Below are 53,939 nucleotides of genomic sequence, written 5' to 3' on the forward strand. Positions count from 1 at the left end.
TAGCTTCTTTCAGCCCACGCGTGGAGACAGAGTGCGGCAGGCGAGCATTCGTGAGCGTAGACCGGGGATCAACGGCAGTGCGTAAAGTTTAAAGAAGAATCCATTGCGGCTCCCAGTGCGGAGGCAATGCAATATCGGGCTTCTCATTCGGCAGACTGTGCAGCCGGCAGAGCACGATACACTTTGATATCGGACAACTGAGGAAGTCCCTGTGGTGTGGCACTTCCTGCAGACAAGATTACAGAGACTGCTAGGGACTGCTCGTGAAGTGGTTTGTAGCGTTAGCGCAGGTTCCGTTCGCCAGCCGAAACTGCGATGTTGCCTCTAACTTGGAAAACAAGGGCGCTGTGTTGTTGGAGCAAACATCATCAGCAGACCATGTGTGCCTCCACTTTTTGTATAGTCCTACATAAATATGTGTATATACACACACGAACATAAGAGCTCTTCGTTCCACCTCATCCTTGTGAAGACGCCGCCCCCTGTGTCTACCGCGATTGGCTTCGACTTCTGCAAATACTGGGCGCCCCCACGCTGACAACGACTACGATATCGCTACGTCCATACGATCGGTGTCATGCTGTAATCTCCCGCAGTCGCATAACTGACAGTGTTGTGGTACACTGCCTTTCGGCTGCCTACATCGCCGCGGAGTTCGAGGAAAGGTGCCCTCGAGTCTGTTCTTGTTTTCACGGGAAACTGCAGTACCGAGTTCGTTGTTGGTTTTGTCACAGTGGCTTTTATCGTCACCTGGATCTGCAGGTTACAGCGTCTTATACGCGGGCCGAATATAATATGCATCTACGGCAATACTTTTGCTGGCGCGCTCAAGAAAGAGAAACCACGACGCAATCTGCAGGAGCATCTTCAAAGGGAGCCCGGAGCAGCCCACCGAGATGCGTGCAAAACTGCCTAATCCTGAACCCGTAATTCATGTTTTGATGCAGCGTTGCATTTCCCAGGAGCAGACGTACGTAGTCCGCTGGGAATCTGGAGTACAGAGCTCTCGCGACATATCCACCAAACATTCGCAGACCGTTATTCGCCGTGCCGGATCAGACTTCTGAGGGAACATTTGTTTTTTTCGCTCAGTAAACGTGTGGAGTCGAGGCCTCAGCTTCGTGGACTGCATCAGCAGCCGACATCCTTTTGACGCGCGTGAATTGAGCAAACTTATTAACTCATTTGTCTCAAGAGAACCGCGGACCGTTCACATACTGGCCGCGTGAATAGTTCGCTGCGGAGACACAACAGGTCAGGCCAGACTGTCCCGTAAGCGCAGCTTCGTGGCGGCAGCAAACAGTCGCTATTTCCCGCCGGCGAAAGATATTACACAGATCCCAGCCCACAATTGCAGCGCACGCAGATACGCCTGGCGCCGCGTGTGCAGCCTGTGGTTGACCCGAAGAGCAGGAAGTGGAGCAGCAGAGCCGACTCGGCTCGCATTTACAGAACTGTCTGGTAAGGGTTTAGGGGTTTGGGGTTACACGCCTCCTGACGTTTCACTCTTTCCTTTTCGAGGGGTGATCACGCTCACGCTGACGCCTCCGTTCTTCCGCCACCTCGCGCTCGCGCTCCTGTCGCTGCTTCAGAAGCGTCTGGTGCACCGCCTTCTCGCTGTCGTGTCGCATTTTGTCGACGCGTCTCATCATGCGCGCCAGCGCTCCCTGCAATCGCACGGAGAAAGGGCACACGCAACAGGCGCGCGGCGCCAGTTCCCAAGAGCCACTCGGTATTCTGCGTGAGCTGAAGAGCCACGTATGTGAACAGCGTGCAAGGCTGAATTACTTGTATCGGCGCACCAAAAACTTTCGAGGGCCTGCCATCTCGCGGGCGCTGCAAAAACGCTTCTCCCATCTACCAGTACAAAAACCTCGAGTGCTTCGGCAGGCTTCTGTGCGATCCCTCTCAACCTCTGACTGGTTTGCCTGACCCTCCTTCCCCAGTGCCGCCACTAATGATTGCTTTTTTAACTTACTGTGCGTCGGTTGAGCACCTCTAAATCTTCTGCCTGCAGCGCCGGTGGTTCGTGCGGCCTGTGTGTTTTGCAGACCGAAACATACTTCGGCACTCATGCCGGAAGAAAAATATAGCGCTCCGCACGTAGCTCGAGGAACGGAGAGACACTTCCTGCGCCCACGGCAGTGGTGAAACGACTGAGCCTGTGTCCGACATACTAGCCAGAGTGCTTATCCATTGCTCCGCGATGCATGCGGAAGCAGTGCGCGTTGGCACTGGAAGTGTCCGCGTGGTTCTCATCGCACACGCACAGATGTGTCCAAACTGACAGCCTCGTAGAACTGAACTGGCGGCGTGACTACGGAGACACAGGAGACCGAGTGGAGACCGGTGGAGTACGCCGCGCGGCAAAAAGGCAGTGCCTGGTGTGTTCACTGAAAACGCGTTCATACGCCGGCTGCAGGATGGCATGGTTACCTGCACGGTTGGTCAGCCGCCCACGCGAGGAGATTAGTCTTTGTGGTCGCTCCACAAATCCACTGGAGGGTTCGCATGTTGAAGTAGAAGGGGAGGCCACCGCACTTTCCGCCGCGATCGAGCTCTTGCAGCAGCTGAGAGACAGACGAGGGACGAGGGAACCGCACGGCATGACGCTGTGTCTACGCCTGCGCGAGTGTCTATAAAGCGCCGACAGCCGTAGTAGGTGCCTTGAATCACCGGCATTGCATATCGTCATAAATGAGGTACGCACAAGCACCTCGACGTACTCTGCGCACGCCGCCAAAAACTGCGGAGGTATGCCTACTCACAAGGTTCCCGGAACTCGAGTGCGTTCGAGCGACGTCGCGTTTCTGCTCAGGTGCGCAGCCCTCACCTCGAAGTTGAGCGCGTTATGCCACACCTCCAGGCGGTGAATTTTGACGCCAGACAGAAGAGCCTCCACAGCCTTCTCGACAGCTTGCATTCTCTGCAGAAAGCGGCAGCGGATCCCCGACGCTCTATACAAATATCCACGAACAGTTCCCAACACAAATGCTGCGACTCGGAGGCCTTCCAGCAGTGGCTGAAGGCACGAAATCTGCATGTGACTACGACGATTTCCGGCGCAAAGGACACTCGAAATTTGAGCAAAACTTTGGCACACAGGAACAGCTCTCTGGCCCTGAAACGTCTCCACGAATGCGTGGACGGCGTTGCCTATCCTCGCGCGCGGCCGCAGATCTCTCTGGGCAGACTGCAGAAGCCAGTCTTGGTGAAGCGTCCTTCAACGACGCATCTGACCGCGTGACGCCACGGATGCAGCTGAGACGAGTCGCCTGATGCCCGATAGCCATCGAAATGTGAAATGCATTCATGGAATGCTCGTTGCATGCACGGCCATCCTCCCCTGGCGGATCCACTGTCAAGCGATCAGCGTGCTACGACAAGACGCACAGCGGGGCTATCGAAAGCGAACTACCCAAGAATCGCGACTGCCTCCGCCTGTCAGGATTTCTGCCGATTGCGGGCGCCACGGTTCCCCTCGAATAGGCGGACTTACTCTGCAGTATTCGCACTCTTCCCCAACAAATGCGAGAAGATGCGGGAGCTTGTCTTGCGCCCTCTTCCACCCCCACGCGAAGGCGAGCGGCGCACGGCGTCCAAAGTCTGTCGGAGGTCGCGCGTCTCTTGACGGCGCCCGCCGCCGCGCACCTGGGCACGCTGGCTGAGCTTCTTGGCTCTCTTCGTCGTGAAGCACCACGGAGCCACACAAGTTGACCTCTCCCTCCTCTACACTGGCTTGGCCGCTGTTGCCTTCACACAGAAATCCCCCCGAACGCCGCCGAGACGCCTTTGCCTTGCCCTCGCGTGAGCCGCGGGTACGGGCGAGAGCGGCGGGACAGTTTTCATTAGCGGGAGGCTGGCTGCTTGCGGAAGTTTGTGCCGGTGACGCAGGCACTGTGGACTGGCCTCCAGTGGGGCCGGGTGGTGGTGTCGAGGCAGAAGGGCCGTTCGGCGAAAGGGCTACGGCGCTGGCAAAAATATGCGTGCTTCCGTACATTGTCGGCACCGCGGACCCAGCGATCATGGACACGACCGTGGTGGCAACCAACCCGAGGGTTGCCGCGAAGAAAGAAGCAAGCTTGCGTCGGACAACAAGAGGCTCCATTCTGGAGTAGCATTGCACACGCGCGTCCGGACAAGCAGCAAATTCTGTCTTGTGGGCGCTGAGCGGCCTACGGTCACAACGTGTGAGCCATGAAAGCCACTTCTCTGCCGCTCTGGCGAGCCAGAAAAGGCGCGCGTAGCCAGTTGCCCCCTAAGAGAGACCTACTGGGGAAACAACCAGCTAGCTCGCGTCAAAGCCTGCGTGACTGTGTCTGCTGGACAGGGGTGAAGTCCTCTTCGGGGTCGGCCGGCTGTCTAGTTGAGGACGCGTCCCCTGGAAGGTGGCTAAAACGGGCACAGACACGGGCAAATACGCTGGATTCTGGATAGAAAACCACTGTCATGACAGCGGAATGAAGACCAGTGGTCGTTTCCCCCGGCGAATGCATATTAAACTTGAGTATCTCCGGAGTTCGGGTCCGAAGCTCCGCACGCGTGTCTTCGGAGACATTGCGTGCGCATGCGCGCATGCAATCAGGATGTCTCTCGAGCGAATCGAGTGAAAAATGACCGCCGCTGCAACGCGGCAGAGAGTTGTGACGCGTGGCACTCTCGCAAGTGTACCTAAGCTGCGTGGTTCAAACTCCGTGGTGTCTCTTAAGTCAAGCAGCGACTTGCTAGCGAGAAGCTGACAAGGGCTCCGAGCACATGTAGCAAGCCAAACATGACCGGAATGGTGTTCGGAAACTATTTTCCGCGATCCAGTGTCTTGGGGTGATGCGTGCCATTGTGATCGGCGCTAGTTTGCGATAGCCAAGACTGCACAGTTGCTATTCGAAGGCTGGGTTGAAGAATGCTCACGCACGAGACATCATCATTCGCTGTTGCCTGTGTCGCCGGATATCGGACTCGGCAAAGTGAACCAGTGCGGTACGGCAACGAGCATTTCCGGTTTGACGACTACGCCAGTGCCCGAGTGGGAAGACGCTGTAACAGCATCTACCGAGATAACAGTAGGTGCCGGAAAATACATACCAATATACCCGTAGGGTTGCAAGGGTATGAGTGCTTGCCGCAATGTGCCGTGTCAGTTCGACCTCATGACTGCCGTCAGTTCGACCACATGGCCGTGCCCACGTCCACTGCAAAATATTCGCTGTATCGCGCCATTTGTTTCACGCAACGACCTGTTTAGTTCCCCGCGTCAAAGACTGAGCGCATGCCAGTTCGCCCCCGGGGCAGGAAGTGCGGACTACGGTCCGCATCCAGGCACGGCCCTGCAGAATTCCTTCAGAGCAGTTACACAGTGCCTCTTACACTCCGCAAGCCGTTCTTCGAATCCTCAGCCATGCAGCATTCACATCTCGACAGCCGAACGCGTGTTATTGTATGTATTCGTGCGGGCCGTGTTCACAGGATAAGCATATATGAACAGGGCGTTCCACGGTGTAAAAACAAGAGTTGGCCGCATCCATGAAACACAGAATACGATCCATACAGTATGACTCTGGCTAGCAAACACATACTGACAGATGTAGCGGGCGCTGTACATGTTTGGCACTAGTCCGGCCTCGTCGACCCCCAAATTAACGGGGGGTGTCTCTGTAATCGGCGTTGAGATAGCCGCTCACAAACTCAAGCAGTCGCGGTTTGGGAGGCGTGAATCGTTTGAAGCAAACTAGATGGCCACGAAAGAACGGTGAATCACCATTCGTACTCCCGGACAACACGCAGAACATGAATGCTGCGGAAGTCTGTCTCGAGTGCCGCAAATGACGCTAGATATTCAGAAACGCAACCTTCGGCGAGGTGTTTGATGGTCGGCATCACCCCACTAGAACTGTTTTTTTCTGCGGGCGTGCGGGGTAGGGCGCATATGCGTGTGTCGGCGCGGCGCCAGTAACACAAATCCAAACTGAGCCAACTGTCCGTCAGCCTTCTCAGACATTCAGGCAAAATCCCGCGCCTACTGCGCGGGGATCACGCTCCAAGGCTTCTCGCCATGTGCTGCACCATATGCCGAAACCGGCAGCACCCGATTATGCTACAAAATCGACGCCTTGGGCACGAAAAAAGTCGACGCAAAAAAACTGCATGCGAAGGCGCTTCGTCACACGCAGTTCCGCGCGGGGCGCCAACGCTGCTGGACAATTAGTTCCGCATTCCTCTAAGCTCTTCCATCAGCTCCGCGTACGAAGGCGGTTTGTCAGCATAAGGCGGCGGTCGCGCCATCTCAGTCGATTTCTCATGATCGGTGCTCCCTTCTTCGGTGCTGGAGCGTTTCGCGAATGCCTTCCTTGCAGCCGCTCCTGCTGCCACCGTAGCAGCTACTCCCAACAGAGCCAAAACACGTTTCTTAGCCCGACTCCCCTCGGACGCCTGTTTGGCCTCCCCTGCCTCAGAGAGGTACGGATCCCCCCGCGTCGCGCCCCCAGGGGTGCCAGTCGGCAGCTCCTCCTCTGTCTCCTGCACTTGCGGGTATTTAAACGAATAGATGTCAAAGCCGCCTGCCTGTTGATAGTTCGAACCTGCCGCACGACCTTCCAGGTAATACGGCACATAAGATGAATGGGGTGGCGGCACAACACTGGAGTGTTCACGACCGTGACCTGGATTGCGCGCATTCGCCGCCTCGTCATGCGCAGAGCGCCCCTGCGTTGCGTTGATGTGGTCGCGGGGGTGCTCGCTCGCCGGCGCTGTTTCCAGGTACCCGTAGAAACGGTCATACCCCCCGGGAGCACGCTCTCCGCCACCAAGGTAGAGCGTCTGGGTATTTGGGTAGGGGGCCTGCTGCGGGAGACCATACACAGCCTGATTGGGAGCAGGGTACAGCGGATAGCCCGGCGCCGCAGGGGCGTATCCACCATAACCCGCACCAGGAGCGGGATATCCAGGGTAACCCGCATGAGGAGTGGGATATCCAGGGTGACCCGCATGAGGAGCGGGATATCCAGGGTAACCCGCATGAGGAGTGGGATATCCAGGGTGACCCGCATGAGGAGCGGGATATCCAGGGTAACTCGCATGAGGAGCGGGATATCCAGGGTCACTACCATCAGGAGCGGGATATCCAGGGTCACTACCATCAGGAGCGGGATATCCAGGGTGACTACCATCAGGAGCGGGATATCCAGGGTGACCCGCATGAGGAGCGGGATATCCAGGGTGACCAGCATCAAAAGGAGGACCTGCATATACGAACAAAGGCGCGGGAGTCGTGTACGAGGAAGCACCGTTGTAACCCGAGGGCATGCTTCCTGGAATGGTGTTATTCGCACCAGCGTGCCCAGGCATCTCAACCAATACAGGTGTCCCGCCACTGGTCACGACGACGACCGGCTGCCCAGGCTGTCCAGCCGGCACGCCTTGAGTCGGCTGCTGATGCGGCATCCGATGCTGACCCTGATGAAGCGGCGGGCCTCTCTGTGGAGCCCACGGCCGGTTCTGTTGGCGCCTTGCGCCAGTGACGTCCGCAATATGAGCGCCGAAGCTGCTTTCCCCCCCGGGGACGGAGAGGGCTGCGACCGCGCATGTGGTAAGAAAGACTCGGAGGGCTGCCATGGTGCCGCCGAAAACGCTGGGAAACCCCACAAAGGAGCAAACAGAACACCAGAAGAGAATTTTCCGTCGTTGCCGACAAAGGACAACGCGCAGCAGCCGTATCTGTGAGCTATTTTTGTTGTATGCGGCGGCGCCACGCCTTGTCGCGTTTGCCCCATATGCATGCGCGGCTGTCTCGTTGCGACGCGACGGCAGACTGCGTCGCATACAGACAACGGACGCTCACGCACACCGGGCACTGGCACATGGTTCCGCTAAATTCTAGTCCCGTCGGCACGGGGTGGCCGTAGATCTACTATGATATTGCCAGACTAACGAGATAGGCGCGGCGCAGTTCGAAAAGTGCTCCGTTGCCCGCAGAATGTCCCGCAGTGCACGTTTTCCAAGTGAGAGTTCCTGCAACGGTGCCTGGTTGCGGAGGCCACGCATTACTGCTGCCACGAAGAAGCACGTAGCACGTATGTTCCAAACAATAGAAACAAGCATTGCAAGCTGTGCGCAATATGTACAGTGAAAGACGAAGAACGGAGGCCAGGCGAGGGCACGGGGGGGGGGGGGGGGGCTGGGGGGGTTAACAATGGTGGCGTGATAATATTGTAAAGGTATCTGCTGTGTAGCATGGAGAATATGCAAGAAGACGAACATAGAAGTCTCTAATGCGCCCATTTTCAAGAGCGTGGAAGTTTTCAAGGGACAAAGAGGGCGGTTGCATGCAGGACGGTGAAGGGGTGGTGAGCTGCCAAAGCACGCCGCAGCTCGCAAGCGTACTGTGTGCGTACAGTCTCCGGAAAGTGTTCGCCTATGAGCAAAAAAACTACATATGGAGCTTCACATGAGACACTGAAGAGACGAGATGCTGCCGTCGCATGCAGAGACGAGATGACAGTTTGGTAGCAGTCACCAATTACGGAACATTTCAGGCTCGCGGAGCACGAGAGCCACATGAACTATGAAGCAGCGGAATTTTTTTAACTGGGAGGCCTCGCTCTACCTGAGGTTCATGCGTGTACTGAGCCACTGTCGACCGCCTTTTCGTAGCACATGCGCGAACGGCTGCAGTTGGCTCCCGTCGCTATCCCATTCAGTGCTCAGATCACGGATTCTCTGCAGCCATTCAGGAAAGAAGCACCTAGAGTGGGTGCCGTTGAGGTCATTGCCTCCTCTTGGGTGCCAGCGAAATGGAACTTATTGGTTCAGGCCTGAAGACATGCACCGCAGCTGAGGACATCTCAAAGAAGACGATGAAGTCTTCTGTGTGGATGTGTACGACAGACCTGTTTCGTCAGACAGATCAAGGGTCAGGAGCTTCGTGGTGCGATGGTCATGCAGGACTAGCAGAGACGTGGATCTCCGTTGGCCTTATGCCACGCGCGAGGCCTCAAGAGAAGAATCACGGCCGCGCGACCTCGCTTTCTTTTGTCCGGTGGGAGTGCGTTGCTTCTGCAAGGTGCGTAAACGGCCACTTCGATGCATTTAAATCATGCACCAGCGGAATATATGAAGGAACTCTCACTATACAGCCCTACCGTTGTCGCGGATGCCGAACCCGGGACCCGCTGCTCCACTCACACGTAGCGGCACTGTACGTTAACCCCACCACAGAGGGAATCAGAGACACGTTTAACTGGCCGTGCGGGATGTGCTACGAATACGGAGGACATCACCGCAAGTCCTGTATCGAAGGCGACGCGATAGCCGAGCCACAGCAGCACCTGGCGAATTCGCTCTGGGGTCTCCCTGCTTGCCTTGCAGCGTGACTTGGCGGCATATTACGGGAGCGCCCCCCTACTACGGTGCGGTTTCCTCCTTCGTCAACAGGTTCTGTCGTGTATTGTGGCGGCGTGAGTCGGTCGCAGAGAAGTTGTGTCCGTTTGTTCAGCGAGCGACTAGCACCTGGTCAGTGCCGGTTGCTCTCGGTGTCTCAGTGGACCCCCCGTGTGATGCGAGGCCCAACACCTGACTGCGCCCCTATGCGTAAGGATTGTTCCAAGCTTGCCGGCACTTACATTGGCCGCAGCTAACCAAAAGTGACTATGCCCGTTGGTTCAGTGGGACAAAATGTTCCTCGCCAGCCACCCGACGGCGCTGACGGCGAGTGCGGTTGGCAAGACCCCTTTCCCAGTCTTGACCGCATATAAGGCGAAGTCTTTCGGGCTGATTTCGGCACCCAACATGCACTGGAGCGCGTCGATCGCGTTCCAGTTCGCTGGTAAGGATCAACCACAACGCTGTTTTCAACTTTGTCTCGGAAGCGTGTCTTCTCAGTTGATGCCACGCCGGTCTTGTCGATTCTGTGCGGGCAAACTTCGTTTTCTCCGTGGGGTACTGTAGCATCTCAGAGGTGTCCCCTGTGGAAGGACGGGGCTGCAACTGTACGTACCCGTGCGCCACCGGATTTTCTCCATCCTTCTTTTCCTTTTCTCCAAGATGAGACGTGGAATTACGTCTTTGCTGCTTCTACTCGGTCTGATTGGCCTCGGCTCTACCTTCTCGCTGGCTGTTGAAGCGGGTAAGTGCGCGTTCTGCTCCGTAGACGCGTCCGCCGGTGTCACGTACACGCCGGGTTCTTGGTTTGAGCCACGCGGCTGTCTGTGCACGCAGCATGTCGCCATCAGTGCCTTGGTGCGTTGCTGGCTGGAGCACTTTCTTCCTGCATAGGTAGAGGTTAGTTTCTTCCGTGCATGACTCTGTTACCTCGTTTGTTTCAGGAGAGGCGCCGGAGGCGGCAAACGAGGCGGCCAGTCCCGAAGGCGCAGAGGAGGTCAACCCCGATGTGATTGAGCACAGCGGAGAGGAGCTGAAGGACCCCCTTGGGTTTGAAGCCCTCATCAGTATGCTTGGAAAGGACATGGACCTCGACATGGATCACGGCGGCCTGTCAAAAATCACACAAGTCCTCCAGGAGCTGACAACGCACCTCGATGAGTCCCACAGTAGGTGTTCAGTACAGCCGGGCGACTTCGGCCTTTTGCTGTCGCGGACGCGGTTCATGCTACGCACGCGAGGGGCTCGCCAGACCCTCGAGCGTTGTTTGGGGAAGCAGCTTTGCTGGACGGTTCTTCTGGGCTGTGATGAGGCGACGCTTCGCCGCCGCAAGCAAGGCGAGGCGCGGCCTCCTGGGTGACGACTTCCGCGTTATGGGGTAGATGGGGGGTTCCAGCAGCAGGGGAGGGTGGGGGGGAAGCTAGGCTGCCTGAGTGAGTCGGCTGTTGGTGCGGGGGCGGCCGCGGCTTTGCGGACACGGCCGCCTCTCTGGGCTCTGCAGCAGGACAGCTGATTGAGTGTCGGATGCGGGAGCTGACTCGGTCGCGGCGGCTGGTGTGTGCACGTCTCTGCATGCAGAACAGCAGTCGGAGGGTGGGAAGGCGCACCCCGTCCTGAAGAAGGTTCTCTCGCAGCGCACGCATGACAGAATGGTGACTGCGCTCCAGAAGATGTACTCCGACGTGCCTCGACAGGAAATCAACGACCAGCTCCACGCCGTCATGGTGAGTGGGCGACTCCGCCGCGTTTCGAGGCCGCGGCGCGCACTGTCGGAGGGACAGAAACCTTAGATCTCTGTCGGGAGCGGGGAGGTCTGCGCCGCCCTTCGGTGTGCACCACAGGGGGCAACGCGCCTACCTCGCGCCTTGTGAACACCCGCCCTCTGCAGCCTGCCGCCTTTCGTGGGACGGTTTTGTCGTCGCGTGCGAGCTGCCAAGCTCTGCAAAGGTGCCTGCAGTCGACGACGACCTGTCACGGGCCGGAGCTCTGTCAGGACGTCCGTCTCGGCGCGCCGAGGGACTGTGGGGTTTGCGCGAGCGGAGAGGGGTGGAGGGGGGGGGCGGGTTCGCCTGAGGCGTTTGCGCGTGCTGTGCGTCCACGCGACTGGTGAGACGTTCATGTGCTGACTGCAGGCGCTTCTGAACAACCTGAAGGTAGATCCCGGCATGTCTGCGGAGAGCCTGTTGGAGAAGACTGCGATGCACCTCGGCATCGAGCTGACTCCGGACGTGTTCGAGGACATGAAGAAGCACATGGGCTGGGCGGCGCGGCTCCTGGGCGGCATGTCGCCTCACGTCTTGGGCGACGACAAGGCTGAGGAGCTCTAAGCCCCCTGCGGCGTGGTGGTTACCCCTCCGTTCCGTAAGCCTGCTGCGGAAAAGTTTTTCATTGTTGTTTTCTTGACTCTGTGCTTCTTCAAACGGCGGCGTCAGCCTTGCGTCTGGATTTCCCTTTTTCGTCAACGTGAGAACCTGCCTGGACCTACAGATCAACAGAGAGCGTAACTCGCATGCTTTCCTCCCAGCGCGGCGCCAACTACGCTTGAATAACATGCGATCCTGTTTTCGCGTCGCCTCGCCTAGTACGTAGTAAGACACGTGAGATAACTCCAGCCCCATGCGGTCGCTGCTTTCACTTGCAGCTTCCGTTTTCGTGACGCATTGAAAGACCTCAGCGGCGACACTGCTTGGGTGCCACGTGGAATATCCAGTCGAGGGAGTGGACGAATGGCCTTCAACTGGGAAATGCGGCAGCGACGCAGTTGTCAGATGGGCGCCGCGTTTGCCTGCAGCCCGCGTAGGAAAAACGTTTGATGAATGGGCTTTCGCACCTAGGGCATGTGAGATTCGTGGCTACGTCCTGCAGAGGCTCCGAGAATCCCGAAAACGCGCACTCGAGGAAGGAAAGAAGAGCTTGCGTGCTTCGGCGTGAGCGTCCGGTCCTAGGCTACAGAAACGCGTACACGTAAACGGGCTTGGGGGCTGCGCGGGTAGGCGTGCCAGCTCGAGCTCTGGCTGGGGGAATCGAACCCACTTTCTCTGCGTCAGTGCACAAGCGAACTCTTCCTTTCACTGCACAGTTTCGTCTCACACGTGTGAAGGGGACACGGAGGCCAGGTCTTCTGATACTTAGTACCACGAGCTTGGAACGTCCCCCTCGAGTTTGTGAACCAGCGTGCTAGGGAGGCCCGTTGCCGGTGGCTTTCTACACGTGAGAACACGTCTGCATGGATCCCTGATCGGGTAGGTGTTTGACCCGCGAGCCGGGGTCGCACTTTGTCAGCCGGCTTTCTTTTCAAGTTCCAGCGTTAACACGTCACGGCGAAAACTGCTATCACAAAGCAGACAGAAGATCTGGAAAGGAAACTGCCGCCGCAAGAGAGAAGGGCCGACACAGCTTGGTGGCGTGCTCATGCAGGCTGGTGTAACTGACGAGGAGGAGGATCTGTTGAGGATCTATTCATAGTCGATTTTTTTTAGTTACCAACGTAATCCGATGCAGACAGACCAACACAGCAGCTGGGAGGTGACAGTAGTGACCCTGCACTGCCTGGCTACGCCTACAGAGGCACCAACTCGGTTGTTTCTTCGGTTGCCTATGCACTGCGGCATCGAAAGCGACCTTCTTCCAGGTGCGAAAGTTGCTTCCTTCCGAGTTTCTTCACGGGTGTGTCAGATCGTCATGCCGACCCGCTGGTGGGCGGAGAGGCGGTGGCTGGCGCCGTTCCCAGCCCCTTTCGCAGAGGAAGCCTAGCCGTTGGTTGCTTCAAGAGATTTGAAGCCCCACGACGTACCTCAGCTACGTTATAAGCTCCGAAACTCACCGTCAAGGCTCTCCTCATCGACCCTTTCGGAAAACGCGGTCGGGCGCTCTGCTCCAGCCGCGTACAGCGTCGGGGTCGCGGGGGCTTGGACCGGGGGGAGCGTACGCGGCGCTCATCGCTCCGCGGCAGCCTTCTGGGGCTGTCCGCGCCAAAAACATTTCGCGCGGTTTTTGGTGGACGCCGGGCAACAACTACTCGGTTTCCTGCTAACCTTCTCCTCTGTCTGCTCAGGCTGAATTTTTTCAGGCTACACCTAGGAGACGAACCAGAGAAAGGTGACCCCCTCCGTTGTTCGCTCTTTTTCCCCCTTCTTCGTCCCTGTGTGCGCTTTCTCTCGCGAGCGACTACGGCGTCGAACAGCTGTACATACACTTCGTCGAATACGAAGGGAGGCTGTGTTAGCGGCGCACCTGCTCTTTAGACGTATTCACCCTCTCACTCCATCTGTGCGTGCATCTGTGTGAAATGCTTTGATTCATTTGACGGTCGCTGCGTCTTTCTTTCAAGACAGCGCACGCGTTCCTCGGTTCCCTTCGTCCGGTTTGCGCGATCCCTGTAACAAACGACAGGAAACCGCCCGCCGTAATCCTTGATCTCTGGTTCGTTCTAAACCCTCGAACTCCTGTTCCGGTGTGTTGCCTCGCACCTGGAGGGCGGCTCTCCAGCGTCTTCTCTCTCTGTTCGTCGCAGACCACCGTGCTGTCCTCTGGTCGAGCGTCGCCGTCGCGTCTAGCCCTATGAACCAAGCCGCTGTGCTGGCTCTCCTTGTCTTCCACTTCTTTACTGTCGTGCTGCCGATCTGCCTCGTGCTTCTCCACGTTCTCCTTGGGGCGCTGTTCATTCTCTTCCTGGTCAGAGTGATGCCGCAGGGCGGGAACGTGGCGGCGCTTGTGCGCGGTCTGATGGAGACCGACGTGGCGGAGGCGACAGAGGGCGAGGGCGTCCCCTGCTCCCAACCAGCAGCTGGCCCTGGCGACCGCGACGCGACCGCGGGCGAGAACGCGTTCCACGCTCTCTGGAGAGTGCTCAGCGTCTACCGCCGGACGTTCCGCGCGGAGCGGAGCCCGGGGGACGCCGGCGAGAGGCGGCCTCAAGGAGGCGACGAGGGGCGAGGGGTCGAGAATGCGCGCTCGTCGCAAATACCTGGAACCGCGTGGGAGCGAGGGCTGGCTGGAGGGCCGGGCTCGCTGCCTTCCCCGGAACACCTGCTTCCCTACATTCCGGCAGACGCGGAGTTGGTGGTGAACGCAGGGGAGAACGAGGCGGCGACTTCGCTGCGCCGCCGGAAGGAAGACGTGTATACGAAGCTTCACAACGTCCTCCTGGGGCTGCCGCCGCCGATCGTCACGTCGGTCCAGCCTCCGCCGTACGCACTGCCCTTGGATGCGCTGCTCTTCAACCCGACTGCCTCCCACACGCACCTGCGGTTCCCGCGCGCACAGGGTCACCCGCTGCTGCTGCGACAAATCTTCCTCCACGTGCCTCTCTCGCGCCGCGAGCAGCGCTGGCTTGACGCCCTCCACGTTCTGCTGAAGCAAGACTTCGGCGAGCCGTTCCCCCCCCGGTCGTCCGCCGCCAAAGGCACGGCTCGCGCTCCACGGGCTGAGAGGCCTTTGCCGGAAGGGCGCGAGGAGGCGACCCCGCCTGAGAAGCCGAAGGAGGGCGCGGAGACATCTGAGTTGCAGACTAAACCCGTGGACGAGGGCAGACCCCTTGGGGGGGAGAGACGCGCGAGCGACCGCAGCACCGAGGCGCCCACCGCCGCGGCCTCGCCCGGGCGCAGTGCATCCGCGAGCCGGAGAGACAGCGGCGACGTGGCTGGGCGTCAGAAGAGAGAGGCGGGTGGCGCAGAGGCCGCGCGCCCTCCCGAGGGACAGGCAGAAGAGGAGAGCGAAGACATATTCTCGGATAAGGCGGAGAGCGCGGAGGCGGGCGCTCGCCGCAGAGGCTCCTCTGAGGATTTTTCGTGTTTCCTGCGCTCACTCGACAGGCAATGGACTACAACGCCGCTGGCTGAGGGCGAGACCGCGTCGCTCCAGGGCGACCAAGACGACGACGACTTCGAGAGCTTCATCGAAGCGGTCGAACTGTCGCGGGCGACGTGCAGTAGCGCGGCGCATGCGGCCGCTCACCGCGGAATGGGCAGCAAAGAGAAAAAAGGTGCAGGGAAGGGAGACGCGCCGGCGCCCTATCCGAGTCTGCTGGAGCCCGCGCTCCTGCGGGTGCTGTGGCTGATCTTCCGCAAGCAGAGCCGCAAGTTCGCGCCGCCCGGGCCTCCAGAGTCCAGCGCTGATCACCACCCGGCGTCTCCGCTCGGCGCCACACCCGCAGCGCAGGCACATAAGAAAGACGAGCCGCTCCCCTCTGGCGCATCTCGCGCCTCCAAGGTCATACTCACGCGCGACGAGGAGGCTCGCCGAGCAGAGGGCGCTGCAGAGGACGAAAGGCCGCACCGTGCCGGCGAGGGCAGGGCCTCGTCCGCGGCGCGAGAAGGGCGAGGGACGGGGCTGAAGGCGGGCGAAGCCAAGGGCACTGACGGGCGCTACGCGGACTCGGGGATGACGGAGGAAGAAGAAGTCGCGGAGGCGCGGGAGCTTGCGCGGGAGGCGGCGGCGCACGTGGGCAAGATGGTGGCGTTTCGCCGAGAGGTCTTTCCGCTTTCGGATCGCGAGACGGCGCTTGCGAAAGACCTGCAAAAGGGACTTCTCTACTGGTGCGGGCGCGACGTGGCGATGCGGCCAGTGTTGGTCCTGAACCTGTTGAAGCTGGACGCGGAGGTGATGGAGCTGAGTCGCTTTCTCCGCCTGCTGCTCTTCGTCTTCGAATGGGGGCTGCGGTATCTGATGGTGCCAGGCAAAGTCGAGACGTGCGTCGTCCTGCTGGACTTGCGCGAAGTCTCGCTGTGGTCGCTGCCCTACTCGTGTCTGCAGACGCTGGTGCAGACGCTGACGCTGCAGTATCCCTTCCGCCTGCGGAAGATGTTTGTGCTTCACGACTCGCGCCTCATCAACGGCATGTGGAACCTCGCCAAGGCGTTCCTTACCGACGTCCAGCAAGCAAAAGTCGCCACCTTCAAAGTCGAGAAGGGCAAACAGAATCCGCAGCTCACTGAAGAACTCCTTCACCTCGTCCATCCCTCGCAACTCGAGGCCAAGTTCGGCGGTACGCGACCCAACATCGCCGACGACTTCTACCCCTTCCCCCTCGCGCCGCCCGAGCCCCTCCTCAGAAGATCCAAAACTGGCGCCGTCTGCAAGCAGGTGAGAACGCGAAAAAAGTCACACCACACGCCCGTACACGCATGCATATATACGTACATAGATACACGCATGCATCTAAATACATGCAGACATACAGACACCTACATATATGTTGACATGCACTCGTGCGTACATACATACCTACGTAACATATATACGTACATACAGACTTGCACACATACATACAAATCCATATATGCATGCGCGTGGGGGTGTATTTCGGTATTGAGTTACAGGTGCGAGACGTTTGTGACCGCCCCTCGGCTGTGTTGTGTTTTTTTCCAACACTTTCCGCAGCTCGTCTTCTGTCTGTCTTCCGCACGAGGAGAAGCTCTGCTGAGGACGGCTAGGTGGCTTTATATATACTTCGAGGCACGTTAATTAAGATACACCACACAGCGGAAGAAGCAGTTTTGCACGCAGCATTTTAAGTGGACGGCGATGACTCTTTCTCCTTGCTTTGCCTACAGAAACCGACGGGGGCGTCAGTTGCGGACTGCTGGAAGGTAAGACACGGACCGCTGCGGGACTTCCCTCGTTTTCGTCGCCTCGCATCTTTTCTTCATCTCGCCTTTTCTTCGCTTCTCCTCTGCGGCCCTGGCTCCCTGGGTCTTCCATGTGTGGGCGTGTGCATGCGCGGAGCGTGCTGCTCGAACTTGTCGTCTGCGTGTTTGTGTTTGCGCGCCGTCCAGGCTTCGGATCTCTTGACCTCCTTCGGCGTCACGTGGGACGGCGGTTGCCGCCTGCCGGTGCAGTGGAGCACCGTCGTCGCCGCGGCGATCCTCCGCAGTCCAGCGGTGCGGCAGCAGTCTCACCTCGTTCATCTCGCCTCGGCGGCGTCGCTCAACTCCTGGTCTTCCGCTTCTCCGTCGGCGCTGCCGTCGCGCGCCGAGCGGTCTTCGTCTCTCCTCTCGGCGCGCGACGCGCCGGAGGCTGAGGCGCCGGAAGAGCGAAACGAGAAAAGCCAGACGCGACGATGCTAGACGAGCCTCGAGCGTCCTGTCTGTGTGTGGCTGTTCGACGCGTATGCACGCGGAGGTGCTTGCGCAGGTTACGGCCCGCTCTAGGCGAGTGGAAAATCCGGTTTTATCAAGAAAAAATCGACAGTTCTTGCACGTGCGGTGGGGGCGATCGCGCCTACATGCGCACACATGCACGTGTGCAAGTCGGTATACGTGTATATATGTATACATATATATGTATATATACGTATGTGCATGCGTATGCAGGGCACGGATGTATGTCAAGGGGGGCTTGGAGGGTTGGCTGAAACAAAATTCCGAGTCCTGCCGCTGGGCTGGGGCCATCGAGTTTGCGTCTGGTTACAGATAAAGATAAAATATATATATATCGTCTGCTCTCCCACTCGTGTATGCAGATTTTTGGGTATGCACCTACGTCACGTGATAGCTGTGATCATCCGTGCAAGTGTAGCTACACACGCGTATGTATGAGTTTTGTTCTTCAGTAAGCTTGATTTTCGTGTGCGGAGTAGTTTGAGTGTTTCCGCGATGGCAGTCTCTGTTCGGAGCCGGAAAGGTCTTCGCAATCCAAGCCGCTCTGCAGCCGGGGCGTGTCAGCGTCGAGGGATGTGTAGCGTTAGATCTCTCGCTGTGTGATTTAGATACCTTGCTGAGACGGGCATGAGCGTGATGTCGCGGTGTCTCTGGATTCGTGTGCCCCCACATGCATGTGCATATCTACGCGTCATCTGCATGGTCAGACAAAGGTCGCGCGCACACGCATATATACATGCATATATCCATGTATGATGTCTCTTTAAGAGGCTGCTCGCACGAATGTTTAAGGCACCTATGCAGACGCGCCTCACTCTCGTATAAATGGGCATCTGTGTATATGGATATTTTTGAGCGTGGATGCGCGAAAGCGCATCGCATATGTATCCACGTATGCTTGCAAGCAGGACGGGTACGTGTATCCCTGTATTCCGTAGTTCACTTCTCTGGCTGTCTCGGTCATTTCAGGATTCATTGTGACGCGCCGACCCCCGCGTCTTCTTGGGGTGAACGCGCGCCCCTGCGGCGCAGGCGCGAGAACGCTCCTTTTTTTGAGAAAATGAGGCAGATGCGACGCTGCCTCGGTTGCGTGCGCGCGAATATGTGTGTTTCGGTGGGGAGAAAACTAGAGTCTTGTCAAATTTTATTTCTTCCGGCCTCCGTGAGATTCAGACCTGCTGTCCTGAGCGCCGGCACCGACACTCCGTCAGACAGCGACACTGCCGCGCCCTTCACGCTGCGCGAAGGCCCCCACGCCCCACATGATCACGCGCACATATCTTTTATATCTATATCTATACATATCTATAGTTGGTAGATATGTGTAGGCATACGTATACTGTTGTTTCATGTGCGCGCAGGCTGCAATGGCTTTCACTTTTCTTTCCGTGCTACGTGCTCGTGCTTGTAGCCTCTGTGAATGTACGTATATCTATCTATCTACATCTAATATAAATATATACAGTGGTTGTATGTGCTTAGCAGGGACCACAGCGTGCGCGGTCTGTAGCAGGAACTAGGCAGGGTGTTGGCAAGGCTGGGACCTAAAAAGCGCACGCAGGAGCGGAACTCCTATTAAAGTCAAAGCTGGCTGATGGGGCGCAGGTCCGGCGCGCTTGGAGCGGGAAACCGCTGAGACAGAGACACCCGATTCGGCATTCGATACACCGCGGGAGGCGGGAGGCCCGTGACTTTTCTGACGGTTGAATGCCGTGGGGCTGATCTGTAGCTGCCAATTTTCCTCAGCATGCCAGTTTGTTTGCAGACTCTCCCAGGCTTTCGCATTTCGGCGACATGCGAGGTTCAAAATCGCCACTGGTACACCGTACACACAGATGTGCATAACATAAATCTCTATAATACAAGAGTCCATGTAATATTTGGATATTATATGAGGGTTTAGTATTTATGCAACATACAGGTGTATAGGTATATATACATGTATATCGCTGTTGTGGCGCTCGATTCCGTCACCCGACCTGCAGCCTACATCCACATCCGCAAACGAACATGTATGCACTGATTCTCCGCCTACCAAAGACGCAGCGGTCTTCATAAGTGCGCGTACCACAGACACTGACACACCACACATGCACTGGCACGTCTTGAGCGGAATTGTTACTCCGCGCGCTGTGAACTCGCGGCGGCTCGAATACGGCTCAGCATGCACCAGAAAAAGAGCCTTTTCAGCCTCCTTCCGAACAACACACCGGCTCCGTCTCGCGGGAAAGCTGAGTTAGCGTTCCGAAACGACATTTGATTCCATTCTCGGCTTGGAAGCCTCTTTTTCGCGCAGGGAGTTGCAGGCTCGCGACTTCGCCTCTTCTGTTGCTCGGTTATGCGGACTCCCAGCCGCGCGCGCGGCCCACACACGCAGTGTCTCGACGTTTCACATGTTTGGCAAAAGGAATCGAATGCTCTCCGCGGCAATTACTCAGGTGTGTGCTCAACTGGCATTCTTCACTGGCGTCGTTGCTGTGGCTTTCCGCGTGCCCGAAACCGAGCTTGAATCGAGGAAAGTGACTCTCTCTCTCTCCGGCTTCAAGGACCTCGCAGGCATCTGCCGACCGACTTTGCGTGCGGCACGCGAACAGTTAAGGTTTTTAGACAGATTGCGGTTTTTCTGCAGTGGAAAATTCGCATTTCGTCTGCTAAGAGGAGGCATCGAGGGTTGCCTTCGGAACAGCTTCTTCGCTTTACTCGAGAAGAAGGAAGTCCGTTATTCCGTCGTCGTAGGGGAGCGAGACCGGGCGACGCCGCCGCGGCGAATCCCGCAATTGCCAGACGGGAACCTCAGCCAAGGCTCTCTCTCCATCTTCTCAGTTTTCCCTTTAATGTGTTGTGAACTCCTTCAGCTTTTGTCATCCTTTATCAGCTTCCCTTCCTCGCTCCCTCCCTCGCTCCTCCCGGCCGTCCTGTCTTCCCTTCCTTGCAAAGAGAGACCTTCCCAGCTGTCCGGCTTTTCTAGGCCGTCGCCGCGTCCTTCGTGGCTGCTAGGTTCGTTGCAGTTCACTTCCGTTTGCCGCCATCCTCTCCGCTGAGCTCCTCTTTCTCTTAGCGGGTATGGAAAAGCTTTTCCGTGGCCTCAGCGCAGCTGTGAGCCGCGCCTGCCTCTACGGTATTTCGAGGGGTATGTGCCTCTGTCGCTAGTTCTTTAACCCTTCATGTAACCTCTTTCGGCGACTTTGAAAGGCTGTAAAGTCTACCCCGTGCCATCGTCTCTTTCTCTGTCGATATCCAAACGAACCTCTTTGGTTTCTGTAACCACAAAGAAATACATATAAATATATAAATATATAAATATATATATATATATATATATATATATATACACCCTATATTGCACTCCCGTTTCGAGCTGTGAGTGTGCGAGAGGAGAGAATGTCTGGAGCGCCATTTGCTGTTTGCTCTTCCTCTCCCTGAAGATGGACGCGGGTCCCACGTTATTCGTGGCGCCTGCGAAGCTCTCTCGCTCGGGTTCTTTTTCTCTCTTGTCTTCGCCGCGGATGTATCCTTCGGCTCGCGCTGCGCCGTCCGTTACCTCCTCCGCGCCCGAGCTGCCCTTTGCCTCGCGGGCGGCCTCGTTCTTCTTGCGGGTCTCCGCCTGGCCGCCGCGCCCCGGGCTCTTCTGTCTCTTCTCGCTCTTCGTCACGCTCCTGCTCCTCGCCAGAGCCTGGCGGCTGACACGTTTGCTTCCGCCACCGAGCTTCGCGCGGCCTCGCGAAGCCGACCTCTCGCTCGTCCGCACGGGTTCCGTGACAGACGCGCACGAGAAGGCCAAAGGTGAGAGAAACGAGGAAATCGCCATTCGCAGCCGATGGACAGCCAGCAGACGTGCCGAAGACCGCGACGAGGAGGTGCGGCAGAATCCGCATTCATACGCCGCAGACTCTAACGCGGAGACGGCGAGCCTGGCTTCGAATGCGAAGCAGGGCGGGCAAAGCGAGCGATGGCCTCAGTCAGAAACACTGCTAAGGGGCGGCCGACGCCGAGGCGCGGAGTCCGCGGTTGCCGCGGCGGAGCCGGAGAGAGAGACGCGCGCGCCTTCAGCGGGACGCGACGAAGGCTTCCGCCATGATGGAGCGTCGGCGCCTGTTGCAGAGGAGAGCGCGGCGCGTCCCGCAGCGGTCTGCGGCGCGTCTGCGGCGACTCCGTGTTCGGTGATTTTCATGGCCGACCTCGACGTCGAGAGCCGCGTGGAGGCGGCTGACGGCGAGGGTCTGGCGCGGCCTGGGGAGCTCCTTTTCAAGAGCTACGCGCTGCGCGCGGAGCTCTACAGGCATCCGCCGATTCCTGCGGCGGCTTCGGGCGAATCAGACGGCGCGCCCGCTGCTCCGGCAGCGGAGGCGCGGCGGACGGAGGAGGTATCGCAGGCGCCGTTTCACTTTGCATTCGACGCGCGCGGGCACGACGTGCTGTATGGCAGACACAACGAAGGCGGCCGAGGGCTGGAGCTGTCGGAGCTCGTCGCGTTCAACGGCGAGCTGCTCACCTTCGACGACCGGACTGGGATCGTCTACAGCTTCCGCCCCTCCGAGAGGAGTCTGATCGCCAAGTGGCTGCTGGTGGAAGGCGACGGCCGCTCCAGCGCAAAGGGCATGAAGATCGAGTGGGCCACCGTCAAGGGAAACCAACTCTTCGTGGGTTCCTTCGGCAAAGAATACACAGGTGAGAGACGCGCGCGGCGCCGTAAACAGCGAACGTGTACATCCCCACATTTTCTACATACGTGGAGACATTTGCAGCGTAAGCACATAAATATATGCATATTCTCTACATATATGCATACGAGTACAGACGTAGATGTACGGGGTTTTTGTAGGAGAGGTGACTTGCATGCATGAGCGGAGTCACTCGCTGGGCTGCGTCCGCAGACGCCGACACGCGCCTGCGCTCTGCGGGATAGCGAGGCGCTTTCCCCCGCGGTGGATACTCGGAAGCTGAGAATCACTGAGACGCGTGTCTCCATGAGGTGGGGTGAGTGTTTTTATTCGAAGCGCTCACCGCAGGCACTCTCACGGGGCGCCTGCGAGCGACGCGCTGGACGGTCGCGTGTGCCTGGTCGCATGCATGGGGGGACGGCCGTTTGGTGTGGAGGGAACACAACAGCCCGTCTCTACGTCAGCTTCGGGAGAAAGAAAGGCGATATTTCGCTGCATGAGTCGCCCAAGCTTGGTTTTTTCGCGCCCGTTTCCGCAGACAATCACGGCAACATCCTCCACCGGCACAACACGTGGGTTGTGATCATCGACGAGCGCGGCGGGATCTCGAGGCAGAACTGGGATGATCACTACCAGGCCATGAAAAAGTAAGTCGCGGTTGGTCTCGACCTGCTCACATGCGCATCCACGTACAAGAATATATATATATATATATATATGTATTTGTATGTGTATGTGTATATGAAGGTGTGTATATGTAGGTGGGTATACGTATGCACGTAACTACATGTGTGAGTATGAGATGAGCACGCGCTCGTACATTGTATAGAGGAAATGTCAGAAGCGTGTACGGTTAACCTGCGCGTCGCCTGTTTTGTTTTTCTATGGTTTTCTACCGCGAGCAGGGCGCTGGGCGTTACCTATTCGGGTTACGTGATTCACGAGGCGATCAACTGGAGCGATGCGCTGAATCGGTGAGACGCCTTCTTCCGCCGCACTGCTGGCTCATTGCGCGTGTGTCTGCGGCGCCTGGGCGTGAGGGGCTTCCGCGTTCTGCGCGAGAGAAAGACTGCGAAAGAGAGTCCTTCTTCGGCGGCCTTTCGACTGTCGGCCACGGAGGTCCGCGTGTCTCTCCCTGTCTCGCTCTCGCGGCAGCGTGGCGTCAACGGCGTCAAATTCGCCGTTATTTCCCGATCGAGGTCGTGGCGTTATTGAGACATGCGGATTCCGTGCGCGTCGATGTTTCCAAGAGTCGATTCCGGACGTACCTCGGCTGTTATCGGTGTGCGCTCAATCTGTGAACCGCTACCATGCGCAGGGTAGTCTGGACACTGAGTCCAAAAGCGTGAATCTGGGACCACGAGGAGGCATGTTCTGGTTCGCCGGCGGAGTTCTTTCTCGCGAACTGAGGCGTGCGCCTTTCCCTGTGCAAATTCGCTCGCTTGCCTCTGCGTGTGCGTGTCGTCCTTCTATGTTTTTTTCGAACCTCGCTCAGATGGGTTGTCCTCCCGCGCCGCGTGAGTCACGAGCAGTACCACGAAGTCCAGGACGAGGTGCGTGAAAGTTTGGGGCGAGAAAGGCCGAAAAGAAAGACAAAAATAGGAGACAAAAGAGCAAAATTATGGATTGCACGTGTGCTCTGATGCGCGCGAGGAAGAATTCGCGTCTCAGGCATCGTCTCTGCGCGGGGTTGGCGCGCGCAGGATCTAGTGGAGAGGCTGCGCGAGATGGGCACGTAAAGTCTCCGCACGAATAGCCACTTTCGACGTTGTTGCTCTCTTCTGCATACGTCGGCCGCCTGGAGCTTTGTGCGGCAGTGAGGCCTCGTCTCCGAGGCGAATCGACAGGCGAATTCCTGTCAGGCCTGCAGGGAGAGGGAAGATGATGCGGCGGATTTCTTTCGGCCGCGGCACGCGGTTGTTAAGGGTCTTTCGGTTTGGGGAGACGGGGCGGCAGCGTTGCCACGCCTGTGCGGTGTGACGAGACCCGCCCGTACGCACCCGCGCGCCAAGAGAAGCACGCGCCGGAGAGTCGCGTCACAGAAAAAAGTGATACATTCTGGGCTGCCTGTTCGCGCATTGTTCGCTGAGCTGGCTGGGTGTGTCCTGCGTTCTCTTCAGCACCGCGGGAGCAACAAACTTCTGCTGTGCAGCGATGACTTCAGCGAGATTGACGTTGTCGACATCCAGACGCCGCCGCCGCTCGATCCGCGGAAAGGGTTTTCGTCGTTCAAATTCGTCCCTGGAACGGGCGACAAGGTACCATCGCAGACTGTCCTTGTCTCAGCAGCCTCCTCGCGCGCGAGGATGCAAGCTGACCTCCTCACACTCGGGTTTTTCACTCGTTCGATCCACGCACTCATGTGGCTAGCTGTGCGCTGTCGACGTGTAGATACCGCTGCCGCCGCGCTTCCACGTCGTTCCGCACGCTTTAAAAATCACTTGCGCGTGTTTGTGAATCTGTACAAGAAGACATGCGCCTGAGAATCTGTCGAAAAAAGAGGCAGACAGGCCGCGCGTATGTGGGACCGCGAAGACCCGCGTGCACATACAAACGTATACATATATATATATATATGTCTGTATATACGTATATGCATGCATATATATATGCTGTATGCAGTTTCTAGATGCCCGGCGCCTTTGGCTTTTTTCCGGTTGTTTTAGGTGATTTTGGCGGTGAAGTCGCTCGAGGATTCCGTCGAGCACCTTCAGAAGTCCTTCGTGACGATTTTCGACATCACGGGGAAGGTCCTGCTTCCCGACCTGCCGTTCCCCCACGACAGCAAATACGAAGGCGTCGCGTTTCTCTGAACAGTCTTGAAAAGCTGGAAATGAAGTTCCCGCGGCAACAGCCAGAAAGGCGTATAAACGGCAACAGGACCCGTGCGGCCCGCGGGAGTGCCTGAGGGCTGCCAGGCAACGTGAACAAACGCCGCGACTGCGGAGGATCCTTGCGGTTGAATGTCTGCTGTGTGCGGAAGACGCGCAGCTTCTCTTTAGATGAAATGCAGAAAAAAACGGGGGGAGGGAGAGAGAGAGGGCACAAGTGCGGAAGCGAAACACCTGAGAGCCGCTTTTTCCTCCAGTTCTGTAGCGCATGCAGCGTCCCTCTGGATTCGCTTGATCACAACGGTTGGTGTACCAAGGGTTCCCTCTCAAAGCTGAAGCAACTGATCTCTGCGTCTGCCCTCAGACCTCTGGATGAACACGCATCGATGCAGATGTTCGTACTCGCGCGTGGCAGCGGTGCTCAGGTTCTCACGTATATACGTATATATATGTATATGCATGAGCTGGGACACACGCAGCCTTGTGCACGCAATGTTAGATATTTATATGCATTTGTCATTTTTACGTGTTTGAGGTGCGCGTAGCTTGACCGGCGGCGTTCGTGGTCTTTGTTTTTTTGTAAATTGTCCTCGGGCATGTAAGGTGCAGATTTTGTTGAGCTCCGGACACGTTGTTTTGCGCACGGTTGTTGATTCCCAGAAATCATCTGTCTCTACATTCATGTGTCCGCGGTATCGTGTCTGTGTGTTTATCAGAGGTAGAGAAAAGACAGTGTGCAAGGGTGACCCGTTTCGGAAATGCAGGTCTTGCGTGTGCATGTTGTGTATCTGTACATGTCTGGGGAAGCGCGGAGGCGCGGAGGAGTCGCCTGCTGAAGCGAGGATCTCGGATCTCGCCTGCAGCTCCATGGACCCGGCCTACATATCTCTGCATACGTAGGCTTTGCGGCGAGCATGTGTGTGGATAGGCGGACAAGAAGACTTCAGAACGTTCGCGAAGGGATCGGACTGAACTGTGGAACTTCCGCCGAAAAGGCATTTTCACGTCTTGCGGGGCGTCGTGTCCGGCAGCTTGGCGAGGGGAGAGCGACTTTTCGCAGAGCATCTCACGCGATCGCGTTCTCCGTGGCCCCAGTGGCGGGAAAATATCGCATTTAAGTTTACATATACCGGCACACGTTTTTACCGATACAGGGCTGAGACTGTGTTCGCGCGCATAGATGCATGGGGTAAGTGTATCGCGGCGTGTTTTTCGCATGCGTATGCACAGGATACACAGTTTCAAGAATAAGAATGTAGACGAGTTTCTAGTCGCCTAATATTTACATACCTATGCAAACTGCTTACTATTCGAAGCGCACTTCCCTTCATGTCGTCGGCACGTTACGCACGCCTGGGTTGAGCGCACAGCACTGAAGACACCCCAACCGAGACGAGGGAAGAACCGCGAATTTCCTGTCGCTGTTGCAACCTGACTGTACAGATCCGAGTTGTTGATGGCGGAGAGCGGCTACATTACGAGCTTCGAGTGTCTTCCCTTGCAGGCAGCGAGTAGCAAAGGGGTCATCAGCATCGCGTGAATCAGACTTCAGCGCCGGTGAAGCGCCTCGATTGTGAGGTGCAGGCGCATTCGAATGCGGAACCGACGAAGTGCAGCCGAGTCGCTGGCTTTGGCAATACGGAGACTCTTTAAAGCGTCTCTGCAAATTTCCACTTCCGGCAGGGGATGGTGCACTGCCTCACGCGGTGGAATGTGGCGATCACGCGCTCACGATTCGCGTATTTTCGAGTTAGGCATCCAGTTCTCAGTGTTTTACATTTCAGGCGGGGTACCCTCCTCAGTCAATTATTTACAGCCCCTTAGTTCCGCCTTGCATACGTACTTTGTCGAGTGAGGCGCAGTAGAGAGCCGCGCGCGGCAATTCGAGGTTTCTCGACCCTACTGACCCGTTATAACAAGCTGGGAGGCCTTGGACCGCGAGAAAATGACAAATACACTGTCTACCACCTTCTTATAGACAGAAGGCTACGTCCATGTCCCTGGGAGAGCCAGTGAGTCACCATCTCTGTAGCGTGCTAGAAACGTTGAAAACAAGCATTTTACCGCAGCAGTGCCTCCGCTATAGCCGGCACAACTTGCTTTTTGTCTTTCGTCGTGGAAGTAAAGACGAACTGTTCCGTAGAGGGTAGGCTTTTTCAAGTTTGAGGATAACAACGCAATCTTGCCACGGCCGATCTTTTCGAACGGCAAGCCGATCGGCAGCGTGCGCATGCAAGAAACTTTAAAAACAAACTTGCATTTTGCGGTCACCGCAAAAGCAAAACAGCGAGGAACCACGGGAAGTACCAGCTTGTTGATTTGACCTGGACTCTTCAGCCTGTTCCAAGGTCACACTTTTTTTACGCGCTCTCAGGTGCTGGACTTCCTTCGCTTTTTCTGGCAGAAGACAACCCAAGTGAGTGATTTGGGTAAGGATTACGCTTGTAGACAGTTGCGGAGCGCTTTTCTTCTGTCCAAATCGGCGGTCTGTTCAACCGCATTTTCGTCCGGCGCTCCTTTTCTTCTGTTCGCCATGCCTCTTTTCTCTCCGGAGCTCGCCCCGTCGACAGAGGACTGCGTTCTTGTCTCTCTGAGGCCGTTCACCGCTCTAGCTCTGCTCGGTCTTCCCTCGCTTTCCTCCTTCCGCTTCCATCGCTCCTGAATTCATCTGTTTCGGTCTCCGCCGGTCTGCCCCTACTCTTCGCCACCACGTGCTCGGAGATAGATCTGCGCATCGCCGCCTCCCCCCCCCCTCTGTCGCGGTTTCTCTTGTTTCAACGACGCGTCTGCGCCGGCCGCGCGTCGTCCCTCGCCTCTGCGGTCTTCTGCTTCTCGCAGTTCACAGACAGGGCGTTTTTTCAGTGAGCTCGAACCATTCTAGCGGGATGACGAGCGTTCCCTCGACGTTTACCTCGCGCGAGGACGCGCGGAAGGCGAAGGAGCTCGAGGAGGCGCGGAAGGCGGGAACTGCGGAGCCGGAGAAGGACGAGGATGGAAATGCGATCAACCCGCACATTCCGCAGTACATTAGCAAGGCGCCGTGGTACTTGAATCAGCAGAAGCCTGGGCTGAAGCATCAGCGCTTTGTGCCGGAGGAGAAGGAAGACATCACGCTCTGGTACGAGCGCGGCAAGAAGCGCGACGTCTCGAAGCCGCGGAAAACCAAATTCGAGAAGGGCGCCTGCGCGAACTGCGGCGCCAAGACGCACACGGAGAAGGATTGCGTGGAGCGGCCGCGGAGCAAGAAAGCCAAATTCACCAACGAAAACCTCTGCGACGACGAAGAGGTCTTCACCGACCTGAAGCTCTCGTACGACGGCAAGCGCGACAGGTACGCCGGCTACGACCCCAGCGAGTACAAGTGGGTCATTCGCGACTTTGAGCTCGCCGAGATCGAGCGGAAGCGCCGCAAGGCGCTGGAACTCGAGAAGCAGATCCTCACGCTCAAGAAGGGCAAGAAGGGCCGCAAGAAGGGCGAGCGGGAAGAGAAAGCCATGCGCAAAGAGGCAGACGGCGCGGCGGCTGGAGATTCGGACGGAACGAAGAAGAGCCGCGGGCGGAGCGACAGCGGGACGAGCGACAGCGACACAGACTCCGAGAGCGACCAGGACTCGTCCGACGAAGACGTGAAGCAGCACGAGTTTGACCAGACCTCCGCGCCCGTCGCCTGCAGCGACGACCGCTTCCGTATCAACACGAAAAACTTGCGTATTCGCGAAGACACCGCCAAGTACCTGCTCAACCTCGACTCCAACAGTGCCTTCTACGACCCCAAAAGTCGCAGTATGCGCGGAAACCCCTTCGAACACCTCAAAGAAGAAGACCAGGCGCTCTTCAAGGGCGACAACTTCGCGAGAACGACTGGAGACGTCCTCAAGGCCCAACAGCTCCAGGTAAGAGTCACAGAAAATGACAAACAACAGAGGCGGTGAGCAGGGGCGCGAACCGCAAAACGGGAGGACGAAACGGGCGCTCAGACAGCTCCGTGCCTCCTACCGCCGGTGATGTGCGACGCAAATGCCTTGTCTGCTTGCCAAGCTGTTCACTGTGCGCCCGATTCTCCAGCGCAAATCCTGTCCCGCCCTCCATTTAGAGCGCCTACATACCTACATGACTTTGCAAGCATCGCTATGTACGGAAAACATGCCAGACGTACATATACATACGTGTGTGTATGTATATATATATATATATATATATATATATATATATATATATATATATTTGTTTTTGTATATGTATGTATGTTCGTATGTATGTACGTGGCACGTTCGGCGGTAGGGCTTCCGCACGCTCGATGTGTGCCGCACACGAACTTGCATATGCGTAGTATTTGTAAATCGCGTCAGGATTCCTCTGCACGTGCACAGTTGTGCGGCCTGGCGTGGAGTCGACTCTCTCCGTGTTTCGCAAGTCTCTGGCAAGTGGATTCTGCGGATCCCGTTCGGGGTGGCGCGGCATGCCTGCAATTTTCTTGCGAAACTCCACTTTTTCTGCTGCAGCTCTTCGCGTGGGAGGCGTACAAGCATGGCGCCCAGGTTCACTTCAACGCTCAACCGACGCAGCTGGAGAAACTCTATCAGGAGCACGTAGATAGAAAAAAGGTAAGTTTCCGTCACGCTACCCGGCGCGAGCGGCTGGCCTCAATGTGCAGGGGTGGCTAGATAAGTCGTAAATACGCATGCGCGTAGAGGGAGCACGCGCATAGAGGCGTATCTATATGTTGTGCTTGTCGCTGGTCGCGTCTGTCGAGTGCTTGAATGCCTTCGGCGGCGAGAGGTTTCGCCCGTAGAGTTCTCGTGTCAGAAGGTCTCTATGGAGGTGGCGACCCATGGTGACTTCCGCAGATAGGCCGGTTATATCGCTGAGCACATATTGTATATATAGAGAGATACATATACATATGTATATATATATATATCGTTTTTCGTGTGCAGCCGCGAATGTGTATATTCGTGTGCCGGGGAGTGAGGTGCCTACGGACGGAGATGCCTCAGGCTTTGGCGGTCGTCGTCGCGTCCTGAATTCTGAGCTGGGCGACAGCCGCACACGTTTTGTTTAGTTCTCCTCGGTGCATACTCGTAGAGTTTCGCAACACGTGTGACTGGCGGGAGGGATCAGGGACCGACTGTCAACACGTCTCCGCATTTTTCCACATGTGTGAGTTTCACACCTTTTTACACGCGTACACGCTTATGTCTAGAACTGTTCGTTTTTGCGTGTGTGGGCTTTCAGGACTTGGAAGACCAGAAGAAAAACGCTCTGCTGACCAAATACGGAGGCGAGGAACACCTGAACGCAGATCCGCGGCTGCTGTCAGCGCAAACCGAAGTCTACGTCGAGTACTCTCGCGACGGCAAGTAAGTGAAAGCTGCATGCGCTTCTGTGAGTCGTTCGCCGCGCGAGGCACCACGTGGAGACGGCAGACAACGTGCACGGGCTCACGCGAGAGAGAGAGAGATGCCGCAGGAGCGTGAGGGAGATGCAGGATGTGCCTGAAAGAGAGGAGGGAGACGGCGTAGGGAGGACTAGGGGAGGAGAGAGGCTGTCGTAAGCGTCAAGCAAACGAAGAGAGAGGGATTTACAATACACGACAGGGAGTCCCGGGGGCGGGGGGGGGGGCCTGAGCTCGAGGAGAGGGGCAAGCGTTGGTAGACGATGGCGCGGAGATGCGCGTTTGAGTGTCGTGCATGCGTTTGGTCTGCAGCATCGCAAAGGGCCGCAACCGCGTATTGGTGAAGTCCAAGTACGAGGAAGACGTCTACATCGGCAACCACACCAGCGTGTTTGGCTCGTGGTACAACATGGCGACTCAAAAGTGGGGTTTCAAGTGTTGCAAGCAGACGGATTTCGGAGCGGACTGCACGGTGAGTTTGTTTCGGCGATCGCCCTCTCTGCACACTGTAGCCCATTTCCAGCACTCGGTTCGTTCCGGAGTCTTTGCTCTTTTTCGCCGTGTTCTCCGCGACTTAGAATCTCGCACATGCGCGGCTTTTTCTAAAAGGGATACTGAATGCGCACCCGGCGGCGGCACGCGGCCGTCTCCGCACCTCCGCCTTCCCGCGAGAAGACGAAAGGGCGAAATGGCACGGGTGGGGGGGGGGGGGGGGGGTAAGCGGGGGCATGAGGGTCACGGAAGGCGACGCTGACTTGACGTTTGGGCGTGTGTTTGCAGGGAAAGCCAGAAGATGCGATCACGGAGGAGTCACTTGGCTTGAAGGCGAGGGAGAGGTCGAGCGGCAAAGCTGCTCAGGAAGTGACTCCTCAAGAAGCCGAGACGGAGAACGCTCCGGCAGAGAAGGCTGCAGAGGTTCGAATTCCAGCTACTTGAAAGTGAATATCGGCTGGCGTGATGTGCAGTGCACGCGCGTGGCGAGGTGTGCTCGACGTGAACGTATCACCCATCTGTCTAAACTCTGCTCAGTATGAAGGTATACGTTCGGTATCTGTCTCATTTTCTGCGGGTGTTTTTGGGGATAGTGCACACTGGTAACCTGGGGCGAGATCTGCGGTCTTATGTGGCTTTTTGAAAAACCCAGCGCACCGCCATCATTCATGCTTCTCTCTCCGTGTCTTCGTCTAGTCGCTTGCTTTGTCGCCGTTCGGGGCTGCATCCCTGGAGTCTTCTTTCGTGGGCGGCAGCGCGTACTTGCGTGCACGACAGAGCGACGAGCTGCTTCGTACCGAATACTCCCTCCGCACGCCTCAAATTACTGCGTGGAACACGGTCTATCCTGCGAGAGTACCTCCTCTGTTGTGGCCTAGTGTGTCGGCGCTTGCGAATTAGCGGCCGTTTTTGAGCAGAATGAGGCATTTTAGTAGGGCGCCGAACGGATTTTCTCGTTCTCATACTCGCGACGAGCCTTGTCCTTTCCAGCTGCACGAGAAGCTTTTCGGTTTTACTCATTCGCGGTCCTGGCGTTCAGCCGCGAATGTATTTGCATGCCTGTTATAACGCGAGCCTTCCTGCGGGCACTTCGCACGGAACAAGATGAATTTCTTGTACTATTAATTGGACGCCACGGGGGACCAGGAGGGCACGCGGTTAAATGATAAGTGAAAATTTCGTGGTGAGCACGCCGTCTGCAGTGAGCGACGGGTGAGGCAACCCAGTTGCGGCTCTACTGAGGCCAATAAGGCAGCTCCGTGCACAGACACCATTCCCAGAGGAGCCTGCATGGAAAACAGTAGCATGCCATAAGCCGTTCAGGGAGCCATGTGGAGTCATCGAGCCTCAAGACACGCATGACTGGTCGAGATATAGGCGGAGGTGTCGGCGGAGCACCCGCAGAAATTAGAGATGGAGCTCTACGACTTCAAACCCACACATCGGCAACGACATACTGTGCCGCGAAAACCAGGTGGCTCTAGCTTAGAATAGTCTCGAAGTAGAAGAACCTGAAATGTGGCCTCGTCTCAGCGATAATCACGCTGTACCGATGTCAATGGTCTCGAATTGTCAAGTATCGCCGAAGACTTGCGTGGAGTCGGCAGTTTTACACGGCGAAATCCCGATCAGCAGCGCAGCCACAAGTTTAATGGGGTATCAGAGATGGCACGACAATATGTACGCTCTAGTTCCACAGCACGCAGTGGATTTTGTCAAGGCTTTAAGTTGCCTAACAGAAGCAGCTTTTTGGCCATCGGTCTTCAGCGTTTTCGATGTCCGGTACCCGCTTGCGTGAGAACAGCCGTTTTACCCCTCCGCACGAGTTAAAAACCGGGAATTTGATCGATCAACTCCCTTTTTTTCTAGTCTTTGGTATTTCTCCTGGCGTGAATCAGTGTGGTCCTCGTGTTCACGCCAGTACCGCGGGTTTTTGCTTCTCTGCTCTCTTGCCTGTCGATTGTTAGTGGCGTAAACTCGAGCGCCAGCATTAGAGGATAATACGCTTTTTTTCATCAATGTTGCATTAGTCGCCCTTAAGGAACCACCGATCCTCTTAGCTGTCGGCAAAACTGCTCAGCAATGGACGCTGAAAAGAAACTGGGGGGCTTCCAGACTCTGCTGGTTACTCGTTTGGCTTTTCCAGACGAGGGGCGATCTGAAGGAACTGCTGCGAACCCATCGTTTGTATATGAGGTTCGCTTGAACAGGCCGAAACAACGGAATGCCTTTAATCGCGAATTTTGGGAAGAATTTCGTGAGTGTTTCGATATCCTGGACATTCTCCCGTCATGTCGCTGTATAGTAGTTACTGCAGAAGGACCCGTGTTCACTGCCGGTATCGATCTTGCCTTGGCTGCTGAACAGCTCACGGGGAAACCTCTCCTTCCTCGCCGGCAGCGCGCGCGTGAACGTGCCGAAACAAGCAAATCGAATTGGGATGCAGAGGAGAATATGGAAGACTCAACAGAGAAGCCGGACCGCGCACGAATAGCCGCCTCTCTTCGTCGAACCATAACGAAATTCCAGGATTGTTTCACGTCGTTGGAAAAGTGCAGCAAACCTATAATTGTTTGTATAGGGGGCCCTTGTGTCGGGGCAGGCGTTGACCTTATCTGTTCTTGTGACATACGCGTCGCGAGCAAAAATGCCTGGTTTTCGGTGAAAGAGGTGGACATCGGCCTCGCTGCGGATGTCGGAACCCTGCAGCGGCTGCCTCGGATTGTTGGAAATGATTCCTGGGTCAGGGAAATTTGTTACACTGGTAGACGGTTTGATGCCGAAGAGGCCAAGAGGCAGGGGCTGCTCAGCAAACTTGTGGAGAGCGAGGACGAAATGAGAAAAAAAGCTGTTGCCCTGGCTCATGATATCGCAGCGAAAAGCCCTGTGGCTGTCTCTGGAATCAAGTTCGCGTTGAACTATACCACGAGACGCACCGTCGAAGACGAATTACGCGTCCAGGCTATATGGAACGCCGCGATGCTGCAGACGAATGACATTCCTGTTTCCATGTCGCTTCAGAGCATGCAGCGAGGATCGAGAAGTGGATCACCAGACACAGGGCACGCTTTTGCATGCTTGTGAAAGAACAATACACCGGCCGGAGCACTCACCGAACTGCAGGTGCCGACGCATACAGAACTTGCCCTTGGCAACGACGTCAGGTCGTAGTAACTCAGGGGAGCTCCGGTCTACAAAATGAGTGAACCAGCTGCCTGACGGAACGAGATGTTTGACTGTGACGGTCTTCCGCGAAGATGCAATATAGACTACACTGGCTTCACAGCTCACAGATTGTGTCTCGTTGGATCCCGCGTTGGTGGTGGTATAGCAAACTCGAATACTGCACTGATGGAGATTATTGCAGAGCTGAGCTGTCGCCATGCTGGCACAGTCGAAATCGTTGTGTCCATGTGTCCACTTTCCCCTCTTTATTGAGACAATCCTATCTATCTGTATGTAGCCAGTGTTTGCCTGCAGTAGCTGAGGTAACCCCAATGGTGCCTTGCCGTAGCAGAACACTGAGGTCTTGCTAACACGCACTGTAGTGGCTTTGCTGTTTAGAGTACGTTGTCCCTCCAGCGTACAGCCGTACGGACTGACACTGGAAAAAAACTACGCGCTTTCCTCGATTCTACCTCAATTCGTCCAGCCAGTGCAGGGCACCAGCCAAGTTAGGTCCTCTACGAAACAACGTGAGATACAACGCTTCCCGATAGACGGGTGGCAATCAACAACGTGGGCACCACCCGAAGAGGATGTCCTCTATATACACGAACCTATGCATACACGGGCATCGTGCGTGTGAGAAATGCAACACACGTTTGAGCAAACAAAGCTCGTTGGTCCACCGTCTCTTCAGGGTGACATAACATCTCTGGTGTACGAAGATGCGATGGTGCAGCTACATGTCCCGAGCCAAGCACAAGATATCTCTGTCCTTTTACGCCGACATCATCGTGCCGAGCGCGGCGATCAGAACAACGGCAGCTGAAAGAGCTTGAACGGGGGTGGCCGCAGACACCGTGACGTCGACGTAGCACTGGTAGGTCTTTGGGTCGCCATTTGCGGTTTTTTGCTCGCATCCCACGCTGAACACAGTCGCCGTGTTGTCGAGCTTCCCCTTATCCGGAGCAGTCCATGTGTGAACAGCGACGCGGCTGCTGTCGTTGGGAGTCACCCAGACGTGGTCAGTAGCCTTGGGGAAAAGATCCGTGTAGGCAGTTCCAGGGGCTGCGCAGTTCGCCCCAGTGCCGCTGCAGGCGTACTTGATGAAGTTGGGCGGGAGAGCGGAAGTGAATCCCGCGCAGCTCAAAGAGAAAGACTCGCCTGGGTTTAGCGTCACAGTCTCTGTGGTATTCGTGTTCGTTGGGCACACAATGTCCTTGACGTTGGCTGCGTCAACTGCGAGTGTGCTCGCAGCCAACAGACAAGTAACGACTGCGCCAGTTCTGCGCAGAGCTACCATTTTGACGGAAAAACACAGGAAACAGAAAAGATGTTCAGCCTTCGTCACATACACAGAGCGGCCCCGACACCGATTCTCCAAGCGAAATAGTCGATGTGCAAGAAAAGCAAGAAAAGTGAATTGTTAGCCCCGGCCAAGTAGGACTTGAGGACTTAGACACGCGCAGACCGCGAATACGCCTGTGCGACGCTCTTAGCCGCGAACGCCCGCAGGCAAACGCGCGTGCACGAGCGGCGTCAACCCAACGGTAAGAGGGGCGGAATCCACGAGTTTCTGTGAGACAGGGATGACGGCTTTGCACCTCAAAAGACGGAAAAGGCAGGCCCGCTTTCTTCAAGTGCCATGAAGGTTTCGGGCTTTTAATGTCGCCTTCACGTATGTGCAGCTGCGACATTGTGGGGTGACAGAACGCTGATGCCGCTTGCCAGTTGCTGAACCGTCCTTTTTCGCCGGGCCCACCGTGTCAGGGAATGCCGTCTCCTCGCGATGCGCCTTGACACTGTTGCGCAGTGAGTGACAGCTCATGACCCCATGACAGTGCACGACTCTGCTCTGGATAGGGGGCTAATATTCTCAAACAAAAACTGGGAAAAAGACCGCTGGAACGAAACGGACGGCCCGCGGCTGGTTCTCTCGAAACGGCCATTTCAAGAAACGCCTCCGATGTGTGCACATCCCTGGGCTCGCTGCTCAGCCGAAAGACACGTAGAAGGGGTGGAGGAACGCGAACGAGCATTTGGTTCAGCGTCACAGAATCCACTGAGTTTTCCTTCTTGTAAGGTGGCATGAGTCCCCGTGGCTTCAAGAACGCCATCCCCCGGGCGGAATCGGCTGCTTACCACCGGTGAAGGTGTCGAGTTTCACGATTTCACTGCCTTGAGAGTATTCCGCCGTGGCTGCGTCGACGGAATCACAGCGTAAGAGCAGTGCTGTTCTCTCTATTCCCAGTGGTGTGCTGAGATGCCGCCAGAAAGCTCCACTTCAAACTGGCAGGCTCGACACGGCTACAAATCGATCTGGTACGCGCCTGCGAGGATGAACCCCACCGGTACCCAGCTCCGTTGCCTCCGGCTCGAGACTCTCCACTCCTGAGCAGAGAATCAGGCCAGATGTCGCTTTTCGTCCGCATGTTGAGCCATAGGTCTCTCTCTGTTCACATGCCGGTACTTCTCTGAAATATTCGGGTGGCCGTGACCCGCAGGAAGATTGCATTCTGCACACACGACAGAAGAAACCTCGCAACTGCCGCAACGCTAGAGCGTTTCTGTCAGACCGTCTGAAAGACGCGCTCGCGGGTCTTGCAAGTCATTCAAAAAACTGCTGACGAGTGTCTGTGACCAAACAGAAGCAAGTGTCGCCGTAAAAACGAGGAGATCGGTCCACCTCCGAGCAGCATGTCGTAGTCTTCTGAAGGAGCTCAGCACTTCGAGTGCTCCAAGGGCACGTCCGTCATGGAATCCCGCGCGACTTTGAGGAGGTCTACAGTCTGGGTGTGTAGAAAAGCATGACTTTGGCGCCTTCGGGTCGCCACACAACCCTCTTTTTCCGTGGGCCTGCACAGCCTGTGCCCCTCCGTCTGCCAGACCCAGTGAGAACGCGCTCCGGAAGGTTTCCGATGCGTAGCCACTGCCTGCCACACTCGGGGCGTGATGATGATGCGACGGGAGCCGCGGTCGTAGTCGTGTGACCTCTGCGGGGTCTGGGCAGCATTGCCGCCTGGTGACCGCGCCGTAGCACGCACCTGGGCAATTTCCGCGGGTGTCCTACGCCGCTAAACGATGCGCAGTAAACCATTTGTGTGGACAAAATCGCGTCCTCTCCACTCCCACAGGTCCCACAGCGTTCGCTGCCCGCTACCACGCTCGCGTGGGCACTACCCAGGTGGATAGGCCTCTAAGCTATTGCTTGACACTATCGGCATTGCAAGCCTTGCGTTGTCGCAACTGCGTCTCCGTCTTCGGGTTTTCTCGTGAGCAACGCAGACTTCCTTCAGCACTCCGATGATTGTGTAAGCAGCACTCGGCAGCGCCAAAAAGCCAGGCAGTCTGGTCGCAACTCTCGGGGACGAGTGGGTGACTCTTCTGTGGCAGTGCATGTGGTTGTTCTTGGCAGAGAGCCCGCCAGCGGCAAAGATGCACATGCGGAAGCCAGAAAGAAATGCAGCCACACGGATACATATGCGCAGTGCGACTGTGTGCAATGAGGCCTGGGCAGCGTGCCAGCCACGGTTTGCGTTGATTTCGTGGGCGTCGCTTGCCCTTTCTGAGCGAGAATGACAGAATTTGGCAGGAAACAAAAAAAAAAACGCCACGTACACAGATGCATGCGACTTGCGACCGACCACAGTGTGGATAGGCTACGGAGCTGTATCTTCAAGAGACATGGGAGTTGTCCCGTTTCCGCGCTCTCTCCCGTTGTAGAGAGTAACAGAGTACAAAGGCTCTACCCTAGCTGACGATGCTGTGTCGTCTCCTCCGTCATATCGGGTTGTCTCAGGGTTTTCGCCTTTCCCTGTATCACGTCGGTCATGCCAGCCGCCCTGATCTCGGTTTTCTGCGCTCTGCAAACGCGGGGTCCAGCCCCTTCCAGAGTGCAGTCGCGTGAAGCGAAGAAAAAGGCGTAGAATTTCGCCCGTGTGTCAACGCTCAATTCCCCGCCATTCCTCCTCTCTAGTATTCTTTCTCGTGTCCCTGATCGGAGGCTTCTGACGCTTCTGCGTCGTCTTTCTCTGGAGGAAGAACTTGCAAAAGAGTCCTGTGAAGCGCACGCCACAGCGGAAGGAGCGTCATGCAAAGCAATGTCCACCTGCCCGGCTGCACGTATGCTCAAATACACAACACAGGTGAACACATACAGCAACTCGCATACACACTTATATTCGGCCGCAGACAGGCACACGCATGCGTGCCGACGTGTGTGGAAACACAGCAACACGTAAGAACACATGTATATATCTTGCGCGCATTCAGGCGCTGGCACATGCATGCAATATGTAACATATATATAGAGAGGGAGAGCGAGGAAGTTTAAGGCGACTACCAAAGTGGATGTCATGATATTCGTACGGCTTGTACACAACTGTTGGTTTTTCAGATACGCGCTGGAAATGACGGGAGAGTATGTAGGGATTGGCATGCACGAACGATAAAATGAATATGCGCCCACACGAAGCGACGCGAAAGAGGACTTCTGACTCAAAGCAGCGAGTAGAGACGGTGCACGTGGAGGCGTTTGCGTGGAGTTTTACCAGTTGAGCGCAACTGCGAACGCGAGAGTGAGTGCGATAAATCCGGAGAACAGCCAGAGGAGCTGTGAGTCGTCTCTGGCGAGATACATGAAGCCGAGCGAGACGAGGAGAAGAGCGGGAATGCAGTAATTCAGCGTGCGCCAGACTTTCCTGGGGCTCGAGCCCAGCAGCATGTCCAACGCCTCCGACCAGCTCAACTCGCCTTCGTCCTTCTGGCGGTTCCGTTCGAGAGGCGATGCCTCCCCCTCTTGGCGCGCGCTACGGGGTCGCCGCGTCGCCGAAGCGTCATCCGTCGCTTCTTTTCTCAGAAGAAGCAGGTCGCCAGACTGCGCGACGGCTGTGGCAAGGCTGTTGACAGGATCCACCATCGTTTCTGTAAAGCTCTTCTCTGAATCGAGGCCAAAAGGCACGAAGTCCTCTCGCGCGACGTACCCCGCGCGGCCCTGAGGCACGTCGACCCCGAGGTCGACGCCTGCTGTACGCACACCGCTGCAGACTTACAGGACGAAACGAAGGAGAGAAAGAGCTCGAAAGCAACGAACGTGACGAGAGGGTCAGCGAGACGAAGGGGGCGAACTGATGAGGAGGCGCGAGTTCGTGTAGATGGAACAGTCAGGAAGCGAGCGAGGCTGCAGCGGAAGGCGATGCAACTGACTGCTCGCCGGAAAGAGCCGGAAAAAGAGGCGACGGCGGGGCACCTGTCTGAGCTCTAGCTGAGAGAGAGAGAAGCGGAGCCACGCAGAGACTTCGGTTCTATTCGAGGAGTCCACGGAAGGCGAAGGCCTTGCTCGAGTTCCTCCTGTGGAGGTAGCAGGTCATCGCCAGAGCGAAGGGTAGGAAAAAGCGAGAAATAGGAGTCCGGTGTTGAAACAGAAAATAGGCCCACAGGGCGTGGCGCAGCGGACGGGAAAGATCTCCAGTTCTTTCAAACGTTTCACTCAACACGCCAGGCGCCGCTCGAGGTACCGGCTCTCGGCGCGTACACACCGGTCTTTTTTTCCGCTTCTTAAATAACCGGCTGCATGCATGCAGTTTGTTTCTTCGCGATGGTTTGCGGTGGAAAAGAATAAAAAGCCTCACACTGGCCGGAGTGTTTCAGTTTTTTCTTTCTTCTCCTTCTGACGGAGTCCTCGGTCGTCTTGCGCTTCTTCTTCTTGACTTTCTGAAGACCTCCACACCAGAGTCCAGCACCGACCTCGCTCTTCGCGAGCGCCGACGGAAAAATTAACAACGTCAAGCGTTCTTCGCGTTCGCTTCTGAGCCTTGCTGAGACCTTGACCGCAGCTCCGCCTCGTTTTCCTTTCGCTTTTTCTCCTCTCTCGTTCTTCTCTCGCTTGCCTGTCTCCAAACCGCGCTCCAAGTGTATACCATACGCACGTAACTATATATATACACACGTTATATATTCATACATGTAAGGAGTTGTGAGACTTTCTGCATCCATTCATGTCCGTTAGCCGAATCCTTTTGTCTCGTGTTTCGTGCGCGCAGCGATTCTTTGATACAGTTGCCCTTGTTTCTTGCCCTTCCCTTTTTTTTCTTTTCTTCCCCCTTTCTTCGTTCTTCGTTTTTTACCAAAATGTCGCTCGACGATGTCCAGCACGCGAAGTTCACATTCCTGTACGTCCCGGCGGATATCAACGACGCAGTCCAAGAGCGCACGTTCGAGGGAGAAGAACGCGGGTTCCGCGCTGCGATGAACGCACACTTCAACCGCGAAAATCTTCTCCAGAAGGAGGCTGACAAATTCAAAGAAGACTTGAGCAAGAAAGCCGACGGGAAGCTCACCGACGAACAACTCACGACGCTCATCGGCGCCGAACGCACCTACCAAGTAAGCGACTCATTCAAACCCGGCGGCGGCCGCAGCAGAGAGAGAAAGCCGGCGCCGGTCGCCCTAAGTCTCGGTATCTGTAGCTTCTCGGTTTTCGCCAAGGCCGCCGCAGGGGAGGTGGCCCCTTACTCCGCTTTGCGCTCACCGTGGTGTGTAGGAGCGGCGCAAACCCTGCGGCGCCCAGGGGAGAGCTGGAAACAGAGGAGAGAGTGAGGTGGAAGGCGGAAAGGTCTGCGCAACCGTCAGAGTGGAAACGAAGAGACCGAAACCTTGGCAGGAACGAGGCGCGGCGCAAGGGAAGGGCCCCTTGCGGGGCTGCGCGGCACAAGAGAGGCTGTGTGCATGTGTGGAGGGAGAGGGCTAGCGACGAAATAGACGCCCATTCTCTCCTGTTTCTAGTCCTCCACTTCCCACCTGGTGTTGCAGACCGTCTTTTGCGCGAATCCGCTTAGAGGGAGCGCGCAGATCGCCTTTTCTCTGTGCCGCTGAAACGCGACGCGTCCGCTGTCGGCAGGAAGCCTATCCGGGCGCCCAGGGCCGTCACGATCACGTGTTTTCTGCGTCTCGCTTCGCGGTGCGTCTGCCTTCTCAGATCATTCCGCTGACTCTCCCCACCAAGGCGAACGGCTTCCACGGCACGAATGCGTACATCGACAGCATTGGGCGCGTAAAAGATCTCCCCCTGAACGCCCGCGCCTCGCGCATCTGCTCCACAGGTTTGCATTTCCCGTCTTATCTCGCCTGTCGCCTCCTTCGCGATTCAGCGGCCCAGAGGCGCTCAGCCTGTTTATATTTATTCATGTATGTGTTCACGTTTGTGTATCAGTTCATACATCCAATATATGTATATCTATATACGTATATATTTATATATATATATATATATGTGAAGGGCGGGTGTGCATAAGAGGTGCGTTGAGGGAGAGCGAAAGGCACATCCATATCTGGCGGAAGTGTATGGCGGGATGCCACGGTGAACAGCTATACGTGCATCTGCATATATCTACTTTCGTGTATATGCATCCACATGTGCCCTGTACCAGGGCATTCGCGCATTTATCGCTGCATGAGCGTCAACGTTGGTGACCTGTTCCGTTTGCGCGGCGTGTACGGGTTGTGAGGAGCGCTTCAACGTGACGAGCCCGGAAGTGTGTCGAGAGGAGGTTCGCTCCTGTGGGGTGTGCGGCTGAGTTCGTCGCTGGAGGAATCGTAGCCCTCGAGCCGCCGCGCGCATCGCGTCGCTCTATCCCATCACACGTGTGCGCCCGTGCTGCAGACATTCGCGGAGACTGTTTTCTGTCGACGACGTTTGATGACGAGGAGACGTTCAGGCGCGTGGACATCACGAAGAAGGACTTTGAGTCTCTCATGGCGAACCCGCCCGACGCCCGGGGAAGGTGAGCGACAGACCGCGGAAAATCTGCGCGACCGCAGATAAAGAAGAACGCATGCGGGAGTATGCCGTTTTCCTCACCTCGTCGTGGCCTCTGGTTCAGTTTATATATATAATTTATATTTACGTGTGTGCGTATTTATGCATGTGCACAAGGCTCTGCATTCGATCGTAGCCGACGAAGGCTTGCACGCCTCTATGTTCATCCCTGCGCATGCGGCGTCTCGGCGTCTCTTCGCCTCGCGAGTCTGGCCCTGGTTCTGCCTGCTGGCTTGACACCTATCTAGAGAGTTGTTTGCGTATGTAACTACTGTCTTTTTACGTATGTGCGCATGTGCGTCAAGTCTGGGAGACTCTTCGGAAATATCTCCGCGACCAGTTGACCGGCTCAGTCGTGGAATACCTCTTCGCAAGCGGAGAACGCCGGGAAAAGGGACTTGAAAACGGAGCGAAACGCACGAACTTCATGCGGCTCAAGGATCACTGGATTTATTTGTATATACATATATTAACGCGTGCACGGATAGGCAGTAATGGGGCTTTACGCGGACGGCGACAAGCAAGTAGCGCCCTGCTGCGGCCCTGCAGTCGTTTTCCGGGGCTCCCTGTTCCTCTGTCGTTTCTTCTTTCCACGTTTTTTTTTTCTTAATTTTTACAGGTGGAGCGAAACCGCCGCGCTCTCGCAGCTGCTGAGTCAGCAACAGGCGGCCGCGGCTGCTTCTCAGGCTGCGCTCGCGAATAAAAGTAAGGAACAGCTCTTTCGTTCTTCTCCGGCAGTTTTTACAGGTCCTTGTCCCAAGCAGACGCGACCGAACTGCGCGTGCGCGTTTCGATTTTCGTTCCATAGAACTTTTTTATTCTAATTTTTCGCCTTCAGACAAAGAGCACGTATGCGGCAACTGCGGGAAAAAGGAGACGCCCGCGGGCGAAGCGTCCGTAAGTGGCACAGACGAAAATATCCAGAGAATCTTGATATATATAAATACGCTTCTTTGACTGTGAGTGTACGCAGTTCATCGTACTCTTTCCTGCTCAGGTATATACATATACATATATATCTATATATATGCAAATGAATAAATATGTATATGCGAGTATAGTCTTTGATTGTTGATAGCCTATCAAATGTATGTAAAGTTTTTTCAGGGTCGGGGCATGCCGCATATGCATACATGTCACATTTATATATATAGGCCAGTGTTTCACGGCGAAGTGGCAGATGGATTTGCATCTCGCTGCTGTTTCTGCGGCTTGATACAGGAAAATCCGGTGAAGCTGAAGCGTTGCGGCGCATGCGGCGAGGTCTACTACTGCAGTGCGGAGTGTCAGAAGCAGGATTGGCGGCACCATAAGCGTGTGTGCAAAAAGAAATGAATTTTGAGATGTCGGTGGCCTAAACCCCTTTTTTTGCGAGTGCTTTTCCTCCTTCGCGAAGTCATCATTTCTTCAAGAAGCCAAAGATCTCATCAAAGACCGAGTATCATCCCAATTCAGCGCTCCTTAGATCTTATGGCCTTACGCTGCACGCAGGTACTCTATCTATTTGCGCATATATTTATGTATATTTATATATTTATAGGTATCCCTTTGCAGAAAACATGTGCGTAGGGTGCTGCTGTCGAGTGGCATTCTACGTATGGAAAATGACAGCACCAGCTGCAGACGACCCTGCAGCCACTGGACCTGAACTCCGCAGGCACTTCATGAGGCCTCGGACACCAAGCAAATGCACGGAGGCCTAGGGCCTTAGCTGGTAGCACGGCGCGTCGGTCTTCAGCACGCCAGCGTTTTCGATCAAAGCCTGAGAAGTTTGCAGCAGAGCCACGAGAGACCTTCCAAGAGACAAGACGCGCCGAGAGGCAGAAAAGGCGTGCGAAGACAGCACGCACCCAGTAAATTGAGGAGAGAGGAAAAGACATCTCGAAAAACACAGGCAACGGCGCGAAAACCTGCGAAGGGACATGCGCCATGAGACACACAAACGAAGGGAACGATTCTTTTTTCGCAGAACGAGGCGGTACTCCCGTTACGAGAGCTCTCCCATCAACACTGTGCGGTCTGAGCTCGCAGAGGCGATAACCGGCTCCGTGGGGTGGAAGCAAACCTGAAAAGAAGGGAAAAGGATGCGTAGAGCGGCGGCGGAGATCAAAAAGGCGAGGGGCGAAGCTGAAAAGGGTTTCGTGGACGAAGAGCCATCTCATCTCACGCTCGCCAGTGCGCTCGAGCCAGAGCATGCATCAGCAAAGGACACTTCAGACATTTGAGGCCCTCACAGCAAGCGAGCTACCTGGGAAACTCACAGGTCTACCGCGCTATGAACTTTCCACGCCCAAGTGGGCAGCCTAGACACGCCTCCGCCTCGAGATCAAGAGACTATTACGTGCATTTTTTTCCGCGTCGAGAGAACTTTGTTCGCTTCGCGCACTTACGTCGTTCACGGATCCGGAGTGCCCGGGCAGGCGGTATAGCAGCGGCGACGCCGCCTGGTTTTTTCCTTTCTCGCGAAGCACTTCTTCCACGTCCCACACGCAGACGTGCCTGTCGGCTGAACCTGCGCTGCAGAGCTTCTCGTCAGCGCTCCAGCAGACGCGGAGAAGATTCTTCTCGAAGTTGTGCTGAGGAGGCACACGCGCGCGAGACAACACGCGGTGAGCCCTAAAAAAGGCGCACAGGGCTTCCTCCCGCCGCCCACACGCGCATGCCGCGAAGCAAACAATCGAGCGGGTCTCCGCTTCGCATCTCACCGCCCCCATTCCCCTCCACAATATGGCTAGTGGTTTCCGGTCAGTGCCGATCCATACATCCACACATACGTATGTATGTATGTATGTATGTATGTATGTATGTATGTATGTATGTATGTATGTATGTATGTATGTATGTATGTATGTATGTATGTATATAGATAGATAGATATATGCACACATACATCTCTATATACGTAGGCCGATAGAGACTCGAGCACACGAAAAGATCAACTTCATCTATCTGCACGCATGTAAACATTTCAAGAGCTACAGACATATGCGTGGACGGATGTGTCTGGGTCTTTGTCGCGTTGGTTGACGCTGCCGCGGCGGGAGCGAGACGCGGAAGTTTTTGCTCCTCACCGAGGCGCCGCGGAGAGCGGCTACGTGTCGCTTTCCGCCCTGGACGAAGGGCTGGATATCCCAGACGCGCACAGTGTGATCCATGCCGTTGCTGAGGAGAGTTGCGCCGGAAGCCGAGATGCTGAGGCCTGTAACGCTGTCTGTGTGTGCATCGTACACTTCGCTCTCGTCGTCTCCGCCGCGCAAGTCGTAGACCTGAAAGAAAGAAAAAACGGAAAAAAGCGCTGGACGGGATGCGCGGGAGAAGATGCAAGCAGAACAACAAGCGAAAGAAGGGACCCGACTTAGGGGCGTCGAGAAAATGAGCTCGCCGAAAGTCGCGCGGTCACACACGAGTGCCACGCAAAGGAGGCGCCGCGAAACGAGATCGTCGTAGCGCCCGACAGAGGGAATAGAGACGCCAGAAGAGTGTCTGCGCCGCGAGTCGAGGCAAGAAAAAACTAGTCGCGGACTCACGCAAAACTTCCAACGCGTGGCAGATGCGCGCGCGACACGCAGACGCATGAATGGATAGAGACAGCGAGACGCACACGAGAGTCAGTGCGCGCCGACAAGAGAGACGAGACGTGCAGAGAGAAAAACGTACTCGAATGGTGTTATCCAAGCTTCCAGCGAACACGCGTCCGCCGTGACCGTCGAGCGCAACAGACAGAATCTGAAAACAAAAAAATTGCACATTTTCTCCGTGCGTCGCGTTCGCCATGCCTCGTCGCCCCTCACCTCGGATCGGTCAAGCACATGGTCAAGCACATCTACGAGAACATACAGAGAGAAAGCGAGAGGAGATGAGAGATGTGGTCGCAGCCTCGTGTCTCCGCCTGCCTGGTCCATGCAGCTGCCGAAACCAGCAAAGATGCTCAGAGCGGTACGTGCTCGATACAGAGGGGAACGCATAGATGCATGCATACATACACGTGTGCATAAATCCACAAGTACGCTACCCGCAATCGTGCACGCGTTTGCCACATGCGGAGCTGCGCTGTCTCCGCTGCACGCTGTCTGGGCTGCACGTAGTCAGAAGGCCCGCGCTGCAGAAATGAATCCGCACATGCGTGCCTTGCCTCGACTGCGCCGCGTCAGGTTACCTGATACTGGTGTTCATACTTCTTGACGTGTCTGCGGACGCGCAGGTCCCACACGCGCGAAGTGCCGTCGTCCGCGCCGGTGACAAAGAGCGAGGCGCAGCCGTACGTCGCGCGACTTGGGCACTCCGCAGCCTCGCGCGACGCGACGCCGCAGGCGTTCACGATGCCCACGTGCCCCTTGAGCTTCTTCAGGCGCGCGCCAGACTCCACGTCCCACACTGCCGCCGTCTGATCGGCCGAGGCCGTGTAGATCTGCCTGGGAAGAAAGGGAGAAACGACCATGCACGTGCACACGCCGCTGCGAGCCTGCCTCTCTACGGATGCATGCATGTGAGCGAGGGTCTCAGACCGGCCGCGAGCTCGGCGGCTGGCTGCCATAAGAGAGGAATGGAGGGCGCCTGTCTTTGCCGCGCGAGGCAGCTACGGGATTCCCGGCGACACACACGGACTGCTACAGAAACACGTTTGCTGATTTGGAAGGCAAAGATTCTGCAGAGGCGCGAGGCGGAATCTTTTTCCTGCAGCGGGGGCGATGGGGCGTCGCGAGAACTTGGGACAGGCGGAGGTGTGTGATCTTCCTGCATGCGGCATTGCTTCCCAAGGCGCTGCGGAGGACGAGACCTCGTTCGCCGACTTGAAAACTTACGTCCCATCAGTCGACCAGCGAAAGTCGAGAATCGCCTTCGAGTGGCCTCTCAGAGCTTGCCACGTGGAGATCTCTCCGTACACGTTGTAAATCACTGAAAACGAGAAAAAAGCAACGAAAAACACAGCTGACGAGGTAGAGACGCCAAAGAGAAACGGACACGCATGAGTAAATAGCGGTTAACCTCTCCTTTTCCTCACGCACTACTGCATGCAATACCAGTCAGACAACAACCGAAGCAAGGGAGAGGCGCCCAAAACGAACGCGAGGCGCGAGTGCTGAAGAGAGCATACGACAGCCGCGAAACGCGAGGAGGCAGTGGAAATCTAGAGAACGAGAGGGAATGCACAGGAAAAAGAAGCTGCCGCAACCAAAAAGCAAGCAAGCAGGGGCAGAAGAGAAACCCTAAACCCTAAAAGAAAACAAGAAGGACAACGACACCGAGAGCGACGAGAAAAAAGGGTTCGCGGCAGAAAATCAAGGAGAGATGGGCGCAACACTGTCCAAGCGCGAGAACCAAAGAGCTGAAAAAGCGATGAAAAAGAGACTTACGAACATCGCGGTCGACGCCGGCAGATGCGATGTTTCGGCCGTCGGGTGAGAACTTCACTGCGAGGACTTCGCCCTAGAAAAAAAAAAGAAATAAGAAAAAAAACGGATGGAAGCCACCAGAGCCCGAGATTGCCACTACACCTGGGCGTGGCGTCAGCGAGCGAATGATCTCCTCTGCATAAATTCATTCCCGTGCCGCCCCGCTGCAGCGTCGCACGCGACCACGTCTCCGGTAACCGCGTCAAAGCAAAGCCAAGGCAGACCGAAAGCGAGCAACGCCGAGAGATCTCCGATGAGTGGAAGAGGTGAACAAAGTGGGGATCTAGGCAGCATTCGGTCAGAGAGCGTATCCCAAGTGAGAAAAAAAAACGAGAAGGAAGTGAAGCACGTAAGCAAGAAGCTGCACACCAAAGGGAAAGGAGAGATCGAAGGATGCGAATCTAGAAAAAGGAAACGACATGACGCAGAAAAGAAGATAGAGGAAAAAGAAAAAAAGAGGACGTACCTGATGACCGGTAAGGCGCATCGTCGGCGCCTCCAACCCCGACTTCCTCTCCTGAACGAGAAAGGGAACCGAAGAAAAAGAAATAACGGAACACGCCAAAAACAAAAAAACAGGCGACCACGCGGATGGGCATGTCATCAACACAAATAACTGTGACCGCCATTACATAAAAAAACAAATGAAGGCGGAATTCCCGCACATTCACCCATACCTAGTCGGCACTCCCTCTCTATATATATAAATATATATATATATATATATATATATGGATATGTTCCGACGTATCTATATCCGTATATATCCATATATTTGAATATATGGATGTAGATACGTCGAAACATATCTAGGAACCCGTCTGTAAGACCCATATGCAAACTCTGAGTACCTTCTCTCTTTGATACATATATATGTATCTGCATACACGCACATGCATACTGTTTCCATGTTCACAAACTTAGGCAATTAATGCCCGCACGAGGCGTTACTCGACAAGGGTGGGCTGTGGGACGCGTATTGAGAGTCCGTAAGACGACTGCAGGCATTCCGATGCAACTATATACGCGTGCAGAGCGTTTGGAAGGCAATCTGGTGTCTGCAAGAGGAGAAGAAAACAGAGGGCGACTCATTCCTGGCATACCGACTCGAAGGCATCCCTGGCAGACTGAGCGAGCGCCGTCTGGGCGTCCGCAGGCGCGACGGAGAGCGCGGAGACTGAAGCCGCGACCAGCGCCATGAGGAAAAAGAGAAGAGAAAGAAGCACAGGGGGAGGAAGTCCACGCGGAATTCAGCACACGCACATGATTCACCAGGCGACGGCGGCAGCGCGAAAACCCACTTCGAAGGAGCGGCGCGCGCGAGAGGGGAGCAAGAGCGGCGCACGCGCGACGGCGAGACGAGAAGAAAAAACAAGAAAAGCCTTCGCCGCGAAGGACAACGCGCCGCGTCGGTGCCTTCGTTGACAAGCAAAGCGAGAGATACAGGCGGGAAACGACGCGCAGGGCAGAAGAGCCCGAAGAACGGGAGGCAGCAGAAAACGAAGAGCGAAGATGAGTCGCCTGGGGAAGATGAGAGGAGAAGGCAGGAATCTCAGAAAGACTACTTTACTAAGGGAGAGGGAAGGAGGATAGAGATGAAGACGAAGCGCCGTTCTCCCGCGCCCTGGGCAATCGCGATTCTCCGTTGCTTTTCTACCTGCGCAAAGGCGAGGAAAAGGGTCGCAGTCGAAAGGGAAACTGAGAGAAGAAGCGAGTTCTCTTCCTCCTACATCGAAACACGCATCGTCCTGCATAGACTCTGCGAGGAAAGAGTGCAGCGTTTTCGGCTCGATGTCGCTCGGATTCCCTCTTTGCGACTTGCGGGTTGCCTTTCTCTCTCTCTCGGCGCGCGAAGAATTCGAAGAAGTGCATGCAGAGCTCGAAGACAGAGAGGGCGATAAAGATAGAGAGACAGAGATGCGCGTAGCGGGAGCGGACTGCAAGCGAAGAAAGTCCGCCAAGCGCTTGATTTTTTCTTGTCAAGGGTACAGAGTGGTGAAGAGAAAAGAGCTCTGCGTGTACGGGGCAACAATAGAGTGAGTGTGTGCAGTGCTTTGTTTTCCCTCGCGCCGCTGCTGTCGTACTCGAACGCAGAGAGACACGTCGGCCTCGCTGTGAAGCAATCGGCTCTCCCGCTGTCGAGCCAGAACGACCTAAATCACATGCGAGAAAGGCGAGAAGGCCTCGCACATACTCACGCACATCGGTGTATCCAGGCGGCGGCATCGGAGTGCGGGCGCAAAACGCGCGCCGGTTCACCAGTTCGCTCTAATTGTCTCGTCAGCAACATTCTTCACCTTCTCTCTCGCCTACGGCGGTATCTGTATGTAAACTCTCCCGTATGTATGGACGTGCCTGTATTTGAGCGCCCGCGAGAGCGTGTTTCGGTGATGCACATCCCGGCGACGACGTGTTGATTCCGGAGTCCCCTTCTGCGATGCTTTCCTTCTTGCTCCAAACTCGAAAGGAGCGTCGCCAGAGAGCTGCGATCTCGCTAGGGCGAGGCTCAGCGCGAAGCTAGGAAACTGCTTGTTATCTTCTCCCCTAGTCCGCCGTCAAGTTCTCTTCCTCTCTCTTCACTCTCTCTTCCGGTCTGCTCTGTCGCGTGCTGCCAACGGCCGTCGGGTGTCTAGCTCTCCCGCGCCTGTGCCGTTTTCTGCTGTTTCCTTTCCTCTTTTCGCTGGCGCAGACGCTTTTTTCCCCCGCATTTTAAAAAACGCTCTCGCGATGGCGCAGATGCCTGTAGACCAGGCCGCATTCTCGGCGGCGGGAGGCGACGGAGGCGCGCCAGCGCCCTTCCTCTCTGTCGATCCCTCCAACACGCTTTTGATTTTTTCACTGGGCGTCGCGGTCGGCCTCTTTTCAGAGATCCTCAGCTACTTCTTCATCTACCGGCACGAAGAATTCTACAGACTGCAAGAAGAGTGCAAGAAACTCTACAGAGAACTCGACGGTGAGTTTAACAAGTGACCCAGCTATGAGTCCTGCGTACATATATATATATATATATATATATATATATGAGGCTATGTAAGTATATGAGTCTGATACCTATGCATACATATTTGAGTGCATGCATACCACGTGTGTAGATTAACGTTTATGTGCATGTCTTCCGCCATGTGACCGCGGCTGCTGGGAGCTGCAGTCGTCGGGCTCGCCGCATCAACACAACACCTACTTGATACTTGATAAAGTTTTATGTGAGGAGGCCGGAAGCGCTGCTAGAGGATCGGTGTGCTGGGAGATATAGGCCTCGTGTGCGGGGAGAGAGGCCCGTAGATCTTCGAGTGTGGAGCGTTACTCGCCCTTTTTTTTCAGCCTTGGAGGTCGTTTGCGGCAGCGACGCGACGGGCAAGCGATCGGGGCGCGGGAGCAAAGCTGCTGAGCAAGTCGAGAAGAAAATTCAAAGGAAAACAAAGTGAGGAGAAAAAGAGCGAAGAACGCAGGGCAGGAGAGGGGGGGCACGATAGCAATGGCTGATCCGCAAACGCAGACATTTCTGCACATTTGAACACGCTGGTGAACCGTGTGTAGCTGCTACACACAGCTTGTGCCTGAAGGCCGTCGTCTCCGGTATTGTCTGGCGCCAGTCAAGTCGGCGTCTTCTCGTCTGTCAGCCCCTAGGCGTTTGCAAGCTCTCTGCGCGCTCGCCTCTCGGATCCCGCCTTCGTCGTGTCGTAGGCAGGTGCCGGCTCCCTCTGAAATGCGCGCGACACATCCCTGCAGTTTGGGGCCTTGTCTCCTGTGGGGTCGCCGCCCCCGTCCGGGGCGCGTCTCTGCACGCGGGCTCGACTTGGGCCTGTCTCGGTTGTCTGCGGTTGTTTGAGGCCTGCGAACGGCGTGTGGGGACGTGGCAGGTCGAGCTCTGACCCTCTATGTGGGGCCTCGCTCTGTGGTTCGCGTCTGCTTCGTAGGCAAATGGCGTCGTATCGTCAGAAGGGCAACTTGATGGTCGGGTTACTGCTGATGGTGTCAATGCCGCTTGTCTACGCGTCCTTCGATGAGCGCCCTGCGGCGTACCTGCCCTTCCAGCCCATCTTCCCCTTCTCCATGGTTCTCCGCTACTCCGCGCCCGCCGCGCCTGGAGGCGCGGCCGCGGCCGCCACCGAGAGCCCCGCGGGCCTCCCGGCGGGGACCTCGCTCTGCGCCGCCGCGGGCTTCTTCATGCTCACCATGATGTCGACGCGCATGTCTCTGCAAAAGATGTTTGGGTACGGGACGCGGCGCGGAGTCGCGAAAATGTAGACCTGAAAGGGTGACGCGACCGCGGCACCAAGGCCATGGCAAAGTGGAGAAAGGGGGGACGCCGCGTGAACGCCGAGCTCTGCGGATCGCGGGGGTATCGTCTGTCGGCGGAAGTCTCTGCATAAGGCTGTCAAGGAACCGTGAAACGCGGAGGGGGAACACCTGAAGAAGAAAGCAGAGGCCTCTCTGACTCGCGCGCCGAGACGGCTGTGGAGACAGCGGGAACGGGAAGAAGGAGAAGGCAGTCTGCAGCGCGTCACGAAACGAAGTCTCTCAGGAAGCTCCCTGTTGGACGTGAAGCTGCCTCACGCACATGCTTCTTTTCTCTCGATCTTTTTCTGTGCAGAGTCGCCAACTTCAGTCGAACGTCGCAGCCCCACATGTTTTGAAGAATTTCCAAGGCCTAACAGTTCCCGCGATTCTTAAGGCAGACAGATGCATTTCGATGAGCAGCTTTCTGCGGTGCGAAGATGCCCCAGCTGCCACAGCGCCACGTCAGCATCACGTATGTATATATATATATATATATATATATATATATATATATATATATATATATATATTCATATATTTGTATGTGTATGCATGTGGGTTTGAGCTGTAGGGCGAGTGGCTGCCGAGAGGTGCAGGTGGATCTTTATAACTTTGCCGTATCTGCTAATTCCACGACTCCTGCGTATCGTCTGACTCGATCTCGTCCTTTCTGCCACACCGAGTGCCTGTTTACGGTCTAAGGTACTTCACAACATGTGTTACGTTGTCGGCGACTTTTCGAGTATGCAATTGCCCGCGAACGCGTGTCCCTCGGGCGATCTCGGTACTGTAGGTTTCCATATTTCTCCCTTTGTGGCTGCGTACTGTGGCGCAGTGGAGCTGCCTTCCTACGGTGTGCTTTGCGGCGCCTTCGGCTTTATCCTCTTCCCGTGCCTGGTCAGGTTCCTTCTTCGTCGTCTCTCCTGTTCGCGTCTTTCCGTCCGTATTGGTCACTACCTGGTTGCTCTCGCTTTTTTCGCCGCGTCTGCGCGGCACTGTCTACACAGCCCCTTCGCCTATTCAGAGTGATCGGCATGCGCAGCTCGCAAGGCTGAGTTTTTCTTTTGGTTCGCGTTTTGACGGGTAGCCCCGCACTATTCAGGACGATGGCGTATCTGTTTAGCCAGATAGCGAGAGAAGCATGCACCACTGTGTTAATGCCACACCCTGCACTCTGACATGTTACTCGCCGCGTGCCTTGAGGCCGTCAAATGAGTGGAGTTCCGCCAGCTGAGTCTAAGTCTCTGCGAACGCAGCGCAGATCGACCACAGGAAAAGGAGCTGATCCCTGACAAGTGTTTCAGCGATCGAGATGTCAATGCTACGGATGGGTAGACTAGCTCACTGCGACGGCGTGGTGCGGTTGAAAAGCCCAGGCTCGAGGGCTCCTACATCAGCCTGTGGAGGTGACGAATCTGCAGCAACGCAGAGGCGAGTTCTACGGGAACTTGCACGACACCTCATTGGAACTGGAATCCTCAAAACTCGAGCTGTGGATTTGTAGTTGCTCTATGAGGTGTCTTCAGGGTACCCTATAGTGTCAGGTGGAACGTCGAGTGGAGGATCGCCGGTGTCACGCGTGCCTTAGACGTTTACAGCATGATGAAAGCGCACGTGCGTTGTAAAACTAGGAATGATGGGTCACGTAGGTGTGCGTATTCTGAAAACGCATGCACTCGCGCAAAGAAGAAGAGGAACAACACCGGCGTATGCCATCCAGACTTGTAGGGGTATGTTTTCTGCGGTAAAATCTCTTCGAGGATACATTTTTATATAAAGTACCGCTTTATATACAGACGTATCTTCTGACATGTCTTTTATCGGCTACTATTCCAATGAGGCAAGTTGGATCCAGGAAATGTGCTCGCACCATTTTCACGGAAGAGCGCCTGGCGACGTCGCAGTGGCCGCCTGCTGAAGACGGGCTTTTTTCCGCATCCATCAGGGGCACTCTGCGGCGGGAGAAGTGAATGCGAAAGACCAGCGCTATCTGTGGAGCCGCTCGAGAAGGAATGAGAACGGACAAAACACATCGAGCACCTGCATCATCTCTACCATCTCGGGAACGAGCGGCCTTAGGCAGGCCCTGGACGTTACGGGATGGGTTCCGCCACTGGAAACTGAATGGCTGGCAAGAGAACCGATGCTGTTCTGTACGGTGACGACCGATTCACGTCGGCTATTAACTGCGGGTCGATCGCAGGAGGCTTGTAGCATGAAGAAACTCGTGCGTTTCCGGACTTCAGCAAGGGGCATATCCGTAACATGCGCTACCATCGCGTAAGACTCATGTGGTGTAACGTAAATGCCTTGGGTGGACTCTTACGGCTTCATTCAGCGAAAGCCAACGAAGAAAACATCGAGTACATTACCTCTCATTCAGTTTACCTTCCGCTCTCTGAGTATGCGCTTCCCAGACTATAGTCACACTCTA

General features: G+C 56.1%; 12 protein-coding genes across 12 annotated transcripts; 7 read left to right on the forward strand and 5 right to left on the reverse strand.

The window, feature by feature from the left end:
• Positions 1–1,502: 1,502 nt before the first annotated feature.
• Positions 1,503–4,108, reverse strand: BESB_072280 (uncharacterized protein; the record flags this gene model as incomplete). The annotated part of the gene is made up of 5 exons (XM_029365601.1): positions 1,503–1,667; positions 1,979–2,036; positions 2,437–2,570; positions 2,834–2,926; positions 3,500–4,108. 5 exons carry the CDS (start codon positions 4,106–4,108, stop codon positions 1,503–1,505), a joined length of 1,059 nt encoding a protein of 352 aa, XP_029218085.1.
• Positions 4,109–6,198: 2,090 nt separating this feature from the next.
• On the reverse strand, positions 6,199–7,608 carry BESB_072290 (uncharacterized protein; the record flags this gene model as incomplete). The annotated part of the gene is made up of 1 exon (XM_029365602.1): positions 6,199–7,608. The coding sequence occupies one exon, from the start codon at positions 7,606–7,608 to the stop codon at positions 6,199–6,201; it is 1,410 nt and encodes a 469-aa protein (XP_029218086.1).
• Positions 7,609–9,666: 2,058 nt separating this feature from the next.
• Positions 9,667–11,699, forward strand: BESB_072300 (uncharacterized protein; the record flags this gene model as incomplete). The annotated part of the gene is made up of 4 exons (XM_029365603.1): positions 9,667–9,817; positions 10,317–10,541; positions 10,951–11,096; positions 11,505–11,699. The coding sequence occupies 4 exons, from the start codon at positions 9,667–9,669 to the stop codon at positions 11,697–11,699; spliced, it is 717 nt and encodes a 238-aa protein (XP_029218087.1).
• A 2,233-nt stretch (positions 11,700–13,932) lies between these two features.
• On the forward strand, positions 13,933–17,438 carry BESB_072310 (CRAL/TRIO domain-containing protein; the record flags this gene model as incomplete). The annotated part of the gene is made up of 2 exons (XM_029365604.1): positions 13,933–16,455; positions 17,148–17,438. The coding sequence occupies 2 exons, from the start codon at positions 13,933–13,935 to the stop codon at positions 17,436–17,438; spliced, it is 2,814 nt and encodes a 937-aa protein (XP_029218088.1).
• A 3,458-nt stretch (positions 17,439–20,896) lies between these two features.
• On the forward strand, positions 20,897–24,945 carry BESB_072320 (apyrase; the record flags this gene model as incomplete). The annotated part of the gene is made up of 6 exons (XM_029365605.1): positions 20,897–22,139; positions 22,671–22,779; positions 23,038–23,106; positions 23,628–23,685; positions 24,253–24,390; positions 24,799–24,945. 6 exons carry the CDS (start codon positions 20,897–20,899, stop codon positions 24,943–24,945), a joined length of 1,764 nt encoding a protein of 587 aa, XP_029218089.1.
• A 2,903-nt stretch (positions 24,946–27,848) lies between these two features.
• On the forward strand, positions 27,849–31,294 carry BESB_072330 (putative SLU7 splicing factor; the record flags this gene model as incomplete). The annotated part of the gene is made up of 5 exons (XM_029365606.1): positions 27,849–28,856; positions 29,466–29,567; positions 30,199–30,323; positions 30,671–30,830; positions 31,139–31,294. The coding sequence occupies 5 exons, from the start codon at positions 27,849–27,851 to the stop codon at positions 31,292–31,294; spliced, it is 1,551 nt and encodes a 516-aa protein (XP_029218090.1).
• Positions 31,295–32,932: 1,638 nt separating this feature from the next.
• On the forward strand, positions 32,933–33,934 carry BESB_072340 (enoyl-CoA hydratase/isomerase family protein; the record flags this gene model as incomplete). Its single annotated transcript, XM_029365607.1, has 1 exon — positions 32,933–33,934. The coding sequence occupies one exon, from the start codon at positions 32,933–32,935 to the stop codon at positions 33,932–33,934; it is 1,002 nt and encodes a 333-aa protein (XP_029218091.1).
• An 859-nt stretch (positions 33,935–34,793) lies between these two features.
• BESB_072350 (SAG-related sequence) lies at positions 34,794–35,318 on the reverse strand (the record flags this gene model as incomplete). The annotated part of the gene is made up of 1 exon (XM_029365608.1): positions 34,794–35,318. The coding sequence occupies one exon, from the start codon at positions 35,316–35,318 to the stop codon at positions 34,794–34,796; it is 525 nt and encodes a 174-aa protein (XP_029218092.1).
• Positions 35,319–37,987: 2,669 nt separating this feature from the next.
• Positions 37,988–38,933, reverse strand: BESB_072360 (uncharacterized protein; the record flags this gene model as incomplete). Its single annotated transcript, XM_029365609.1, has 2 exons — positions 37,988–38,072; positions 38,566–38,933. 2 exons carry the CDS (start codon positions 38,931–38,933, stop codon positions 37,988–37,990), a joined length of 453 nt encoding a protein of 150 aa, XP_029218093.1.
• A 1,211-nt stretch (positions 38,934–40,144) lies between these two features.
• On the forward strand, positions 40,145–43,166 carry BESB_072370 (MYND finger domain-containing protein; the record flags this gene model as incomplete). Its single annotated transcript, XM_029365610.1, has 6 exons — positions 40,145–40,399; positions 40,992–41,115; positions 41,676–41,796; positions 42,451–42,536; positions 42,670–42,728; positions 43,053–43,166. 6 exons carry the CDS (start codon positions 40,145–40,147, stop codon positions 43,164–43,166), a joined length of 759 nt encoding a protein of 252 aa, XP_029218094.1.
• Positions 43,167–43,818: 652 nt separating this feature from the next.
• BESB_072380 (U5 snRNP-specific protein) lies at positions 43,819–48,423 on the reverse strand (the record flags this gene model as incomplete). Its single annotated transcript, XM_029365611.1, has 9 exons — positions 43,819–43,896; positions 44,222–44,407; positions 44,903–45,097; positions 45,489–45,557; positions 45,988–46,243; positions 46,634–46,727; positions 47,186–47,258; positions 47,691–47,741; positions 48,328–48,423. 9 exons carry the CDS (start codon positions 48,421–48,423, stop codon positions 43,819–43,821), a joined length of 1,098 nt encoding a protein of 365 aa, XP_029218095.1.
• A 1,537-nt stretch (positions 48,424–49,960) lies between these two features.
• Positions 49,961–51,472, forward strand: BESB_072390 (putative integral membrane protein; the record flags this gene model as incomplete). Its single annotated transcript, XM_029365612.1, has 3 exons — positions 49,961–50,177; positions 50,546–50,645; positions 51,142–51,472. 3 exons carry the CDS (start codon positions 49,961–49,963, stop codon positions 51,470–51,472), a joined length of 648 nt encoding a protein of 215 aa, XP_029218096.1.
• Between the last annotated feature and the right edge of the window lie 2,467 nt (positions 51,473–53,939).

The sequence above is a fragment of the Besnoitia besnoiti genome, assembly GCF_002563875.1.
Source record: "Besnoitia besnoiti strain Bb-Ger1 chromosome Unknown contig00007, whole genome shotgun sequence".
Classification (NCBI taxonomy): domain Eukaryota; phylum Apicomplexa; class Conoidasida; order Eucoccidiorida; family Sarcocystidae; genus Besnoitia; species Besnoitia besnoiti.